The sequence below is a fragment of the Clytia hemisphaerica genome, unplaced genomic scaffold (assembly GCF_902728285.1).
Source record: "Clytia hemisphaerica strain Z4C2 unplaced genomic scaffold, Clytia hemisphaerica genome assembly, whole genome shotgun sequence".
NCBI lineage: Eukaryota > Metazoa > Cnidaria > Hydrozoa > Leptothecata > Clytiidae > Clytia > Clytia hemisphaerica.
Window position 1 is genome coordinate 1,524,752 of NW_027103699.1, and position 72,089 is coordinate 1,596,840.

At 35.7% G+C, this 72,089-nt stretch overlaps 4 protein-coding genes across 5 annotated transcripts in view; 1 reads left to right on the forward strand and 3 right to left on the reverse strand.

Annotated features, from left to right (window-relative positions):
* Positions 1-1,729: 1,729 nt before the first annotated feature.
* LOC136803982 (uncharacterized protein MCAP_0864-like) lies at positions 1,730-4,123 on the reverse strand. Of its 2 annotated transcripts, none has more exons than XM_067060716.1 (3): positions 4,026-4,123; positions 3,656-3,682; positions 1,730-2,953 (listed from the first exon to the last, which is right to left on the reverse strand). In XM_067060716.1, exons 1-3 carry the CDS (start codon positions 4,107-4,109, stop codon positions 1,736-1,738), a joined length of 1,329 nt encoding a protein of 442 aa, XP_066916817.1. In that variant the 5' UTR covers positions 4,110-4,123; the 3' UTR covers positions 1,730-1,735. The 2 variants fall into 2 exon arrangements, with proteins under 2 accessions (XP_066916817.1, XP_066916816.1); XM_067060715.1 differs by having other exon boundaries at positions 3,617-3,682.
* Positions 4,124-6,671: 2,548 nt separating this feature from the next.
* Positions 6,672-24,034, reverse strand: LOC136804027 (uncharacterized). Its single transcript, XM_067060769.1, has 8 exons — positions 23,863-24,034; positions 11,072-11,258; positions 10,735-10,803; positions 10,247-10,393; positions 9,598-9,917; positions 8,619-9,134; positions 8,130-8,467; positions 6,672-7,510 (listed from the first exon to the last, which is right to left on the reverse strand). The coding sequence occupies exons 5-8, from the start codon at positions 9,750-9,752 to the stop codon at positions 7,314-7,316; spliced, it is 1,206 nt and encodes a 401-aa protein (XP_066916870.1). The 5' UTR covers positions 9,753-9,917; positions 10,247-10,393; positions 10,735-10,803; positions 11,072-11,258; positions 23,863-24,034; the 3' UTR covers positions 6,672-7,313.
* A 17,954-nt stretch (positions 24,035-41,988) lies between these two features.
* On the forward strand, positions 41,989-50,463 carry LOC136804025 (solute carrier organic anion transporter family member 4C1-like). The gene is made up of 10 exons (XM_067060767.1): positions 41,989-42,203; positions 42,777-42,968; positions 43,815-44,033; positions 45,009-45,151; positions 45,892-46,288; positions 46,882-47,059; positions 47,771-47,933; positions 48,244-48,599; positions 49,208-49,425; positions 50,015-50,463. The coding sequence occupies exons 1-10, from the start codon at positions 42,053-42,055 to the stop codon at positions 50,149-50,151; spliced, it is 2,154 nt and encodes a 717-aa protein (XP_066916868.1). The 5' UTR covers positions 41,989-42,052; the 3' UTR covers positions 50,152-50,463.
* Positions 50,464-51,945: 1,482 nt separating this feature from the next.
* LOC136804030 (uncharacterized) overlaps positions 51,946-72,089 on the reverse strand; it is a 50,011-nt gene continuing 29,867 nt past the window's right edge. Inside the window, exons 2-8 of the mRNA XM_067060771.1 lie at positions 60,822-60,981; positions 58,886-59,005; positions 55,670-55,966; positions 55,238-55,264; positions 54,777-55,013; positions 54,170-54,328; positions 51,946-53,937 (exon numbers count right to left, since the gene is read on the reverse strand). Of these exons, the coding sequence (XP_066916872.1) occupies positions 52,091-53,937; positions 54,170-54,328; positions 54,777-55,013; positions 55,238-55,264; positions 55,670-55,966; positions 58,886-59,005; positions 60,822-60,900 (2,766 nt within the window). The 5' untranslated portion in view covers positions 60,901-60,981 and the 3' untranslated portion in view covers positions 51,946-52,090. The remainder of the gene's footprint in view (positions 53,938-54,169; positions 54,329-54,776; positions 55,014-55,237; positions 55,265-55,669; positions 55,967-58,885; positions 59,006-60,821; positions 60,982-72,089) is intronic.

A 72,089-nucleotide genomic window follows, 5' to 3' on the forward strand; every position in this document is an offset into this window, starting at 1 on the left:
ATTCTACAGTGTGTCCGAAAAATAAAAACGGAATATAGTCTTGTCTCCCGAATAAACGGGGGGGGAGGGGGGTCCGAATAAGCAGGGGGGTAGGAAAATTTTCTAAATTCTAATAAGCGGGGGGATGGAATAAGAGGAGGGGGCGTAATTTGAAGACAGAATTTTTTTTAACTGATATCATTTTCAACAACAAAAAAGATACTTTAACAATAATGAACACGTAAAATAAGAACCAATACTAACAAAAAGGAAATTTTTAACAAGTTTAAGGTCTATCTACACTAAAATAAAATATTGAATTATTCAAATTTAATTAGCGGGGGGGGTCTTAATAAGAGCGGGGGGGGGTCTTAATAGAGCGGGGGGGATGGATTTTTTTTCTCTTAGCAATTAGCGGGGGGGGGCGTCTATTCGGGAGACAAGAGTAAGCTATTTACAAAAAAGTTCTCATTATTAAATCTTTACGATTTCCATGATTTCAAATTACTCAAAAACGCAATCTAATCACCTTGTGGGATATAAAACCGAGAAACTTAATCGTATTTTCATTATTCTAAACTCCTGTAAGATAAGTTTTAAAGACTTAATTTAATATGAAATCTGTTCCGATTTTTTCTAGACACACTGTAACGTACAAACATTCTTCCTCGATTTTGTAACTTAATCGGATTAACTTATTTCGCGAGATTAAATTTCGCGATTTCGCAAAAACACGTAAGATTCCTGACTCGCGAAATTAAATCCACCATAAAAATTTTCGGCGAAGAAACCAGTCCAAAGTCCGATTTTTGGCACAAAATAGCTATTTTTCAGCTGTTTCCAGGCTTATTCGCGAAATTAAATTCACGCGAAATTTTTCAAAACCCTGACTCGCGAAATTAAATTCAGAAAATTTCGCGATTTTTTTCGCTCGCGAAATTTAATCTCGCGAAATTTAATCCGATTAAAGTAATTCGTTACGTTATCGATGGAACATCTTTCGATTCAATGCTTTTTAAAACTTTCACTTCCTTCATACAAAGACACATATTATTTTCCTTAAGGGCTCTGGTCATAGTGAAAAATCACCTTATGTTTTCGCTTCTTTGACATGTTTGAGAACAAGCTGCTTTTGAAAAAATGAATTTAAGTAATTACATTATGAGTAATTAAGGAATAGGTGTGGCGTGGACCTTAATGAAACGTCATAACGACGCTATTCATATACTTTTCACAAAAAAGCCTAATCTCCTTGGGGAAATCATTTTATTGTTTCAAACTTTTTTTAAGTTAATGACAAATAATTTCTTTATTTAGATTTTTTCGGAAAAATTTTCTATTTGGCTACATCCCAAGTTATAGCTATTTTCGTATGGAAATTTAGTGGAGAAAATTGCCAAAAATGAGGTTTTTTGGTGATTTTAAAGGAAAGATACTTCCACAAAAATTTTCCGAAATTATATTTTTAGATACTAAATAGATACATCACCTGAACCAAAAAAAATTCCAAAATGTTTGATTTTTACCGAGATTAGGGCTTTGAAAAGTGAAATACTCTTCTTCGAAAAATTCTTCGCTTTCTTCTTCATTTAAAATCGAAAAATTGGGTATGTCCAAAGCCCTTAAGACTCAAAGGCATTGACTTGAGAAAGTCTTCTCATAACATTTCCACTTCCAAGGCTCTCGCTTTGAAAGCCAATCAAAACAGCTTAAAAATTTTAGAACTCGTTAGATTCCAATCAATCATTTTCAATCTTTAAGATGATCCGATGCGTTTTTCTCTTCCTTGTAAATCAAAGATTATACATGTAGAATTTAGGATCTGGTAACTGGGTCCATAAAGCGAAATAGCTTCTCCATTAACTGGGATTTTGACGCTCTCACTTTCTTCATAGTCATGCAGTAGAAAGATATGTTCCCGATCAAATCCTAACTCAACTGCAATTTCAAAACGTTCATCAACATATCGAGTTGCCATAATGGGAGATTGTCTGTACCAATCATCTCCCTCTGATGATAATTTCTTCATGAAGTTAGTATCTTCTTCGTCAGATAGGAAAACAACAGATATCTCATTGAAATCATAACAAGTATTTATCTTCAGAAAATCTTCTCTATGTGTACCTTTTTCTAACGAGTTTGCCAGAACTTCCAGTCGACTTGCATAGGTCTCAGGATAAATTGTGTAGTTGCTATAATCTGCAATAGCTCTTTCCATATTTTGAAGGTATACACAACTATTATAATCACTGGCCGAAACTTTTTCAACAAATTCACTCCAGCTTTTCACTGATTGTATCTTCTCATATCTTTTCTGATAAATTATACCACTGCAATATTCCATCGTGTTCCAATTACATATACCAGTATGGAGTTGACTAGCTTGTTCAGCAAAAATTTTCAAGTTGATGATATCTTTCTCGACTTCCACCAGCTTATTTTTCCATTCTTCTGTACTTTCTTCAAATTCAGATTTATTCACATAATTGTTCATTTGGCTTTCCAACTGATTTATGCGAGCTTTTTGGCGATCAATATTCTGTCTTAGGTTTGAATTTTCTCTTTCTAATTGTGTTATTCGGTTTTTCAATATTTGTTGGTGCTTATCATCTGAATCACACAATTTTTGTTCCATTTTTGTGAGTAAGTCTGATTGTTTTTCAACCTTTGTTTTCAGCTCTGTGCTGTCATTCATGACCATTTTTTGAAGTTCTTGATAAGATTCTATAGTATTTAAGATTTGTTCAAGTTTTAGATGAGCTGAGTGATTTACAACCTTTGATTCTAAATCTTTATTTTCGGTTTTAAGCATACTTAGTTCTTGGTCGGTTTTAACGGCATGTTGTTCCAAGTTTTGGATGAGTTGTCGGTTTTCTCTGCGTTCTTCCACTAAATTTTGTACGGTCTTTAAAAGTAATATCTCGTGATGGTCTTGATTCTCTTCGTTATGATTCTTGACCTTTCCTTTGTTCAGCTAGTGAAAATTAACAGAATACAAGTTTTCGCCTCAAAAATAGTTTTTTTCTACACATCTTTTAATAAGCATAACACTTGAAGGTTGCCTAAAGCATATACTGAATTTCAAAGCATTTTTTAAAATCTCTAAAATTGCTAAAAATTGCAAATTGCACCAGTACAGTACATAGGAATTTTTGAAACTCAAAAAATTCATTAAGCATAATAAAGCTCACAAAATTTTCCCTATACTTATATAAAAACATGTACTCAGTGTTCTACTTTGTTGTAATTTTAATTTTCAAGCGATCGTAGTGCAGTGGTAGAGCATCCGACTTCGGTTCCCAAGGTTGTGGGGGGGGGGGGGTTGTGGGTTCAACCCCCAGCCGGGTCATACCGAAGATTCCCAAAATGGTACTTGATGCCTCTCTGCTTAATGATCAGCAATTAAGAGAAGGATCAAGGGTAAGTGGAGAAATCCAGGGAGAAAGAGTGATGTCCTCCCCCTACCCTCGGGTAGATAGTTATCTAAAGAGGAACCTTCGGGTCGCCTCAGACTGCGGTTGCAGACTTACTTACTAATTTTCAAACATGATTCTATTTTTTTTTGCGACGGAAAAAAATAACCAGTTGGTAAACCAGTGAGAGGAGTAATAGAAAAATAAATAACATCACTTAATACTTTTTGCCGGCAACCGAAAGAAGAATATTGGCATTCTACCTCCTCGAAACATTTTCGCTTATGCACCTGAAAGAGAAATTGATCGAAAGTTAAATAATTTCAAATTTTAATCCCTTTTTTCTGCGATATTTAAATCAACTTTATTTAATGAGCTGGGCATTAAAAGTTTTGTTTTTAAATAAGAGTGATATCGTTTGCTTACTCATCACTTTTATTTTACAAGCTTTTTCGCATTGGGTTGACACGGATGTGAAGCAAGATTGGTCAGAAAGAGGAAAAGAAAACATTTTTTGCTTATATCAGCATACTTTAACAATAGGCAGACCCTGTCCTGATATGAAATATGTGTCTGATATGAAACGGGAACACTTTTGTAAAAGCAAAACCTTTAAGATAACTTTACAAATACCTTGTAGTCATTTAATGAGCCAATCCATTTGCATTCCGTTTGCAAACATTTAAATTGTGTATCGTTTTGAATCAGCCGGTCCATGAACTTCACTGCTACTTTCTGAAAAATTGAAAAGCTATCAAATGAAGAAAAGCAGACAATTGTAATAGATAGATTAGCGGAGAGGATATCATCCGCTTTGAAGATAATTACACCTGTTTTCATTATAAAAATATCATGCTTTGACTGGAGTCGTTTATAATACATGTAACACAGTAGTATAGGCGTTATATGATAATACGATTGTTGTTACGGGATTTAGTTTGTATAAAATTGTTCCCACCATTACTTTTTGCTTTATTTCTACTATGTCTGATTTAGCCGTCTAGCTTGCTAGACTTTGTTATACTTTGATCGGATTAATTTTCGCAAAATCGAGTGAGATTGCTGACTCACGAAAATCAATCCACGTGAAATTTTTAAAATAACATTTTCGGTTTAAAATTCCATGCAAATTTTCTATTCGTGACGTACCTAATAAGCCCCACCCCCGGCTAATTAATTTTTGGAAAAATGTTTTTAAAAATTCCCTAATTCGCCCTAATTCTGCTGTATTAGCCAACTTTCAAAAATTTTCCACCCAGGACATTATTATTCTAACCCCCCCCCCCCCCCCCCCCCCCCCCCCCCGCTTGAGAATTTTTTCAGCTACCCCACTTATTGTATTCCAAACTCCTCTGTTTATTAGGTATCCGAGATTAGTTATTTTTCCTTTAAAGCTTTTGCATCAAACAAAGGTTAGAACCTCTAGAAAGCAGCTCGTTGGAGACGAAAAACTGAGTCGCTTGTTTTTATTTATGTACCAAACAAGCAACATGCTGAATGGACCTACATGATGATGAGAATCAGATAAAAATAGGACAAATAGCAAGAGAGTGTAGCGAGCAGATTATTATTGACGACAAGTTAATATCGACGACTTATAGTCGTAGATACTGGGGTGAATAAATATTTTAACGTGATTTCCCTATTGACGATAAAAGGTGATTTTCCCCAAAGTCCAACAAAAAAATAAGAAAAAAATACCAAGCTAACTTCGAGAAATGCTCATTTTCCCTAAATATAGCAAAAGGGAATTTCCCCAAATAAGAAAATCCGATTTTTACGGCCAAAAAAAAATTTCCAAAGAAAACTGCTTGAGCCACTTTTTAGAGAACCTTGCCCTCTATCTTTATGCAAAAAAATAGAAAAAACTAATGAATTTTACACTTTTTGGCCCAAATTTGTCCAAACATTGTTTTTTCGAAAATCGGGCTCCGTCAATTTTTTATCACTGTGCAAAAATCAGAAAAAACTATGAGCCACTCCCGAGAGAAGCTGGTAACAGACGAACGAACGAACGAACATCAGTTAATTTAAAGGACCTCCGTGGTAGGTCCAAAAAGGAGTTTCTTTTCATTTTTCATCTTCATTTTCTTAACTTTTTTAAGAATAATTTTTTTGCAAAAATTATAGTACTCTGAGTTATCTTTTCAACAGTATATGATTTGTTAGATTTGAAACATTGTTTGGAAAATGACAAGCAAAACAAACATAAGTGCACACTTAAAACGAATTGACTTGAATACCTTATTGCGTTGGTAACGATTTTGACATATCGAACATCGAAATTCTGCATCTTTTTCATCCAATCCTCTGCTAAGATATCAAAGAAGAGTAAAATTTAGAATTCATTTTAATTTCACTGCCGAACTTACTAACTAGACTAGCTCAACTTGCATCACTCCTATGCCCTAATGTAAGATCAATAAAGAAAGTTTTGGCGTCCAGGCTTCGAAAATGAAAAGATTTTGAAGAAAAAAAATAAGACTAGTATCGATACACGTTTTTTTATAAGAACATCCAAAAGTTTTGAAGCCTTTGGATATTCTTAAATTTTTATATTTTAAGCCTAAAAATATTCTCATTTTCACCATTCTGTGAGTATTTTTGCCCATTTTTATAGGAAATCAGATGTTTTTGAGTCCGCAAAAAACTTAAAATATTCTTAGCTGGTTCTTAATATTTTGGCCATCGAGGCCTTTTGTTCTTATATAGTTTGTTCTAAAAAAAAAGTGTAACCTTTACCGAATTAAAAAAACAAACCTTTTGACTTTTTCAATTTCCTTATTTTCGTAGTACAATAAACACTCTGAACACATTAGATGTTCACATGGCAATTCTGTAGCTTTTCGAATGATACAGAGACAGATTGGACATTCAAACAACTTCTTATCAACAACACCAGCAATTTCATTTTGAAATCCAGTTGGTATTTTCGAATTCATTTTTATTAATATTTTCTATATTTTCTCTGAAAATAAATAGAATATCATTTTTTCACTGTATTTTGACTGTATTATTAACATGTAGAGCTTTATCTTTCCATGAATTTACCTAATATCGTTCTACTAATAAGCTAATTTGACGTCCCGATCACTTCATAGGAAATCTTCTTCGCTTTTCGACATACTTTTTACTGAAACGGAGGATGTTAATAGATGTCTTTAAATCCTTGCATAGTTTCTAAACCCCCCCCCCACACATTTAGGGTGATTCTCGGATTTTGGTGGAAGGTGTGGGTGTTGAACGTTTGAATTTCCTAAGAAGAAGAGTCTTGATCCCTTCGAGAAACTATACCTTGTTGAAAGTAACCTTCTTTTGATGAAATTTATACAGTTTGGAAATTTTATACTTTTTTTATACTGTTTTATACAACCACAACATAAATACTTCATACTGTAGAGTATGGAACAAAATAATGATACTTTCCCTACAATGGTACACACAAATACAAAACTACATGGAAGTTAAGGTAGGTAATGATTATCATACAAAGAGATCATGCACACATTAAAGGCGAATTAGTCTAGCTTTGACAGACATTGGAGTCAAATTTATAATGTATAAGTCACACAAAGGTTATACGAGGTCAATTATGTACAATATTTACAACAAAGAATAATAAATCAAAATAAAAAGGAATGAAAAATAAAAATCATTCCAATAACAAAAGTATTGAAATCGTATACAATATGAAATAGGACCATGGAAATGCATTTTATGACCGTTTTTAGTTATTTCATCCTGTTGAAATTCCATATCAATGTCCAGCTTTTATGACACAAAAGCCATCTCAGCTAAATTGGCCTCACTCTTCAAGTCATAATAGTAAACGTCACTATTTTGATAACTTTAACTTTTCAAGCATCGCATCGATCGGAGGTCAAAAAACTACATTAAACAAGGGGACAAATTAATAATACACTACACTTTCCCCTGGTTCTGTAATGTCCGGTACTTGTCCTTCAATGAAACACTCGTCCGACATGGATTGAAATGATAATTGTTCAAAATTTTCGCCCAGCAACCAAAACCATATTTCTTGACACCCTCCAAGAGGTTTTCTTCTTCCTTTTTTGTGAAACAGACTCTGCCTCTGCGTTTAGTATTGATGGAAGTATCTAAGAAATGAAAAAAAGTTGAATTAATGTAAAATTATAAGAAATCCAATGCCTCTTAAAAAATTTGTTTTTTAAAAAGGTGTGACAGATAAGTGTGATATCGTTTGCTTACTCGTTAATTTTGATTTATAAGCTTTTTGATATCGAATAGGCAAGGATGTGGAGCAAGATTGGTCCGAAAAAGAAAAACAATTTTTTGTTTATTCAGCACATAACAATAGAGAGACGCTGTCCTGATATGTGCCTGACATAAAACGGGAACACTTATGTAAAAATAAAACCTTTAAATTCAAATATAAAAGTATTTGAGTAGGTTAAAAAATATTTTAAGATTTATACTAACTGTACACATTCTATGAGCTAAACAGCTTAACTTCAATAAACAAATCAGTTACACTCACTCCGCTCTTGGTATTGATTTTAGCCCACTTTTTAATGAGATTTTCTGGCTGTCACAGTAGCATTATTGCTTTAAGTACTAAAGAAGGAAAAATATAGGCTTATGTATAAGGTAAATGGGCGAAAGAGAAAAAGATTGAAAGAAGTAACGGAAAAAATAGCCAGTACAGTATGCAATGGGTAATTATCAAATTGAAGACTTTATGGATAGAAGACTTACTATTTCTTTTGCACGTTTGTCGGGCAGCTTTGGTACGTTGTGTTTCCGAATCATTCTCAGGTGATTCCCAGGTAATAGATTCCCCTGAGTCTTCATCACCATCATTACTGGTAACATCCATCCGACGACGCCCTGCCCCTGGCGGTGGAATGCTCTTCTTTTTTGACGATTTCTCTTCTGGCGTCACATCAAGCGGACGCTTTCGACTGCTGTTGAAGTAAGGACTTTCTTCAGCTTCGCTTGATTTTGTGGAAGGATTCTTTTGGTCAACTGGTCGATGGCGTAAGGGTGGTATGGCTACAGATGGTTTTCTTTTGGAGCCAATAGATTCTTGACTACTGCAATAGTAGAGATATAAGAGGAATAACAGTTAAACAATAAATGTATAAAATGTTAAAACTTCCAGCTAAATCCTTCAAAAATTTGTGGATTAGGATGTGTGGGAATGATTTTATACCCAATAAAAAGTACTGGAGTAATTTGTGTTACCTGGAAGAGTTTTCATCTTTTTCTTTATCTTTAGCTTTCGCTGTTCTGAAGAGCAGCTTATTGGTGTTGGTTGTTTTGGTAGCTGCTGCAATGGCCTCTTCTTGTTCTTGTGAAAGAGTTGTCACATAAGTGTAAGATGAAGGGATGGGTGATATGGAGATGGTGAGCCGTTTGTCACCGAGTAGATCCGAGTTATTGGATGAGTGAAGCTCGTTTGATTCTTCATTCTGCGTGGATGTTTGCAATTTAGCAAACAGGTCTGGCGATTCTTCATCATCTGCTGGTAAAATATTCTCAGTTTCAAAATCGATATCAGCTTCGAGAGATTTTTGCGTTTTCTGTTTTTTATTATTAGACGTGAATTCGAGTTGAGGTTTATGAGCCTTCTTGGTTGATAATCTGTTAGTCTCGGATGTTGTTTCAGGTTTGTTCTTCTTTTGTGATCGTAAAGATAACTTTAACTTAGAATTGACTGTTTTTTCGATATCGGAAGATCTGGTTTTCCTTGGACTACGTCTAAATAAGAGAGTGATGAAAATACTATAAATAAATGTTAAAGAAAATGATAACTGCGACACTAGGAAAAAAAGATATTTACTTTAAACTCTATCCACACGTATTTGAACTAGCTTTGGCTTGGTGTTGCTCAATTGGAATTGATATGGGTAAGAAATTTTGAGAACATATTTTTAGGCTTTTTAGTAAAATTAGTATTCTATTTTTTGACACCAAACCAGTCAGGGAATGAACATTCAAAGATCAAATTTTGACGCAAGCATTCCACTCACATTTCTCAATTTATAATAGCGTAAAAGATTTTTAATATTTCGACAATTCTCTAGTTTAAAGGTTAGTTACCCTATAGAATATCAATAAACGAGCCGAAGATTCAAACATAACCGACATTTTGCAGCAGTTTGTAGTTTGAGATCTTTAAAGGACCTACATATTGAAGGAAAAGTCTCTTTGTTGAACAAACCTTGGAGATTTTGGTCGTTTGTTGTCTTTGATATCATCCGGTTGATCTTTGGACCATAAGTTCTTTTTACATGGTGTTAATGCAGGATCGGAGATTGATATTTTCGCGCAGCTTGCTATAGATGGAGACATGAGTATTTTTCCTGTCGGTGACATGACAAAAGACGAGCTACTTTTGGTGTGATTTGCTTCTTTGTGTTGTTTGACAAGATCCAATGCTGACTTTGATTTCGATAAAGGTAAATCTTTCGGTCTATGCTCTTCCGTTTGTGTTTCTTGTGTTTTCAATGTCTTCTCATTTTCACTTAACAATGCTGACACCTGTGAAAAGTGATAGATTTTTCAAATCCTTATAAAGTCATGCAAAATATAGTTTGATAACTTTGACCAAATGACACAAGTTGCCTTCCAAATTTCTTTAAACCATTAGTCAATTACCTCAAGTGGATTAAATGAATTGATTGATTTTCGCGACTTTCGCGAATTTCGGTCATTTTTGCGAAATTAAAGTCACAAAATTTTTAAAATCAGTATTTTCCAAAAAGCCCTAGGAAAATGAAAGAAATTAGATGAAAAATTTAAGATTCTAGATTTGTAAAAAGATTCCAGACCAAATTTAAGGTAATTGCTATAGCAATAACAATACTAACCAGGCTATACAGTTTAGGTTTTCCAACTTTTTGTAGTAACTCCTCAATGACAGGATGGATGAATGCTTGTAAGTTCTTGACATCCAACACGTCAGGGTATGTTGAATCAGTTTGTTGAAGTAGGTTTGAAATCTCTTGCACATGAAGCTGATGAGAAAATTAAAAAATAATTATTAAATATAGCGGGAGTGTCAGAAATAAGTTACCCTGCTAGTGATATATTTCTCACGTTGTAAAAGTTTGATAAGTGGTCGTTAAATTTATGTGATTTATCAATGAACGTTTATAAATTGGTTCATCTAACTAGATCTACGACATAGTTATTTTTTAAATTTACTTTTGGAAGCAATTTTCCTTCAAAAACTAATCAATTTATGCTAAATCGGCATCGAGTCACTCGGATATAAGAAAGCAAAGAGACCTTTTACACATGTGGGCCTTCCAAAAACTATGACTTAAACAATCTCGAAATACTTTACAAAGCTTACAATATCATTATTGTGAAGAAATTGACGAGCTTTCTTGATGTTTCCCTGCTCATAATAACATAGCAGAACCTAAAAAATAAAAAGTAAAAACAAATAAAAACTTATTTTTCGATCCATGCAAATTTATGCAAATTTTTTTCAGGTAACACTAGTGACAAGAAATTTCAAAAGCAGAGTAGAAACAAAGCTTTTGTGCTCATGAAATTTATTCACTTAGTAGACCTTCTCCATCTCAAACTTGCAAGAAACTATAATATTCGTTTACAATAGAAAAGTTTGAAATAAGGAGAGAAATTTAGCCTAAAATAACCACAAGTGGAACCAAGAAATGACTTACCTTTGTATTTAGAAATAATTGTAAATTTCTCTTGTCTTTGTTTTGAAAATTCAATTTATCAACCTAAAGTAGAAAATAAAGTCTTAAATAGACAAAGAACTAAAACATAATTGAATGAATGTAATGGCTGAGTAAAGAGCCAAATAATAGCTAAATTAAGAGTATGATCTATTTAAGGCTTCGATGGCTAAAATGTTACGAATAAGCTAAAAACATTTTGAGGCTTTTTGGACTCTATAANGATATATCTTTTGATTGGATAGACTTTTTGTCATAGGCTTGGAAAATATAGAAAAGTCTGAACGAAAAAAATTTATCCCATATTGTACGAGTAAAAGTTTGATAAGTGGTTTATCGTTAACTTGAAAAATATCAACAAACTTTCTCCTCTCCATTTGTTCTCTTATCTCTCTCTTAACTTCCTGTATTTTGGTAAAATCATGGAGGTATAAAGAAAGACAGGAGAAGTATGCTATTGTAACCAAGCTCGCCCTACGATTAAAAAAGTTACGATGTATGCATGCTCATAATCTCATATATCGTGCATTTTTAATGAGCTCTTTTATCCATAGGTGAAATCCTATTGGCTCATTTAAGCGTTAGAAATTAGATGAGACGAGATTCATTGTTTCTGACATCAGTGTAAGAAAATATTTGGACTAAAAAAGGCCTGTAAACTTGGCAATCCTTCATCAAATGATAAGATTTTTCGATCAATGTTTTCCTTAAGGTGAACTCTATTGCTTGATACTTTCCTCCAAAATTCTCCAGCGACTTTATGTCTACAGATTGAGTCTGAAATCGTGTGTGCTTATAAAGAACTTTTCATTTTCTGGCTTGAGAAAATATCTTTTCAAAACAAAATTGAACGGATAGCGAAATGGAACATAAACTTGCTTCGTGGACGAATTTTTATCTAATTTTCGTATATTAAAAGGCGAGAATCTTCAATACTGATTATTAGAATGTTCATAGCAAACTTGAGTTCTACCAGTTTCTACTAAAAAGTCTTATTTCATCGGGCGAGCTTAGAATTTCTTTTGATACATTTTATAAAAGAAATCAAAAGACTTTAACGACCAATTACCGACACATTCAACTCCTGTTTTTCTTTATACCTCTATGGTTTAGAGCAGTGCTATGGATCCAAATTGTGTAATTCCTCACAGACAACTATCAAAGCCATCAAGTTTGGGGGCGGCCAGAAATAAGCTGCGGTTTAAAAAAGGTGGGGGGGGGAGCAAAATTGAAAATTGTTAAGCTGTACATAATTTTCCTTCTTCATCTGCATTTAAAAGGTATCCATTTTCTGAACAATTTTCAATTTTGCACACTTTTAAAGGGCGATGCATACTCAATCTTCTTTGCTCCATGGCTTATTTCTGGTGGCTCCCAAACTTAATGGCTTTAAAATTGCTAAAGCAATATTCTTGCAAAATCCTCGGAGGATGGAGACAGTGTTACCAAATAATTTACACCTGGAACGTCATTGAAGGCCGAATTTTCACTTTGACGAAAGAAAAGGAGGTATTTTCTGCCATAAAAGTCAGATATTGGAGAGAAATTGCATTGACTCCAGTAGCCTCAAGGAAATGTCAAAGCATCGGACTTAAGAGTTGGATGAGCTGTTTAAGCAGAAGCCACAACAAATAGGTACAATAGGTAGGTAAGTGACAGGTAAAGTTTTATTGACAACATATTGCCTGGTTTGAGAATATAAGAGAGAGCCCCATGGAAACTCTGGAAACGAACACAGTCAAAAATTGTGTGACATTTTTGGAAAGTCAAAAAATTGCTCTTTTTGGTAAATTTAGAATAAAATCATAAATAATGATTTTTAGGCTTTGAAATTTTACACCCAGGGTCGATGTCTTAGCATGGTACTGTCATAAATTTTTCGGAAGATTTTATGGGGTATTTTTGAGGTTACCATAATTTTTATAGGGTAACCTTTGAAACACCACATCTTTTAGTAAAAACTATTTTAACCTCTAAAAACTTGAGAGCATACTCTATACTGACATGGCAACACTTGGTCAAAAAAAGTGCGAGAAATATTGAAGATTTGGTGTGATTTTTTAGGTTACTTTTCGGTGGATTGTAGTAACCTCAAAAACCCATCAAAATTTGAATGTTAAAGATTCTGATTTCTTCTACTTCTAATAATCCATCTTGAGATGTGATTTAGTTTATGATTTGATGTTATAGTCATGCAAAACAAATGATATTGATCTTTGATTAATAGCCTTATTAGCTTTAGCTTAACACAGGATTACAGTGAAAATAGTGCTTTTCTACAAGAGTAACCTTAAATATACAACCTTTTTGTTTATCAGTCATAATTTTCATGATGAATTTAGCTTCTATTACCTTTATCAAACCAATTGCCAACAAAATATCCACTTTTTTGAAGCCAATTAGATGATAAAGGGGTTTATGAAAATTGTGAATTGGTAACCTCAATTTAGCCCCAAAATACAGCTTATAAGAAATCCAAATTAGTTTTTGCTTAGAATGAGGCCTACTTGAGGCATATTTAAATTTTGAGCAATTTTGCTTCAGTAGGTATTGATTTATAAGCTTTAGATTTAGAATGAGGTAACCTCATTTGGGTAACCTCACTTTAACCACATCATATTTCTAAGTATTACTCAGGATTGAAGTAACCTCTTAAATTCGTGTTTCTTCTAAAACAACGAGAAATTTCTATACTTGAGTTCTTCAAAGTTTTGATATGGTAACCTCAAAATTCCACCAGATATGGTATCAGATATGACAGAAGGTAGAAATGTCACAAAACCCCCCTTTATTTTTGACTGTGATCAAACCCTCAATGATCCCCTTTGAAAATCTGAAAAGTGAACAAAATCCCCTTGGCCTTGGGGGAAGAGGTTGTCATATACCGTGAAATTGGGTAACTTGCATCAGTGGGGCCGACCCTAAAAAATTTTTCTTTTCCGGTCCACCGGCCGAGTGAAATTTTTTTTCGCTGTCACCCGGTCGCATTTTTTTTTCATAAGAACCAAATAGATAACAGATCAATCTTTCTTCTTAAAAACCTTTAGTCATGACTCATTCAAACTGTTACATCGTTCCTATATAACACCCTTCAAAAAGTTTGTTTATTTAGCATGCTTTCTGGACGTTAAAGATCAAATTAATAGTGTTATGCATATTAAAATCAATTTATTAGAATGAGAATGCCGAGAAATGGCATTTTTAAGGCGAAAAATCGACGTTTTGGGCGTTTTCCGATGATGTCAGATGAAATGATTTTTTCTGAAAATGCTCCTAGGAAAATGCTGATGTCATCGGAAAACGCCCAAAACGTCGATTTTTCGCCTTAAAATGTCATTTCTCGGCACCAGGTGGTCGAAACTTAAAAAATAACCCCATTTTCTTTATCTACTTTTCACGCAGAATCAGTTGGTAGCATCAGGTATTTGATTTTCAGACTTCGAAAAAACCGTTAGTAAAGGGGGACCCTTGATAAGTTCTATCGATTAACTAAAAATCGATTCACTCGAAAACTGCAGGAGATTCGAAGGGCAAATTTTTTTTGTCAATTCTACACCCTATTAGGAGCATCATATCAAAAATTTGCCCTGATCTAAGGGGTGCCCTACGAAGTGACACAATTCACTACCTTGGCCGCTGGTCTAATGGCTATGCAAGTTTCCCTCCACTGATGCAAGTTACCCGACTTCACAGTACTTCTGTATGGTTGTCTGTTTGATAAAAAAATTCCGTACAAAAACCTCTGCGATGAAGCAAGATTTATAAATAGCCAGGCGATGTTAACCGAACCCTTAGAACCGATTTTTGTAATTGAACCATTGAATTTCATTAAACGAAATCGACTGTCAACTGCTCTAACTAGGGTCTATCTGACAAAAAATGGAATGGCAATTCGGCCACCATTTCACAGAACGTCCAAAGTCATTTGACATCACTTGCACGGCAAGTTACAAACTTGTTATATATTAATCCAATCTGGCAATAGGCGGTTAGGCGGAGGCGTTCTCTAACTCTCCAATCGGTGTCAGGTCATTTTGAATGAAAACAAAAAAGTTAAAAAGGGCGCGCTATCAGTGAATGTTATTGTGACATGTTATGACAGAAAGTATGATTGATAAACTTGGTGGAGTTATCAAAACAAATTTGTTGTCAAAGAGATTTAACAGAAGTGAAAATACAGGCCAGATATCAACAGCCCCATGTTTTGACAAATCATCCCAAGTTAGAGCAGTTGACGGTAGGTGTTCGATTACCGAACCTGACTGAACAGTGATTGAACTTTACCGGAAAATCTTCAGTTCAATTACTTATCGCAGTTCGATTAAAGTTTGATTACTTATCGCAGTTTGATCAGTGTTTTTGTAGCTCAAATGGTTCCAGTTATTGCTAGCGCAACAGCTTAGCCTAAAAGATCCCCAACAATCATTGGATTTAATTGGCAGAAAAGAGTTGTTCATGCGCTCCGAGGATGATGTGTGAACAAAGACCGTAAAATGGAACACATTGATTGATCAATCGAAGTAATTACACTTCACCAGAAATTCTTGGTTCAATAACTATTTGATTTGGTTCGGTTAAGTTTGATTGAGTTTGGATTGGTATGGTAATCAAACAGTTCGATTGACATCACCTGGAAATAGATCTTTTTTCAAAGAGGACGTCCTGTTGAATAATTATGTAGTCCAGCCATAAAAACAATGATAGAGCTATGCATAATTACTTTATCATGCATATTGTAATAATTATGCATGGTTTCATCATTGTTTTTCTGCTGGACTACATTAATTATTCAATAGGGTGGCCTCTTTGAAAAAAGGTCTATAGCTAGCAACACTAGCAACATATACTACCGTGAGATGGGGTAACTTGCATCAGTGTGAGGCTAACATGCATGCATAGCCCTTAAATGACTGACCAATCCACGTGCGTTTGCGTAGGGTAAAATGGCGAAATGCGAAAATCAATTTTGGCAAAATCTTTTTGAAAAATGACCCTACAAGATTTGACTATATCTTTTTATTCCATGAAGCAATTACTTTCAAATAAAAAATATATTGACAATGAATGGGTAAGCTTTTTAGAAATCCAAACATAAATTGCATAGCTTTTACCAAAAAATAGCACTTTAGGATCAGAAACAGTCAAAAACCAGCTTTTTCCAATTTTCCTCGATTTACAGGAATTAATTCCTTGTTTGTTTTGATCTGAAATTTTCAGTAGGGGTGGCCAACATGTTTCCCTTGCTCATATCAGGGGGGCCCGGAACAGGGGTAAGAGAATTAAATTTTATAAGTAAAATCTTAATTATCACCCAAAAAAGTGCCTTTTTTTGTCCATTTCTTTTAAATAGATAGTCCCAGCCTTATCCCTCCTTCAGTAAAGCTTCCTATACCTTTTGTCCTTCAGAAAAACCAAACATATTGGCCTTAATTGTTTGCTTTCAGCTCCTGTAGCCAGTAGTGTGACCCCCTGTATTTCTATTTTATTCTGCACGGGTTTTTCAATAGAGATGTCACATGACTCGAATCCCGCAGTCTTATTGGACTAGAGAAAGCGAAAGTGAAATTGCGCGATCTGATTGGATGAAAAAAAGACCGTGGGAACTGGAACCGAAAAATAATTCTCATTCTAAAACAAGATGGCGACGAGAAAAGCACGTCTTTTGCTTTAGACAAAAGGTTGTAAATTCTGGTTGATTTTAAGGTTTTATCTTATCTTATCTCATTTACTTTAATTAGTAGAGGCTTCTTCAATATTTGGGGAAGGTAAGTCTATAAAAGTTATTTGTTTTTCGGTGGAAAAAAGTGTTTAAAAAAGCATTTTTTGTGCTCAAGGTTTATTTTTCTTCGCAAATTTTTGTCTTTAATCTTAAATAGATGAACGAGTATTTCACTGATGGTTATGGTTTTTTCACAGAGCATAGTAAAACTATTCAGGAACTCAGACCTTTTTACAGAATTTCAAAAAATCTATTAGTTCTGGACAGTCACGGAAATCCTTGCATTTGTCCGGGGTGTGAATTTGCAACAGTTTCGACGATTTTTCCGACCCTGTGCAAATGAGCTAGAACGTGTAAGGCAAAATGCGCGAAAATTAACAAAACTCAACTTTAAAATGAAAATTGCATATAAAACGAAGACGAATGGCATTTTCATTTTCTCTTTAGAAGATTCTTTAGACTTTTTAGAATTTTTTTGTCTATGGGTTAAAATTTTGATCTGTGCATTTTTTTATAATCAATTGTAACATTTTTCCACTCTGTGTAAATACAACAGGTCGCAGTGATCGAGTGTATTTGCACGGGGATTTTTTGTCACTTTAGTTTTCTACCTGTTGCATTTGCCGCATGTCGAACCCTGTGCAAATGCAAGAATTTCCGTGACTGCTGGAGATATATCCAGACGATCTCAATCGAACGGAATCGACGAACTCAATTGAATCTCAATCAAACGTCAAAATTCTGGGTAATATTTGATTGGTTCGATTGTTGTTCGACTGGTTCGATCGTCGATTCCGTTCGATTGAGATCATCTGGCTTTATTCTTGCAGCTTCCCAACATCCAAGCTCTCAAACATCACAAGCCGAATGAAATTACTTTCGATTTCCCGTAGAAATTATGCGATGAACAATCCAGGGGTCAATGAATCGACGATCGAACGCAATCGAACGCAATCGAACATCAATCGAACGCAATCGAACATCAATCGAACGCAATCGAACATCAATCGAACGCAATCGAACATCAATCGAACGCAATCCAATATCAATCGAATCTGAAAATTGCGGTAATATTCGATTGCGTTCGATTTGGTTCGACTGGTTCGATTGTCGATTCCGTTTGATTGAGATCGTCTGGATATTGTATTGAGAAGTTTAGACATCGCATCGGTAGCATTTCGCGTTCCCAAACCAAACGCACTTGAATCAAACCAGACCCGATCAATCGAACTTGTCGAACCAATCGAACAATCGAACTAATCGAACTCCATCGAACGATTAAAGTTAGATTAAAAAAATTAATCGAACTCTAAGATTTTTTAAAAGATTGTGAGTGTTCGATTAAGTTCGATCAATGGGTTTCGGTTCGATCAGTTCGATGATAAACCAATTTTGTTCGACAAGTTTGTGCTGCGCCGCCACCGTATATTAGCTTCTTTTCAAAGCCAAATTCGGAATGTAAATCGGGAAATTACTTCCGATAACGGATTACACACTTTTCCTGTATCCTTTCCTTTTAGCGCCAGAGGCGGTTTGTTGGGGCGTAGTATTCCGCCACTCGGCCGCGCACGAAATCGCAACAGAGGGGCTACGGACTTTATTCCGGATAGACAAATATCCGGGTACAATAAACATCAAGCTGTTAAGTCCGGGAACTTTCAAAATGGCAATCGCGTGCCAGGACAAAGTTTTTTGCAAGCGAGGGAAGATATGAGGATTTAATATCATCGAACTAATCGAACTGCTATTGCTTCAAAAATTGTGAGTGTTCGATTAGGTTCGATTAATTTTTTTAATCGAACTTTAATCGTTCGATGGAGTTCGATTAGTTCGATTGTTCGATTGTTCGATTGATCGGCTCTGGATCAAAGCAGCAAAATTTCAAAACAAATGAACTACGCAGACGCCCAATCTGGAAAGTAAGGCATGTACGCCGGATATCTCCGGCGCAGACTTTGTATTTCATAGGTGGGCTTACACAAAGCCAAAGGCTACGCCAAGAAATCTCTGGCGTAATTATTCTCTTCTTTCCAAACTGACTGGGCAGACGCAGCTCCGCTCGCAGCTCTACTCTACCATTTTTGTTTTGATTTAACTTTGTATTTTTCATTCATTTGAGGGCTATGCATATTAGCCTCCTTTGACAGATAAAAAAATTCACTCCATTAAGAATTAGTGAATAAGATATCTGTATCCAACTAAAAGAAAGCATAACAGCATGACAGATAAAAAAATTCACTCCATTAAGAATTAGTGAATAAGAATTAGTGAATAAGGGAAACTAATACAAATACAAACAAAAATATTAACAAAACTGAACTTGTGTTGTGGGCTGGATGATCCATTCAAATCAATCACATAATCCGAAGTCGTGGATGTACAACTACAGAATCAACTTTGACGCTTCAATACCCGGCTGCACTCATCCCAGTGCAGCCTTCAGCTAAGTGGCTTTACTTTTCTGTACAATCCCAACAATACACCACATCATATTGACTTGTTATAATCATGAATCTCTCTCAAATTGCTCCATAACATATAAGGGAAGTACTTTTCTTAATAAACTTTTGCTTTATACTCTCCTGCACTCAGAACCATGGATTTGAGCGATCCTCCTCAGGAGGAGGATCAACCCCCGCCAGAAAACACAAAAGAATTAGAAATTGAAAACTTAATTGCTGAACTATGTTTAAATACCTCATCTGATCCAGTTAAATTCTGTTTGCGAAAATATAAGTATGGCAAAAGTGTACAAGACATTGAGAACGATATTTTTAAAGAACGTCATGATACCCTGAAAGCAACTGCAAATTTTCTGAAAGTGCCAAATTTCAACGATAAAAACAAGAGACCTTTATCTCATCTTATTGTGTGCAAAATTCAAAATCTACTACCAGATGACTGCTCGATCTGCGATAAAAGATACAGAATCAGTTTAGAAGAGGATCCAATACTTGAATGTTCAGTATGTGGACAAGGTGTACACAAACAATGTTGGCTAAGCCTTGCAGCAATCTCTCCATATTACAATACTGATATTTCCGACACAATAGATGCTGACACTTTTAAGAGTCTTTATAACCCATTAAGCCTTCCTGGATTGTTTTATGTTTGTCATGCTTGCCAACCAAAAACAATTCCCAACGATAATGAAGGGGATAACAAGAGGAAACGAAAGCATGTCAAAACAACACCGACAATACAAGAAGATGATACAAGACAAAAAGACACAACACCAAATCAAAATAATAACGATCTGACACTAACACATCAAGTAGAGAAAGAAGATGATCATTTGGCAATTAATAATCTTTCTGATCAAACTGATGACAAAGGAAAGAGAAAAACGATCTGTCGCTTTTTTAAAACTGGAAACTGTAAGCATGGCTTAAAAGGAAAAGACTGCAAATTCTTACATCCGAGGATGTGCAGAAAATTTACCTTACATGGTACAAACAACAAAAGAGGATGCACCATGGGAAAGAAATGTAAAGACTTTCACCCAAAAATGTGTTTTGATTCAATCAAAAAAGGTGAATGCTTCTCTGAAAACTGCCGATTTGCCCATGTTAAAGGAACCAAAAGACTACCACAAGGCATAAAGAATAATATGACACATGGCCATGAACTTCTAATGAATAATGACGAAATGCCAAAAAAACTTGCTGAACCTGCCTCTTTTTTAGAGGTAGTTCGTCTGTTGAGGGAAGAAATTCTGGAGACCTTGAATCAGAAGATGGACTCAATGCAGAATCAAATACAACACATTCAACAGACGTACCAATCACCTCTACCAACCTCATTTCCAACACAATATCCAATTCAACCCATATCAATACCAAGACATCTACAAAATCTACCACATCAAAACCAATTCAATCCAATCCAGTGTCAATAAACAATTTTGCATTCTTTAATGTTCAAGGACTTTGCCCCCAAACTGTTCAGAGCAAAGTCCCTTTTATAAAAAATAATATATGCAATAAAAATTTACTGTTTCTTGGACTGTCTGAAACATGGCTTCATAAGGGCCATATGGAAGCAGAACTTAAGATTGAAAATTTTACCCTATTCCGATGTGATTCTTCAAGAAAGAAAAGAAACAGAGGGAGATACACAGGTGGAGTGTGCTTTTACGTAAGAGAAGACATTGGTGCAACATTTGAAGAACTCTATTCTTACTCCTCTAAAACTGTACAACTCCTTTGTATTTACTCGAAAGCTGAAAACATGGCTTTGTTGGTAGCTTACCGCCAACCAGACGATAAAAGCAATGGAAATCCATCGACATCCAATGATTTTATCACCCCACTCAATGGAGTAAAAACAGCAATATCAGAGCTAGGAGCCACCCCAAACATCATTTTTGGTGGTGATTTCAACCTACCTAAAGCTACCTGGCCAGATGGCTCACCTAAACCTGGTTGTCCTTTGGATGAAAGAATCATCCTAAACTCATTGAATCAATTCTGCAATGATTATTTCATCTCTCAATACGTGAAAACTCCCACACATAAAGATGGAAACATACTTGATCTTGTTTTCACAAACAATGAAAACATTATCCATAACTGCTCAACAGTTCCTGTCCTTCAAAGTACCTCACACCACAAAATTGTCCTGGTATCAACCTGTCTTAATGTTAACACTGTATCAGATGAAGATGAGCAGCCAGAACCTCGTACAGGTTTTAGCACCCTGAACTTCTTTGCTGATGAAATAGACTGGGAAAATATAAAAGAGACCATGCGTCATATCAGGTGGAAGGAAACACTTAGTGACGACCCAAACGAATTATTGGAAACCATAAATGCCCTGTGTTTCAAAATCTGTAAAGATAATGTACCAACCAGAACACCAATAGAAGGCAAAAGGAGATCAAAAGTTGAAAGGTATCGTAGATCCTTAACCAAAAGACGGAGAAAAATCACAAAAAAACTTATACTCACAAATTCTCAAACCCGAAAGAAAAAAATCAAAGAGGAGCTGCTGCAAATCGAAAAAAAATTGCAAAAATCCTTCCAAGATTCAAAAAAGTTTGCGGAAAATAAAGCTATTGAATCAATCAAAAAGAATTCTAAATATTTCTTTGCATACGCCAAGAAGAAATCAAAAGTGAGAACTAAAATTGGACCACTAATAGACAAAAACGGGAACCTTACAATGAAGAATAAAGAAATGGCTGACATCCTTTCAAATCAATATGCTAAAGTCTTCAGTGAACCCATGTCACCTGACGATCAAGCTTTCAACACACAAACCACTGAAATATCAGAAATGGTAGTCACTGAAAATGACATAATGAAAGCCATTGACGAATTATCACCATCCTCAGCTGCTGGTCCAGATGGTTTCCCAGCAATAGTCCTGAAACAATGTAAAGAAGAATTAGCCATCCCATTGTGCCATCTATGGAAAAACAGTCTGGAAAAAGGAATTGTTCCAAACAAATTGAAAATATCAACTATAACCCCAATCTACAAAGGAGGAAACAAATCACTGGCTGCAAACTACCGACCAGTCGCCTTAACATCACACGTTATAAAGATCTTTGAGAAAGTCATCAGAAAACACATTGTCAAACACATGGACGAAAATAACTTTTTCAACCCAAATCAGCATGGCTTTAGAAGTGGAAGATCTTGTCTGAGTCAGCTCCTTGAACAACATGATCTTATATTAAACTTACTTGACAAAGAGACCAATGTAGATGTTGTTTACTTAGACTTTTCTAAAGCTTTTGATAAAGTGGATCATTCAATTGTTCTGTCGAAATTCAAAAGGCTAGGAATAACTGGTAAAATCTATAATTGGATAGAGTCCTTTTTGAGAGACAGGCAACAAACTGTAGTGGTTAATGGTGTGAAATCAAACATCCAAGAAGTTATCTCAGGTGTACCACAAGGAAGTGTACTTGGACCCCTGATTTTCCTGATACTCATTGGAGACATAGATGAGAATGTTATCCAATCTATCGTCAAGTCCTTTGCAGATGACACTCGCACAACCAAGTCAATAAAGAATGCTGAAGATGTAAAAATATTGCAACAAGACCTTCAGATTTTATATCAATGGACAATCGCAAACAATATGAAATTGAATGATGCAAAATTTGAATTGCTACGTTATGGCTCAAATACAGAAATCAAAAATGAATCTCACTATACCTCACCATCAGGAGATAAAATTGAAGAAAAGGAATATGTTAAAGACCTGGGAGTTCTTATGTCCAATGATTGTCTATTTAAACATCAAATTGAATCAATAATTGAAAAAGCCAAAAACATCATTTCTTGGATATTACGTACCTTCACTTCCCGCTCTACACATACCATGATCACTCTCTATAAATCACTTGTGATCCCTATACTGGAATATTGCTCAGCGTTATGGAGCCCCAGTACTATTAGTCTTATTCAAAGACTTGAAGAGATCCAGAAATCATTCTTGAAACAAATAAAAGGAACACACCAAAATTATTGGGAAAGTCTAAAGAAGCTTAGAATATACTCACTTCAAAGAAGGAGAGAACGCTACAGGATCATATACACCTGGAAAATATTGGAAAATCTTGTGCCAAATATCAATGATTGCTTCAAATCTAAAGACCATCCAAGATTAGGACGAATGTGTTTTAGCAAATACGCCGGTCCAAACAATTCAAAATTACGCGACAGTACCCTGACTATACAAGGAGCAAAACTTTTCAATGCAATGCCAAAGAGCATTAGAAACTTGAAAAATTTAACTGTTGACAAATTCAAAAATGCACTTGACAAACACTTGCAAAAAATTCCCGATGAACCCCAAATCCGTGGTTATACAGGGTGCAGGAGAGTTGACTCAAACTCAATTTTAGACATGAAATCTCTCTGCTGATCCATTTCTTCCTTCAGGAATTATGGATTGAATGAAGATTGTGGTGTGGATCAAAAGATTCTTGCCAGAGCGGTACGCTCAAACACATCCAAAAGTATCCAAAAGTAAGTACTGATGCAAGTTACCTGACTTCACGGTAAAACATATAAAAACAGTGAAGAGAAAAATATCTTACGCTTCCAGATACTACCATAATGTAACAAGCATTCAAAGCAATTTTCAACATCTAAAAAACTTCTACAAAATCTATATGCAACTGTTTCAAAAAGCCATAGGTGACAAAGTTCTTCAAACTTGGAATTTGTTGAGTCTTTCCTAACAGCAGCACGTGCAGCCATGTTTTCTTTGGTTGGCAGACGATATCATCCACCAGGATGCAAGTGAAATTTTTCAATCTGCGGACCTAGACGGGGGTTTGGTTATTATCAGTTAGGGTTAGGGTTGGAGCTCGAGAGTCACAATATAAGGCCGAAGGCCTTCTTAGGGGCATCTGTACCCTGTGACCTAACTAAGGATCCCGTAGGGATCCTTGTAGGGGCACCGGTAGGGCTGGGAGCTTTCTTAATAAAGGTCTGTAAATTACACGCTATAAGTATTTGCGAATGACAGCATTCTGCCATGTCTCGTTGGCGCAAGCGGTTAGGCGTTGGGTTTGTAAACCAAGGTTGCTTGCATTTGGTGGTTCGAGCCGGGGTCGGAGACCAATTTCACCGGTACAGGCAAATTCAGAAAAATACTTAGAAAATAGTTAGAAACACTAATGAAAGTCAGAAAATCAGGATAGAAGATAGGAAAGTAGAAAATAGGGGGAAAATAAAAAGGATGCATCCTGGTGGATGATATCGTTTGCCAACCAAAAAGTTTTCTTTCTTTTGCTGGTTATCAATTTTTTTCGCGCCTTTCTTTTTTCGGTTTTCGGGCGAGCTAAAAGAGAAAAACGCCCTCCTAGCTTAACCGCCTAGCACTAGACTCAGCGCGCCCTAGTCTAGCAAGCTAGACGACTAATTTATACATAGCAGAAATGAAATGAATGGAACAATTTTAGTCGTCTAGAAACCTTTGTGCACTAACTCCAAACAAAAGAAAAGTGTCAATATTGCAATTATAATTTTTTCCTGCTCAAAAAAATTCTTGAGAAAAAAGAATATGTGTGGATTTGGGTATTGAAAGTTTTTCATTTGAGTTGATTTCGTTTTGAGAGTTTGTTGTTGCTTGATAAATTGTTTTCTCGCTACGCAAGTTTCTGCGTAGCTAGCCCCTGTATCTATAAGGCTGGAACACCGGATTCTTCCAGTCGTTTATACAAACTAAATCCCGTATTATTATTATTAGTTTTGGTATTATTAGTATTACACGCATTATAAACGACTCCAGTCTAAGCGCGCCCCCATCATATCAAAATCATATCAGGGAATAGACTGGCACGCCAGTCGGGCTGGAACGGTATCACGCGGGAAAAGTGAGCGTAGGAGTTAGGTAAGCGTAGGAAGAAATTTTGTCGGCGGCGAGGGGGTAGGTAGAAAACCTGGCCCACCTCTCTGGCCCGGGCCATATGGCTTACCCTTGGCCTACCCTTTGGCCCACCTTACAACTCTAAAAAAGATTTGATTCTTATCATTCTGAAAATCTGCAAACCAATTCTGAGGTTGGACTTCGGTTTTTCTGGCATTTAGAAAAACAAGGAGACTGAAATAAACAAAAAAAAATAAAAAGTTTTGAGTCTGCATTTTATACACCTGACATAGACTAAGGGGACCCCCGGGAGAGGGTCTGGTTAAGTCCTGTACGGGTGCCAAAAACCCCCATAGCGCTGTTTCTTCAACTTTTCAGGACTTCGGACCCCTTTTTTCGGAATCTTCACCCAAAAAAACATAAAGTATCAAAACCTGGCGAAAAACTTTAACGTTGACCCGAACCCGACTCGAACTCGGGGTCCCTAGTGCAAGAGCACAATGCGCTACCATTAGGCTGACTTCTATTGAAATAGATTAGAAATTTTAAGGGTCTTATCCCTTGGTCAGATAGACAAGACCTACGTTAAAAATATTTCACCCTCAATTTTGGCACTTCTTAAGAATAATTGACCCTCTCATCCAAAGTACACTATTCTTATAAAAAAAGCGTTTAATTCTTAGAGCATTTAGAAGATTTGACTAATTGTTTGTCGTAAAACGGCTGATTCAATAACGCCAACGCGCTTTATGATGAAATTATAGCGCATCCCGACGCACACATATCATTATAACCTGGTTGTCGGAGAATAGAATCGGGGAAAAAAATGTTTGAAGGTGGGCCAAAGGGTGGGCCAAGGGTAGGCCATATGGCCCGGGCCAGAGAGGTGGGCCAGGTTTTCTACCTACCCGCGGCGAGGGCTGAAAGCCCGACTGGAGCGAAACCCCAGGAAGGAAAAAACGGCTAAGCTGAAGCCCCAATCTTACAACGCCAGATTTCGGCGTTGTAGAAATGAATGAACTTTGAGAAATTCGTGAAATGAGAAATGAAAAATTCCGTCAAAGTCGCAGATCGTGTTGTTTTGATTTTTGAGGAGGGAGTGATTGGAAAAAATAATGGCTGACTTCTAGTGGAAATTTTTATTTGAAAAGATTTTGTTTTGTTTCTTGTTTCTTATTGATGAGTCTCTTCTTTGTGTATATGTGGCTTTTCTTCATGGTTCTCTGCATGCAAAATTCTTTGGCTAATTTTTGATTGTTTTTTGTTTTGATTTGAGAGAGAGGCAAGAGAAGATGGAAAATCTTGTAACATCAGTTATCAGAACTTGTTGACTTGTTATCTTTTCCTATTCATAACTCATTCAATTTTAGGAATGGAGTATTCAGATTGCAAACACTATGGACTGTGAGTTTCTTTTTCATTTCAGGTTTCTTTTTCCTAGGTTTGTAGGTGGTAATCAAAGGGATAACCCAGGTACAGTAGCAGTAGCCAAAATGATCGACAACCCAGTTGATTGACAATCCACTTGTTCGACAATCTATATAGTTGTTCAACAGACCAGTTGTTTGAGAGAAGAGTGTCGAACAAGTGGTCGTCGAACAACCATGCAGTCGAGCAAATGGGTGTCGAACTAATAACTGTCAAACAACCGGTCTAACAAATGTACCGTCGGACAAGTATACTGTCGAATAAGTGGGATTTCCCCAAAATTATAGTTGTACGTAGATGAAAATTTGTCAGAATTTATATTACGGTGAAAATTCAGAATTCTCAGTTTGACAACAAAAATTTCTCAAATAGGTAACTTTAATTTAAATAATTATATTAAATTGTAAAATTAGTGTGGCAAGAAACTCCCAAAAAAATTTAGCCATAAATCTTAAAGTGTAAGGTTAATTTTTCAGCATTTTTGGTGTGACAAGAAAATTCTTCAGCACATAGCCACAGTCTATAGAAAAAGGTCAGAATTTACAATAATTCTCTTCTCATGACAAAAATACTGCATTTTTCTAAAATCATGAATACGTGTACCCAAAAACTTTTCTGTCACCATATAAACTCTAGATTTTCTATCAGAGCTATCTTATCACAGCACTAAATTCTGCAAATTTCAATTTTTCACAAATTAAATTTGTACATGACAGATGTTACATTTTTCATTCGACAGACTGAAATACTTAATTATAATAATACACTTATAATAATAATTATGCACCAATGTGTCATTGTTTTGAGGTTGGAGTTTTAGTTATTCAACATATGACATCTTAACTATTAAAAGTAAGTACTTTTCTGTAAGTTTTCCATTTAATTTTCTATGTGTACGTGTAATTTTCCTGTGCTTGGCTGGTACGTTACATGCTGATAGTCAGGACAGGTTGTTTTTTGTAGCAGTGAGTCTGTTGAAGAGGGTCGGACTGTCAGACAGCAGCCTGGCAGTAATGACATTGAGAGTGATGAGAGGGATAATCTTTGGAGTTTCTTTATTAATAAACTAACCAGGAAACGCTGTTTATTCTCACGATAACCTAAAAATAGTTTTCAAACCGTACCAAAAAAATTTTTGGTACGGCTTGAAAACCTGTGTTAGGTTATTGTGAGATATTAAAAGTGTCAGAATTATTGATTATTATGATATGTTATTATTTTTAAAATAGTGTCAAAATTTTTTCAAAAAGGTTATTTTGTTGGGTACTTTTGAGCAGAGTTCCTGCCTGGTTAGTGTTACTGTTGTATTCATAGAAAAGAGTGTTGGAGGGGTTTACTAAGCCACAATGAGACTAGAGTAATCAAGTTCCTTAACAAGTAGTCTGTAAGTACTAAAATAAAAAGCAAAAAGTATTTAGGTGGAACCAAATTAGACTGTTAGAAAAAATATTTCTTACCTTGAATGAAAGAGGCTAGCAAAAAGCCCCAAAAGCACGTAACATATACCACCAACCTGTATAAGGAAAACTGAATAATCCTTGCACACTTTTGATGATTGTAGAAAACTGAAGCTAAATTGCAAATACTTTCCTTTCTAAGAATGTATGAATAACAAAAACAACTAAAGATGTAAAAGTTTCAAAACTTGAAAGGTGGCTCCTCCACCACCCAAAATTCAAAACAAAGTGGTCTGTCGGCTTTTCTCCCTCCAAAATTTAGGAAAGCACTCCTCCGTTCTCACAACCTCCAAAATGAAGCCGTGGCAGAATGTTCTAGTCTGTATATCAGCAGCCTCTCACCAACTTTTGCTCGCTCTCCTACGCAGTTCCTATTCGAGCAAACGCCCGCCGCCTTTATGTTCCCGCCCTCTGACATGATTAATTTACAGACTAGTTTGCTAGTCTAATCAGGGAAAAGGAATCGGTTCTCTAAAGCTTTGAAAAGGTCGGGAAGAATTTTCAAGGTTTAGATTCGTAGATTACCAAAGTCGAACCGTTCCCTTCTTAGTTCGGTTTTTTTATGATTGCTTCTGATATATAGCACTCTTGACACAGTATATATTATCACTATCCAACCTCGTTCCCTGCGTATTATCAGCTTTTTGATTGATGGCATTGGCTGGTTTTCGAACGCGTAAGATTACGTAATTCAAAAACAAAACGTCAGATTTCATTCGTTCTTCTCTTTTGAAGCCGTTGCATTGCAGTGTAACTTTGTAACGTCAGTTTTTTTTATGACGTATTGTTTTGAGAAGTTCCCCCTCTGAGAGGGGGAACTCGCATCAGCCAACACCAGGGTATTCTCTGGCGTCAATCAGTAACGTAAATAAAGCCTGGGATACACGGGGACGAGGTTGATCACTATCAGTATATATATCAAGTTTTTATCACGTAAAATCAAAAAGTTGGGAAAAGGGCTCAGGCGGTGTGACGCGTATTTTTTTTCCGTCAGCGGTCGCAACCCAACTTCAGTGGTCGAAACCCAACTTAGCGGTCAAAGCCCAACCTAGCGTCAGTTTATTGAATCCGACTGGAGATGCATGACCCGCAATCCCTATCCTTTACAATACCTTGTTAACGTGAGCAACCGCCAATCTGCCATCGAAATATTACATAAGATAGGCCCGTGCTCGCGAGTAAAACGGGGTAAAACGTAGCTGCTCTAAATGTAATCTAGAATTTCTATATACGTATACCTATGTGTTTGGGATCCAAAAAACGATATAAAGCTTTGGTATCATGTTTCATCATTGTTATTTTAACCATCGAATCGAATCAATATGTAGCATCATCGAGTTTTATCGGATTTAACGATGGATGAGACGATTGACGATTTTTAAGTCGCAAAAAGGTGGTGGGTGAAGTGAAACTTACTAATCAATCAATACCGGCTCGTATGACAAGAAATCCTAAGGTTACTAAAGGTTGGTATCAAGGTCTAAAGTGCAGACGAGAGATTTCGCAGACCTCTACAAAACCGCTGTTGTGGTATCTATATTATATTACGCTTAAATGTTTTGTTTTGAAATAAGTAAGAGTGATATCGTTTGCCTTCTCCTCATCGATTTCAATTCACAAGCTTTTTCAAATTGGATTGACATCGATGTGGAGTAAGATTAGTCAGAAAGGAAAATAAAAATACATTTTTTGCTTATATCAGCATAATACAGCAATAAGCCAGACACTGTCTTGATATGAAATGTGTGTCTGATATGAAATGGGAACGCACTTATGTAGGAATAAAACCTTTAAAACGGAACTCTCTATAATTCTCGCATCCATTTTCGAATTTTAAAGGTGGGGATCGATCTGTGAATATGTGTTGTGTGTAAACCCAGTGCCTGTCAACTGAGTTAAGAGCACTCTTCTGTGCGTGCAACGGCGTGCAACCTTTAAATCAGACCCGATACTCTTTAAAACTTTCACTTTCCATTTCTAATTTCTTCGATCTCTATCCCAAAATTACAATACGCTTAAATCGAAGCTCCCATTCTCGCAAAAACCTTGTTCGCTAGAAATTTTTAGAGCAGATGAAAATTCTTTTTTGCACCTACAGTATAGTGTATCACATTTTTCAATTTGTCAATTTTCAGCTCCTTAGAATGAAAGCCGTGAAAAATTGTATTTTTTTTTTTTTTTGCTTTTTCTAATCTTCCTTTTCGAACATTTTCATGACCCTTTTGAAATTGAACACTCATTCCTTTTTTTTAATTTTGAAATTCTTTCAAAGTCACCCTCCAATGTCAAAGTTAAAATGGCTAGCCGCGATGTCTAAACTACTCTCAGTATAACAGTCGGTACCACTACATGAAAAAGGCAACTATTAACTTAACGGGAAATATTTCCCGAACGATAAGGTGAAAATAACCCGAAGAAGAAACTGTTTCCAGATTGAAAATTTCATCACTTTATTGTTTCCCGTTTTGGTCAAGAGCTTTTCATCGTCCCCGAACGGGAAATAGAATTTTTGTAAACAAAGCAGATTTTTGTTTATCCCGGATCGAAACAACTGTATTGACTGATTTTTCTTGGAAAATATAAGCTTTAGGTTGTCCCTGTAAAATAAAACAAATTTGTTTTCAGTTAAATTTCCCTCGAAAATGTTAGAAATTTTCTCTACATTATTTTCCTTGTGAAATACAGAAAGGCACTACACGTATTCATTTATACCTTTATACTTTTCTTCATCTTCTAAGTCCAACGGAAAGGTTTCTTACAGGAAGTATTTTTCTATAGAGAGATTTGCGAATCAGACTGATATCCGTTAGATATATGCTGGACGCCTGTTCAATAGCACCAAAGATTTATTATACACTGGATAAACGACTCATAAAACGATGGAGAGCGATCATTGTACTTTCATTGTTTCAGAAAACAATTGATGTTCTAGCTTTGTCCGCAAAGGACAACTGTCATGGCGGCTCGAAGATGTCTGATTTTTGAAAATGTTTATCAGTCTTATTTTTAAAAAGTTCTCTAGCTCTTTCTTTTTGTACATTTGCAGAAAAAAAAGTTTGAAAGTAAGGCTAGCATTCCAAGCTGGGTACATTTGTGAAATCTAATGTGAGAAAAACATCATTAGACAAGAAATTCAGAAAAAATGCTTATAGTGACACGAAATTTTCAATTGGAAATTGCTTTCCAAGACTGTCCCTAGAAGAGCTGAAATTAACACACATAAGACTTGAGTGTCTTGGCTCCACTGTAGTGTGAAATTGGAGGCACGTGGTGGCAAGGTGGTTTTTCTGAGGTTAAAGTTTGAAAATTTCCGGTGTCAACATTAAATTTCTTATACACAACACGTCTTTTGCATCTTTCTCACAGCTTGAAATGTCATAACGACTTATAATTAGCAATTAAGTGGAAGAATCTAACTCTCACAGGAAAGTTTTAATTCTCTTTTGGGAATTGGATGAGTGATTTTCGATAAGAAATGCAATAAAAATGCTTCGAAGAATCATTTAATGAGGGAAGGAGAGTGAACAATAATATCATTACTGCGGACATAGCTAACACGAGAAATCGGCAAAAATCTGTTACTTGTATATCCATTGTATAATAAATCCTTGATAGCACCGGATCGTCTTCAAAGACACATGTTGTATAGATATAGATTACGAAAGCTAATGTACAGGGTGTCCCTAATAAAAGTATCGAGTTTGAACATGCGATTGAGTAAAAAAGTTTGTGTGTGTTATCGCTAAAATATAAGAACGTTCTCCATCACATAGGCTCATTACAAAAGGTAGTTACAACGTATAAATTAATTGTAATGACAAAGAAAAAAGAGGGAGAGCTTAAAATACAATTTTGTGAATACACACTTAAAACTTTCTACTCAATCGCATGTTCAAACTCGATACTTTTATTAGGGACACCCTGTAGTAAAAAAACTTTGAAATTTCTACCCAGCGATTTCGACACCCCTGTGACACACCCAGGCAAAAACTTCGTCCCCGGTGGGAAAAATACCCTAGAATTTCAGCCCCGCTGAGAAATTGACTTTGATTTCATCCCAATACAAAATTCATCGAGTAGAAATTGCACTCCAAAACCATCCCCACTGGATTTCTTAACCTTGGAACAATACACTCTTCTCGAGATGCATAAATTTATTGTTGTCCTCGTTTTCAAACAGATTTCATTGCTATGAAATTATACATTCAAACCAATTTAAATTCCCAAAAGGCAAACATTAACTCTAAAACAAAAGTACTTGAAATTCAAAATGTCTCATGAGGGTAAACAACACAATTATCATTGTGAATATGTAATTTTATAGCAATGAAATCTGTTTGAAAACGAGGACAACAATAAATTTATGCATCTCGAGAAGAGTGTATTGAGATGACATTGTCAGAAGGGTTTAAAGCAATTACTGGATTTGCAGTTGAAATGATGTAATTGCTATACCGGATTTTGTTCAATATATACCATTAAATCTCAAGACTACAAAAACCTTGGAGTTTGAGTGAAAAGGTATTACATAATAATAAACCGTGATCATTGGCTTTCTATAAAACTGTAGGATTTTAATGCCTTGTATATAAACAGCAGCATGCTGAAAATAAAATAGTTTTATGGAATGGCTGATTTAAACTTATAAACAACAGCCTTCCTTTACTCCAACTATTCTTGACGTTCAATTAATTCGACTCAATAAACCTTTTTTGTAATTTCTCTGCATGTTTTCGTCATTTTGAGCTTATGTAATGTCTCAGTCAAAATAGATGTTTATAGCTTTGATCCTAATCAATTGAGAACGGAATGGAATCTCTCAGAAAAATCAGCTTACCAACAAAGTCACGTGGTTTGAATGTGATTCAATCGATTAGGATATTACAAAAAATTGTATGTCCCAGCATAAATGTCATTTAATAGAAAAGTTTATTAAATTTAGACTTAATAGAATCAAATGATATGATTATTATGAGATGATAACAGTATTTGACTTGATATAGAACGAAAAGGTATGCGTGTGTGGTTGCAAGGTAGGTTGGGCGTTTTGGTTACAGATAGACAGCTCGGACAGCGTATAGGTTATCTTGAATATATACCGTGGTACATACATACACTTTTTCGACTGTAGCCGCCTATTACCACGCGGTCATTTTTCTGCCCGTTTTACCACCCTAAAAACGTCCCAGTCTTTTTTTTTTCGCACGTAAAGACAATAGAAAAATGTGCAAAGATGGGATTGGATCCAGTTCAGGGTGGTAAATTAAATAATAAGGTGGCACGCGCCTGACCACGTGACTACGGTCGGAAAGGTGTATTCAGATAGTCAGAATTTACAGTATTTATAAAAGCAGCGCTTAGAAAAATGTAAAGAAAGCTATAACCCCGAATGTCACATGGTAGGCTTGAAATATTAATACTTACGGTAAAAGGCTATGGGTAAGGGCCAAGAGTTCGTTGACAGATTTCTATCTTTTAATGTAAAAACATAATCGAGGACAGAACTAGTGACTATAAACTTCATGCCCCCTGTCGTACAAAACTTTTGGATAAAGCGCGAATATGAAGAGTTTTGCTTTTTGGACATTGATATTGCTGGGGAAAGGGTGGGCAAATAGTTCTGTCCAAGAAAACGATAAATCCTGCGGTAAGTGGTTTAGTTGAAAGATCATCATCAAACTTATTGATGGGTGGCTGGTATACATGATTAAAGAAAGCTTAGAGACTTGGTACAATGTTGCTACTTTATGCCAACCTCGCCCCCGTGTATTCCAGGCTTTATTTACGTCACTGATTGACGCCAGAGAATTATATCATCTGGCGCTACAATGCTGGACAAAAGGTTTGTAGACTTCTGCAATATTTGCAAAATACTTCAATATCGATCAAAAACAAGTTCCCAAGAGGCTCTGGGTGCTTTCCAAACCTATCCAAAGTCTTTGAAAGTCACCCACTGCAGTCTAACCGCAAGGGCAAACCACAAGGGCTTGATTAACTGGCTTACACCAGTATCAAAACGCTGATTTTTTGCTTGTGGTTCCCTCAAAAGCAATTCAAAAGCAATGCAACGACTTCAAAAGTGTTTTTCTTAAGTTCCATCCCCTTTCAGACACATTGAAGAGTCATTTTGCTCTATTTCTCATCATTTTTCACTGAAATTTCATTTGTCTACAACCTTTTGTCCGGCATTGTACTAGTAAGCATAAAGCGTGTCAATAAAGGAATTTCAATACGATATCCATATATTTTGTGTATTTATTATTTCCACAATCGAAAATACGCTATGAAGTTGGTCATTTTTGGCCATTTTAGGCCTATCTTAAAGGGCTGACCCTTTTTATCCAAGAAAGATATGAAAAAATCTGAACACAGATTTGAACTAAGCAATGGTAATGTTAAAATATAATAAAAAATTTCATGTTATGATTTTTTAAACAAGAGAAAAAATCTTAATTTTTTTTTATCTTTTCTTCTTCATTTTTCAACTTTAAAAACTTTAGGGTGATTTTTTATCCTCTTGATTATTCTCCTTGGAAATATCTTTCCAACGATGTATAACTTTCTAACATAGCATAAATGGATGCTGAGAAAATACTTAAAAACTTAAGTGTCCACATACTTTTGAGAAGGACTTTAGGGTGATTGACATTCGTTCAAAAATCAGTTGATAGGACAATCTAAATTTGTTCATTCAATTATGCAAGAGTAATGCAAAAAAAGGGCAACTTTACATAATTCTTCGCTATCTTTAATTCTAAGATTGATTACTTTAAGACTTTGAGCTTATCAACTTATCAAAGTCAAGATAAAAACGCATATTGCGATAAAACCTAAGGCAAATTAGAGTCTCAGTTATAAGTGAATTTTGAATCATGAAAATGGCAGTAGAAAATCTTAAAAGAGCTGTACTACATCAAAATTACATAAGATATATTTTCATAGGAAGGCAATTTAAATCTGTTTTCAAGGCATTCTTAATTTATTTTAGAAGGATTTAATTCACCAAGACTGTTTTCTTAATTAGAACTTTAGAATTTAGTCCGTATAAAAAAACCCGGCCTGGAAGCCTTTTCTTTTTTCTCCATTGTTTCTTACTTAAACTTGCGCAGAGAAATTAGTTTGTTTTTCTCACTTTTTGATCATGTGATTAAATCTTAAACCAATCCCAAGAGGAGTACTTGGTAAAGTGATAAAAAACTGATCAAATCGATCTTCATCGTTCGATAAAAACAAATGAAAAAGCTAACAAATCGTTAAAACAATACGAGAATTTTAGTTTAGTATGTTTGCAGCATTAATCAAGTAAAACTTTTTTAATAGGAACCAGTAAACTTTTGTTGAGAGGTTCTTGGTTTTAAATCACATGTTTTTTCTATAAACATAACGTTTGTAAGCATATACAGTTTTTGGTACCTAAACAATGGCTCATTGTTTAAGAACAATAGAATGCTAAGCATGATGCGAGTCTGACAAAGGGGTAACTACTTGCATAGTAAAATAAACATGTATTATTATTTTTTGGTATTTTTGAAGCTTGTCGTCCTTATAAAGAATTGTGTAATACATATACGCAGTATGGAATTGTCGTCTTTATCAAAAAGTTCTGATCAAACATTTTGATGAGTCGCTACTTATTGGTTTACGAATGAGATCTCATTAGCGATATGAAATATTACAGCAAAAAGAAATTCTACAACCGTCCAATTTTGATTAATCGGTTGAAAATGGGAAACAATTATCTATATGCGGTAAAGAAGAGTTTGCATAATGTAAAAAATATATATTTTTAGCGCATATTTGTTTTTCTGCTGTCGAAAGCCGTTTTGTAAAATTTGTATTTCAAGATTGCAATACTTGCTATTTCCAACTAATTATTTTTGTATTGATTGGTATTTTGTTATTTTGGAAGAAATCTCGAGGTCACGCTTTCTTATTCTACCAAGGCGATCTGTCATCTGTTAGACGGATAGTACACGCTTGAAAATATAAATGCTCGGAGTTTACAGCCGTAATGGACAGAAACATTAGCGGCAGTAGACTCTAATACAGTAACCGCCCCAGGCTTATCCGCCTCCCGCCTTCTAAATTATTCCATTTTTATAGTGAACTTATGTGGACGATAGGCTTATCTAATTCTACTTTCTTCTCTAAAGGCTTTTCTCTGAGACTAAGCTTTCGTATTCGAACTTTAACTACCTTATCGGCCCTTTTTACACCGGCCATTATTGGCGTTATTTTTGGGTTCGTGGCGTAATAAGGGACGGCGTAAAAAGGGCCAATATTTTAGCAATTTTAACTTAAAAGCGGCGTTAATTTTTTATCATTATTTCTCAATTTAAAGGATTTTAGGTATGATTAGAAGAGTAAAATGATCCATTGTTTTACTCCATATTTAAAAGTTCAGTGAAATCTTTAATATATTTAAAAATCAGTGATTTTTGATGGAATTTTCAACAGTTTACTACTGCATTTAAATGTAAATTTTAGTCATTATTTACTAACTTGAAGCATAAATAGCCATTTTTACAAATTTTGGCGTTATTAACGGCCCTAATTGGCGTAAGCCCAAAATTAGGCTCTGGCGTTATAAGGGGCGGCGTAAAAGGGACCGGTGTTAAATTAGGGCCGGTGTAAAAAGGACCGATAAGAACTAGCTTCAAATATTTGATATCTGACAATCTTATTTCGACCAATCATATATACTCAAACCTTGAAGACCTACGCATTTAAAAGCCATTGCTTCCAAAAAGCTAGCCCCAAGATGGTGTACTCTGACCTGAGAGGAGTTCTTTGCGGTTTCTTATGCTTTCTCACTCGTGACTCTTTGAGGGGACCTTCAGTACTGCAGAGTGCCCTCGGTTCATATTTTGCACTTGTGGGTCGAAGAGTGTATACGCTTTTTTATAAAAATAGTGTACTTTGCAAGAGGGTCAAGTATTCTTAAGAAATTGCCGAAATTGAGGGTGAAATATTCTTAACGTATTCTTACTCAAGTGAGTTACGGCATGTCCAAAGTAAAAGTGAACCAGTTCCACTCACTTTCAAAATGTCAAACATGGCTGGAAAGAAGCGCCATATGATGTAGATCAACGTGATGGGTGTTAGAAAAATTTAAATTGAGGCTATGAGAAATTATAGCACATAAACCTGTATTATGACGTCATAAACATTACATAACATTACGTCATAAAACTAAAAATTTGAATATCTCGTGAACTAAAAGTCATATAAACGTCAAATTCCGACCACAAATAGATATTGATGTAAGAAAATTTCTGAGCTAAAAATCTTTTGAAAAAAATGATGACGTCATTTTTTATAGCCAAAAATCGGAAATGGCTTAAAAATGCTGACGTCATTATTTTTCAGGAGATTTTGAAAATTTTTCTTCTAGAGAATTACGATATATTTGTTCTGTCAAAATTTCATATTGATATCATTAATAGTTTATGAGTTATTTAAATTTTAAGTTTCGTGACGTAATGTTACGTAATGTTTATGACGTCATAATACAGGTTTTTGGGCTATAACTTCTTATGGCCTCAAGTTAAATTTTTCTAACACCCATCACGTTGATCTACATCATATGGCGCTTCTTTCCAGCTATGTTTGACATTTTGAAAGTGAGTGGAACTGGTTCACTTTTACCTTGGACATGCCGTAACTCACTTGAGTACTTTTTTAGACTTAACTTTTTTACAAACATGAAAAATGATCAATTTGAGTGTTTTTGACTTTTGAATGAACATTTGGAGCTAAAATTACATTCTGCCTCAAAGTCTAACTAAAGAAGCAGTTTTTTTCTGTTAACCAAATACAAAATGACTGTATTCTTATCAAATTCTATGAAACACACCCTAGAGGGTATTCTTAGGGTATTCTTACAATTTGGCCAATTTTCACCCTGATATTCTTATAAAAGATATTCTTATTAAAAAAAACGTATATTCACTAATTTCAACCATTTTATGTTGCATAATCATGAATAGTGTAAGTAAGTTGTGTAAGATCAAGCATTCACGTTTTCAATCTAATTAATCACGTGCTATTTGAAAGATCAACGACCAACGTTATTACACTCGTTATTAGTGGATTAGGTTCATTACTTTATTACTGGTTGTTTACTGAGTAAAATGAAATCACATAATAGATTTATTGGACATTGTTAAGTAAAGTAATTGTAGTGTCAAAGAGAAAGCAATTGCAAGATCATTGATTCAATCCCAGGTCGGAACATGAAAGTGAAGGGCCAAAAGTAAGTGGATCAACTCAAGAGGCCCTCCGTCCCAGCGGTTTTCGTGATGGCGTGACTGGTGTTTTTTAAAGCTCGTGATTTCGTGATTTAAAATTGTTAAGTGCATGATTGCGTGATCGGAGGAGCCAACGTGATCAACGTGTTCGTGATAGAAAGGAAATTTTCTTTGCGTGATTGCATGATTCGAAAGGTGACTGAGGGCTTCATTTAGGGGGAATAATGGTGCTCTCTCCTAAGCAAAAGAGTTCGCTATTCCCGACTGCAGACTATTAGACATATATGTTTTTTTTTTAAAAATAGCTTCTATATGAATATCAGGGTGAGATTTTAAGTTAGAACAATAGAAAAATAAGAATAATGCTCACCCTCAGCCAAAGTACACTATTCTTATAAAAAAAGCGTGTAATCAAGGTTGCTAGTCTTGATATTAGTAAACATGGTTATGCGTTGCGAGAGTAGAGATAAAGGTTTAGGTTAAAGATTCACTCTATAGAGCTCACAACAGTCATTTAAGTTTCATTGGCTTGCAGAACTAAACGTCCAAAATCTTATTCTGCAAAAACAGCATGATTAGTATGTGGTGTGATTTCGCATTGCAATTAACTTGTTCATTAAACAAATTAACTGTTGCTAGACGAATGACCTAAATTGTAATCGCATGCAAGAATTTGCTTTATTATCAACATTTCACCGTTAGCAATTTGAGATATCTAAAGTGGACGGGAAGATGTTATCAAGAGTACAGCAACAGAGAAGAACCAAACTTTACAAGGTCTTTTAACAAAGAAGAGTGTAAGAAAATTAATCGTAACCACGAGGTAGCTGTGGTTTTCTATAAACAGTTAAGTCTCTCTAATTCGAACCTCCTTCATTTGAAACTCTCTGTATTTCGAAAGAGTACCTAGAACGAGTAGGAGAAGCTTTATAAGTAGGTGACTTAGTGCCTGCAAACGAGGGCTTCCCAAAGACCCTTAGTTCTCTATCCGAAGGAGGGGATGGCACCAGTTGCTGGCACAGCAATGAAAACATATTTTGACTTGCTTATGATATGCGATTGTTTTTGTAGCATTCATTACGACTATTCAAGCATATTTCAAGTTATGAAATTGATTGTCGCTGGCGATCTCAAGTAACTTTATCGGATTAGACTGAGAGTTTTAAGTTAAAGCTGTGCAATGAATACAGTATAGCATAAGCTTGAAATACCTTCAAAATAACATCTATTTCACTTTACACTTAGACTATTTTTATTTTCATCAATTTGAAAACAAATTTTTTTTTGCATTGGAGACTATTTTATGACTTTCTAGTTCCTGTTGCTTTTCTCTTCATCTCTAATTTTACTATGATCGGATTTACTCGTGTGTACAAACTTCCTGGGGGTTATTGTGCTGTCACGACTGGGACTTAAAGATTCTTAGCAAATTTTATTTTCTCACACCATGAATTCAGGAGTTCCTCAATCATTCATGTGTTTGTTTATTTTGGGTTTTCGTGCAGAATAATAGTGTATCAATCAAAAGTGTTGGACAGTATACAGTTCGTGATGTGAAAATGATGACATTGATGATGGACTTCTGTTTACGTTACAAAAAAATAAAAAAAACTCTGTCAAGACTGACAATAAAAAAAAACTTTGTCAAGACTGAAATCTTTTCATGAAATTATAACATTCATCGTATTTGAGATACCATTTGTTTACCTTATAAGATGTTGCGCGGTTGAGAATTGCTATAAATCTATACAGTAAAAGAAGCAAAATTGATTACTTCTTCAGTGATTTTTGTAGGAGTTTTTGATACTATTAGATTAAGTTCGATATTTGACGTTGACAGTCCAGTAAGCATTCTGTTAGTCTCCCTTCATGGGGTCCACGACCAGACAGCAAACAGAACATTAGAAGGGACAGAGATTCGAATTGAGAATCCTTAGTTTGTGGTCTTGACGACGCTTTATACAACTCAGACATCGCTACTTGGATATTCCTAGTTCTCCTAGGCCACTGGCATCCACTAACGGTCTCTTTATACCATCTGCAGTTTTGTAGAGGTCTGCGATTCAGACTATAGCTTTCTGTGTCTTGTTCCTGACAGGAAACAGATGTTTATGTCTATCATTTTGTTTACGCGCGGATATTGTTTCGGAATAATACGGAAAATCCTTTTAGAATTGAGAAAAACTGATTTCACGGATAAGAAACAAGACAGATGTAGTATACGGAGACAAAGAGGTTGTGCTGTTATAGAGATTATGGAAAGATGTTCATGTTTATTATAAAGTCTACATAAAAAAAAGTTTCAAAAAAATAAACCAGTGAGCTATGGGATTCAGATATGCTTCAGAGGTCATCGGGTTCATAATTCACGGAAAGATCTACGTCGCCGTTGAAGTCTCCGTTTCTCGACGCCGCCGTTTTTCGACGCCGTCGTTTTTCGAGCCCGTCGTATCTTTATCTTTTGTTTATTGACATTATTGTTTAATTGTGAATTTTTAGAATCAAGTCTGCAAAACTAACACTGCAAACTAGACTAGATGCTCCTAGATAAATTCTCCGAGATTAAAGGAACCCGATGACCACTGATAGTCACGGCATCCCTTTCGCGTTGAGTGAGTAACTTTTTTCTCCACCAGCTTGAGAAATGAAACATTGACTTTGGTAAAGGTTATAAAATCAGTAACCTTATGAAGCTTAAAAATAAACGAGTAATTTGTAAATAGAAACACCCCTGTCTCACAGCCCCGTTGGAACTGTTTTCTTCAGTGGGGATAAAAATCCCTATCGAAATCCCAATGGGGATAGAAATTTTATTGTTTTAGGGTTAAAAAATCCAGTGGGTGGTTTTGGAGTGCAATTTTTAGATATTGATTTTCGAGTGGGGATGAAATTAATAATAAATTCCAGGGTAATTTACCACCGGGGACCAAATTTTTGCCAAATTTTCCAGGGGGATGGAGTCCCAGTGGGTCTATGACACGGGTGTAAAGAAGCATTCTTAGTGCGAGTTCAGTGTGTCGATCAACTATTCTATCACTCGAAATTCACGTGACTAATAATCGTCTCATTTTATGATGAAATTTTCTCTGATTTGATAAAGATCAGAATCTTATCATGATTGTAATATGGTCTATATCAGCTCAAAACTGATCGTCTTTGCTGCAGAAAAACAGCATACCAATACTTACTAATACCTAATACTCACCCTCGACTCCAGTCCTTATCTGACCCCCTTACGCTATTGACAATTCTGATGGATGCGTTGGCAGGGGATGTATGGATTCCTCAAATTTTACGGCACTGACCTCTTTACGTCGCAGAATCGTTTAACGGCCCTAGCTGGTGAGGGTGCCTAATACTAGAAATCCCGTGAATGTACGTTACAGATATCTCAAGTATCTTGGTAGTTCCAGACAGAGAGTTTATCAGCTTATTTTGAAGTAACAAACACATCGTTTCAATTACATTTGAACTTCTGGTTGCGTTTTTATTTGATCCTCTATTTTATTGAAAAATTCCCCATGTAAGAAAGTTGAATGTTGAGACCTACTTAAGGATTGCTTCCAAGGCGCTGAAACCACTGATATATTGTCTGGACAAAGATTTCATTCACACAATTGACGATCAATTGTTTATAAAGCAAAAACAAACTTATTAAGTCTTAGACTGCAAGAAAATTCAAGCATCTCGTACACAGCTCTACAAAAGTACAAGATGACAAAATCGCCCTGATTTTACTGAACTGATATTTATTTCTATATAGTTAGGTGACAAAAAAATGGGCGAGGAAAAATTATTGAATGGCGGTGGTGTGCAGAGGGTGGATAAAACGCGAATGGGCGTTGGTTCATGGCGTCCTGATTGGTTACAGAAATTTAATTCGATGAAATGGTTTTTATTAGCATTATCACTGGCATCGTTCGTTCAAGGTAAGATTAATGGATGAAATCTCTGGATTAAACTGTTGATTATTTTTTCTGTTTTATTCGCTATATAGGGTCTTAGAAATGATAAGCTTCCTCTGTAGATTAAATTGAAAGTCACCGTCAAATTTTTTAAGAAACTCTCACAAACGACGCTCTATAATTCGGAAACTCCCGTTCCTGAAATGAAGTAAATTATTCCGCTCTCTTATTCGAATTCTAGCGTATTAACAGTGACCGTCATTTTCAGGGCCGTAAAGCATTATAGTTTGTGACTACAATACGGGTCAGAAGAAATGGAATTCCTCACATTTTGGTATGAATTCACAAGTTTACCCCCTTTACCCCCCCCCCCTATACAATGTTGAATTTCAGTCCAACTTTGTCCAACATTGTAGAGAAGGATAAGGGGGAGAGAAGCCATAAAAACAGTAGAATAAGTGGAATTCCATTTACTTTTGTCCAGGATTGTAGTTTACATTTAGACTTAATTTACTTCATCACTTCCCTGAAAATCTTTGGTGACACGAACTTTCTGTTCAACATTTTCAAAAAATATATCATTTTCATTTGTTTCAGCCATCACTGTTGGTGGAATCACAGCAGTTAATTTGCAGACTTTGGAAACAGAGTTTGGATTGACAAGCAAATCAACTGGTCTCATTATGACTGGTAATGATATATCTGGTTTACTTTTGGTCACTGTTGTCAGTTTCTTTGGTACCAAAGCCAGTAAACCAAAATGGATGGGTATCGGGTCTGTTATCACAGGTAATATTTCATTTGTTTATTCGTAGCTTGATTTCATATCTTATTTTGCAAAAGGCACCTGAAAATGAGCCTGAGATGTCGACACAATGTGCAAAACAAATCAAATTTGGTGCGAATCAAAACCATAAATATACATCAGATTTTTACTGTCAGATTTGTAATTCAGCAGTCCCCGACACACCCTTTCAGTGTATCCAGCTAAAAAAAGACCCTTGTAATGCACTCTATCAAAAGTAGACCCTTACAGTGCATTTCGGGGATCTCGAAAAACCTACCATTAAGGGTGGCACATACCGTAGGTCGGACCATACGAGTGCTCCCCCCCCCCGGGGTTAAGACTCACCTGTTCCTACTTGTTCTAAGGTTTTGGTCAAATCTTAGCCTTCTATAACTATAAGAGGCTCCCCCAACGTCAACTCTGATCCCAATTTTTTTTGTCACGATCACGCAAATCAGCTAAAACCTTGGATAATCACATATCTCTTTGAAAAAAGTCCAAATCACGATCAAGTTTTGAGCTCCAATCGCCTCCAATCAAGCAATCACGGAAACTATTTTTCCAAATCACGTAATCACGCAAGAAAAAGTCCCTATCACGCATGAAAACCGCTTGGGGGACCTCCTATCAATTTATTTTTATCGATAAACGTGTTGTTAAAAATACACACACACAAATTTGCATGGCGTCTTGTGTGTTTATACAATCTTTAGCGCCTTAGCCCAGCCAAAAGATGTAAGAAAACACTCAATAAAAACATTAGATTAATGTTGAAAAAAACTCCTGTACAATGTGCTTGGTTGAAATAGGTTAGTATTCATCATTGATCTCTTCCTCTCTCTATAAAGGACTTGGAATCGCATTATTTGCTTTGCCCAAACTAATGATTGGCAAGTACGAAGGGGCGAGTAACCAAGAAGGATTTGACCCGACCTGTCAAGCATCTGCTGGTCCCCAAGGTGATCTACAATGCAATGAAAATGGTGGAGGAACGATTGGACATATGGCTGTGTTCATGATCTCTCAGTTATTGATGGGTATTGGAACAACACCACTGTATACACTAGGTAATTCTTTTATGTTTAAATCTTTCGTTATATTTCACTTATCACACTTACAATAAATCCTTTGTTCACTGTCGTAGTACAATATTAGTCGCTGTAGAATAGTTGATAGGCTTTGATTACTCTATTGTAGGGCGAGCTCACTTTTAAATTTTTCGAAAAATATCACCCCGCGCCAATAGCATTTTATAATGAGCCCCGCCCCCCCCCCCCATTTTATGAAATCTTCCTGAAAAAGTGCCAAAAACCTTTTTCCTAGAGGTTTTGGGAAAATCACCCCAGAGTCACTTAATATCGACCCCCCCCCATTTTATGGATTTTCTCCCAGATTACCAACCCCCTGCTTATCTCCCCCTACAATTAAGCACAGAAAAGTAGTGTAAAAATGTACTTGAGGCGGCAAACCGAATTTTTAGACAGGCACATTGTATTTTTTTTCGTCCCTTGGGCTAGACTAGCAAGCATCAGTCTTGGACACAGGTCTAATCTAGTACTAGTCTATCCTTGGAGCAGCAAAATTCGCCATTCACCGGGCCAAAAAAAGACTATTGTGAACTGTTCGCTATTGAGCCACATTCAAAGCAAGGTGGTTTTGGTCAATTAAGAGTCTTTAGATAATAATGATAAAAATTACTTAAGCAAAGCATTTGAAAAGGAAAGTATGAAACAAATAGGCCACATTCCATTTCATATCCATACAGATGGGTGGACGAACATTTCCAGGAAGTAATTCTAATAGAATTTCTAGGGAATTTAAAAGAGTGTTTTTAATTTTTCAAGGGAGTAAAAAATTATTTCAACATTTCCAGGGGAAAATATGATTTTAGTTCGTCCACCGATACTTAAGGTATTGAAAGAAAATTTTCCAAGGTTTTTCTCATGCAAAGGGGAATCTACATATTCCCAAGAATTTTTTTTAGCTTGAAAAAGTTCGTCCACCCCTTGTATGGAAATTTAATTTATATCTTTTTTACTAAGGTCCAACATATTTGGATGAGAACGTGTCACCACGTGCTGCCCCGGTGTATCTTGGGATATGGTTTTGTTGTACAATGCTTGGACCTCCTATCGGTATGATCATTGGTGGAATGTTCTTGCGTATTCATACTGATATGGAAGCTGTAAGTACCCAGTAGTTTGAATCGCATACCTCTATAGATATACTTCCTAGAAACCTTTTTCGCTAGAGGATGAGCAGAAGCCTAACAGAGCTATAAAAAGTAGTCTGAATCGCAGACCTCTATAGATATACTTCCTATAAACTTTTTTCGCTAGAGGATGAGCAGAAGCCTATAAGTACAGTTGACTGTTGCTAATTCGAGCTGGCTCGGAAATCTTATTTGTTCGGATCACAGAGAGGTTACAATTAATTGAAAGTATATCAAGAAGAAATTCTTCTTGACAGGGTCTTGGAATAAGTTCGAATTATAGAAAGATTAGAATATAGTAGAAGTTCGAATAAGCGAGAGTCTATTGTATTCATTCATTCGTAATACAGTGGACTTTCGCTAATTTCAATCTTCTTTTATTCGAAGATTTCTATACCTAATTCGAACTAATTCTCAGCATTTAACGTTAAGGGGGAACCTAGACGATGTTCTCGTCCATTACAGTGATCCCAGCTGGCACACAACGTTGTTTCAACGTTCACCTAACGTTAAATGGACAGTAATGTGAAAGTAAGATAAACGTTGAAACAACGTTGTGCACCAGCTGGGATAGCAATATCGGTAAAATATTATACGCGCTGAGTTTACAGTCGTTATTGGACAATATAGATTTTTTTTCTCTTAACAATTAGCGGGGGGAGTTTATTCGGGAGACAAGAGTACTAAATTGCATTTCGTTTTTCTTTCTATAGCCTGAAGGCGTTGCAATCGGTGATCCAAGATGGGTTGGAGCATGGTGGTTAGGCTATGTAGCGTTCTTTGGTATTTTCATCATAGCTGGATTCTTCTTATTCTTGTTTCCAAAACGATTGAACAGTAAACAAGCCAAGAAACGAGAAAAATCCATAAAAATGGGTCAACTCCCTGGTGAAGAGCAAATGAAGTTTACATTCAAAGGATATTTGAAATCTATGTTTAGTTTATGTAAAAATCGAGTTTTTATGTTAATTGTATTTGGAACAACAATTCGAATGTTGTATACGATTGGTATGTTTACCTTTTTGATCAAGATTTTGATTTTGAAATTTGGTGTGGCACCATCTAAAGCTGGACAATCACTGGGATTTATCATGATGCCAAGTTTGATTGGTTAGTATATTAATTGATGAGATTTTCTTTGGAGACTTGGTTTGAAATTAACAGTAGCAGAATAACTTTTTTTAAGGTCTTATATTTTCTCTTCAATTTTTTTTTTACAATTTTCGCAAGTGACCACTCCTAAATTACACGCTTTTTTATAAGAATACACTTTATAAGAATGTCCATGATGAAAATGACCAAAAAAATGCCATCATGCAATTAGGCAACTGAAGCTAAGAATGTCAGTTCTATAGCCTTTTACCTGTATATTGGCATTTACTTCCAAGCAATGCTAAGAAGTTTCACAAAAATCTGAAATTCTTGCTTGATGTATATATTGCATGCTAGATTTAGGCTTGGTTTTCATCTTAATTTAAGAATACTGTAAGAATATTGCAGGATGATTTCGACCAAAAAGCTAAGAATATCCATGATGAAATGGATTTACACCACTCATTCTTATCAAAAAAGCGTGTAGTGGGGTTGTTATAAGGTTATGACACTCAAAAAGCTACTTCCCTAACAAACCTAAACCATGGAAAAAGACAAAGCCCTGCTCAAGAAAAACATTTTAAAAAAAACAACATTTTCTCCTTTTTCAGTCGGTGTTATGCTTGGAGCAGTCATTTTACGCCGAGCAAAGATAGAAATTGCAGCCCAAACAGCCGCTAAGATTTGTGTGATAGTTAGTGTGATTACAATTGGAAGTTCCTTTGCTTTTCTCATTCCTGGATGTAGAAATACTAACATTGCTGGTATCATGGAACCATATCATAACCAGTATGTCATCTTTTGGTCATTTTGAAAATTATTTCTAATCATTCACAAGGTGGGTGTCACAGACCCGCTGGGACCCCAGCCTCGCTGGAAAATTTGGCAAAGATTTCGTCCCCGGTGGGAAAATACCCTGGAACTTTAGCCCCACTGGGAAATTGACTTTGATTTCATCCCCATATTCGAAATTCAATATTTAAAAATTGCACTTCAAAACCATCGCCACTGGAATTTTTAACTTTGGAAAAATAAAATTTCTATCCCCATCTGGATTTCAATAGGGATTTTTATCCCCACTGAAGAAAAAGGTTCCACCAGGGCTGTGAGACAGGAGTGTAAAAAGGCTTAAGTCTAATTGAAATCTAAGAATTGAAGAAAAAGAGCTAAAGTAATTCTGCAAGTCAATTTGTGACCACAACGTATTTGAAGGCTCTTCTCTCATTAGCCATCCAAAATTAGGTAACCCAGCTGGCACACAACCTTGTTTCAACGTTCATCTAACGTTCACAGCCCCCATGTAACGCTAGGTGAACGTTGAAACAACGTTGTGTGCTAGTTGGGAAGGGTTAGTGTCGATCTTTCTCCCTGGATAATCAACCACTCCTAAATTTAAACATTAAAAATCATATTGCATTATCTATTTTGACAGCACTGAAGTGATCTTACCACTTTGAATTTAAACATTAGAAATAATATTACATTCTCTTATCTTGACAGTACTGAAGTGACAGGATCAATTGCTAGTCAATGTAATTCGGATTGTCATTGTAAGAAATCCTTGTACCTTCCGATCTGTGGATCTGATGGAAGAACGTACCACTCACCATGTCATGCTGGTTGTACTAAGACAATCGTGCAGATGGATAAAGATGGGAAAATAGTAAGCAGTTTAACTGGCCTCAACTCTAGGAACATGGGAGCAATGACCGCTTTGTATTAGGCCAACAATAAAGGGAAGTCAAGTTCATAAACAACGGAGCTGGCTAGCCGTTAGTCTGTCATAGACCCGTTATCTACGACTAATTTCAAAATTCATTGCTGTAGAGGGTCTGTTGTTGTCGTCTTTTTCTGATTTGAGATGTTTATGAAGTCACTAAATTGTCAAAACTCGATTCTTGAAATTCTTACAAAAAAAACTAAACAATCGTCCATTAAGGTACGAAATCCTTATTTTCTTTCTCTCACACTAGGCATTAGTATTTGGTAACTGTGGTTGTTTCCCTGGCAATCATACTAAGAGCCTAAACATCCCAGGAGTCATGCAACCACCACCAGGAGGTAGACCAGGAGGATTACCGAGTAGTAATTCCACAACTGTAGCCAATCAACAAGGATTTGATATGAGTAAATTAAAATCGATGTCACGTGAACAAAAAATGGCTTTATTCAAGCAGATGGGCATAATGAGAAAGGCATTCTTCAATGAAGCAACTGTCGGCAAATGTGATCGTGATTGTAAAAATTTCATTCTTTTTATCATATGTACGCTGTTTTTTGTGATGATCGCTTTTGTGGCAAGTACACCAAATAAAATTATGGTTTTGAGGTTAGTATATTGCTTAGGGAATCGTAATATTTATTTCTGTACTAAAGTTACTAAGGTTTATGCTGTCGAGGTCGACCTCGAGGTACACTTTTCAGAAAAAAATCAATTCGCCAAATTCAATGGCGGCATCAACGTATTTGACGTCAATGCACCTTTTGGATTTAGATTCCTTAACAAGTACCTGTTTTAGATATGTACAATCATGGAAAAAATATTTGAGATAAAAAGGGATTTCCCTGCGACATTTTAAACACCACAAATGATCTTTAAGCGCGTTAAACTACAGTTGGGAAGCTGAGTTTTAACATGAGACTTAAGACTTAACACCTTAGGATCTCAAGAGTTAAAAGCTCAAATTTGCTCCAATAATGCTTCGAATAGAGCCTAGAAACCAGCGAACCCCTCCAAAATCGAAATATTCCATGAAAGAAAGTTGAAGTGCTAAAATAGCAATTCTCGCCCGAACTTTGAATTCTGAAAAACTGAAGAAAAAAATATATCTCAATATATTTCGATCAAGATTGTAGCCTCCTAGTTTAAGTCTAACATTAAATTGAATCCACATACTTGTTATCAAATTTTTCTTTGAATTCTCCAATTTCCAACAGATCTGTACCAGACAACCAAAGATCATTTGCGTTGGGTACTCAATTTGTTATCATGCGTGGATTGAGCTTCTTACCTGGTCCTATCATTGTTGGAGGTATCGTAGATTCAAATTGTATTTCATGGGGCTATGATAAATGTGGAAAAAAAACAAATTGTTTAGATTATGATATTGATGCAATGTCATGGACGCTCGTATGGCTTGGATTTATAACCTCAGGTGAGAAAGAGTTTAAAATTTCTGAAATAAAACTTTATCTGTGCGACCTAGGATGAGATATGAAGCAGACAGTTGTCTGATTTATTAAGCTTACCCAAAAATTGCACTTTTTATTGTGTCTTTAAAACATTGCCTTGGCACAAAGTTACTCTTATAGCTGGATATTCATGATATTCATGACGTAATGTTTTCTACGGAAATACCCGGTTTTAGCCAGTAGTGGCAGATTTGAACTATACAAAAGTTGCATAAAATTTGCCACTACTGCCAAAAGCCGGGGCCTTTCCGTAGGAAACATTACGTCATGAATATCATGAATTGAATGAAGAAACTTAGATTGTACTCCCCTGTCTCACAGCCTCAGCTGGGATAAAAATTCCTATTGAAACCCCAATACTGGGGTCCCAGCGGGTCTGTGACACAGCTGTGTGATTCTAGACCAGAATAGCTTTAGAAAAAGTTGGGAGATGGTCTTTATTTTTCCATAAATCTGGAAATCGCGACAACATCGCCTCATTCCCTCATGACAGACATTTAAAAAGAAACTTTCAAACCTTTTTAATCCAAATTCCATCTTCTTTTTCTCCAGCGGTAGGAACAGTTTTGTACTTCTTAGCTTGGTGGTGGTATCCAGTGACAAGTGAAAAAGTCTCCATGAACGCGCTCATTAAGGAAGACGGGGGTGTGGTTGACGAAGAAGAAGCTGACGAAAATGAAAATGTGTAAAACATGAACATTGAATAGTGACAAACCTTATAAATAAATTCGTCATCGAGGGATTTTTTCGTCACTTTTTGACTGACGAAATTTTTACTGCTACGGTATTCTTTTCTGTATACCATGGAAACACTTGGAGAATACGTGGTAGAAAATGTAGTGAGTTCTAAAAAAAGCAGACTTTTTTGAGCGAAATTTTATATAAAGTAAATTATACTGTTTAATATTTCAATCTCAAAAACCTATTCAATCATCTTGGGAATCGAATATCCATTGATTGAACAGAGAATTTCAATCTCACTTCAACTTATTCTAAGCCAAGATTATGAATATGAGTACGATTTTACTGTATATATAAAAATTTGTCCGCTTTTTTCTGGACACACTGTATTGGAGCAGTGAATAATTAACTACATACAAATTAAAACCGACGATATACTTGTAAATAATAGCGAGTTTTTTTAGCGACACAGGACGGCTACGGACGGTTGGGCTTTCTTTAGATCCTGACTGGCTGCAAAATAACTGTAAATCAGGACTATCACTATCCTCGATTTCGCAGGTGAATTTTCGGGTCCACCGGGAATAAAAAAGGACATAAATTTGTTAATTACGAGGTGATCGCAAAATATTGAAGTTTCCTGAATTGTACTATATTTAAATTTAAATATATGATAAAAGCAAGACTCCCTTACCTTAACTACGAATGAAAAGTTCATCTTCTTGGTAATCATTTCTTGCAGCTGTTAGATAGTTGTTCAGGTAAGTACTCGTTTTAATGTTTTAGATGTTTTATATTTTTCCACTAGACATGTATATTTTGCTATGTTTTTTTATATGTTTTCTATTGTAAAAAAGTTTTTTGTATATGTTTTTGATATGAGAAAATATCAAGTAATGATTCAAAACGAATGTTATCAGAATTTTCAAAATGTTGTATGTCTGAATATGATGGTTAAAGAACTTACCTTGCCTAGGGTACTACCCTTGCAGCCTACATGGGTGCCTCCCAAAACATGTACCTCGGACCTTGGGACTAATAACAGAAAACTCAACTTGGCATAACCTTGTTTCCATTTATCCCCAAAACATTGTCCAGAATACTTCATTATGGCGACCCCGATTTTAGCATTGTCCAGAATCATGATATATTGAGCATAACGATAAAATTCAATCTGCGATACTAGCCGTTTCGGGGGACCGTTATTCTAGTCTTTTACTTTAACTGCTCTCCTAGTTCTTTTAGTTTTTGTTTTTCATTTTTGTTAGTAATTATCCTCAGTTAGTTTTTTTTCTTCCATTTATTAATAATTATTGCTCATATGGATGCCCATACCCTCCCGTTGGTCTAACCATCCTTTTGGTTTTTAGACTTTATTTGGTGAAGTTCTGCTGGGACAAGCTGGAGTTTTTACAAGCTCTTATTTGATTTGGTTGGTCGTTAAGATGTAATAAAAGAATCTTATTACTTTTTCTAAAGAACGCGTCATCTCTATCACTTTAAATGACCAATTAGTGAAGCATCTTGTAAAAACTCCAAGGCATCTCGTTCTGCTCAAGTGTAAGATCTTAACGCTTATCCATAGCTTAAAGGGACATAAAAGTAGTAAAATGTAAACATTGCGCGAACCACGTGTCATCAAAGGGAACAATTAAAATCACGTGCCCAAAACAAACTTGTAAAACAATTGAAACAATCAGAATCAGCCATATTTGTTTTGATTTTTGATTTTGACAAGTTAAGTTTGTTTTGATTTTGTATCCCGCTACATACGGTTTGTTTACAAATTTCGTCAGTACTTTTAATCAACCCCTAAGGTTTTGCTTTGTTACTAATAAAGAAAAATCGTTACTTTTTTACGTCTTATTAATGAAAATATATTACAATTTATTACAACTTTTCCACCCCAGCTTCACATCACAGTTTCTTAAAGAAAATTTAACCAAGTTAGCAACTACTCTGTGTTGATATTTCCTTACTGTGAAGCATTTTAATTCGTTTCGTAGTATCCGGATCACTATAATAAGCCGGGTTCTTCCGGTTATTTTCTATCAGTCTTTTAGCCACACTATTCCCCAAAACTGGACCATCCGGATCGCTATAATAAGCCGGGTTCTTACGGTTATTTTCGATCAGTCTTTTAGTCATATTGTTCTCAAAAACCGGCCCATCCCGGCGTTTAGTTTTAATTCGACTACGTGGTATGTTAACTGAGTCACGACTACTAGTGTCCTCCATTGAGCTTTCCGAGGGTCTTAGTTCATTGTCAAGTTGAGCAGATCTCGTATTTTCATATCTCATACGGCGAGCGACTTTGGTTAGTACTTTAACATTACTCAAAGTCGGTTCTCGTTTATTGAAACTACGTTCACGTTGCAATCGAACTGCGTTTTTACATCGTCCATGATTGGTTTTGAAGATATGACAATCTTCGCAATCAGTTGAACGATTACTACTACAAAACGAATCACTTTCTCGACTCTGGTATCCAGACTCTTCAATACTGACTGGCTGCTCTTGTTCACTATGCTCGTTTATTAATACACTGTTATCATCTGAACGTGCACTTTCTATGAAAGTTTCTTCAGTTTCTTGTTGGGTTATCGAGTCTCCGTCAATCTCCGAAAACCTCTGTTTGGAGATATAGTCATCTCTCATTTGAAAATCATCACACTCATCACCATTATGCAAGTGTTGGTAATCTTTCGAACTTGCAATCACGTGTAAATTTCCTTTCCGTTGATTCCGATTTAAAACCGATTTATTTAAAATCGGTTTCATTACAAGTTTATCTGCACTATTAGGTGTAGCTCTAGTTTGGAATAAAGGGCTTTCGTTACGTTTTGATTTATTATAACGTGATGATTTACTTGGTAGGACCATACTTTTTGAGCGGTGATTTACCATGTCCATTTGCTGTGATGCGTATATAAAATCATTATCATCATTCATCACCCGTTTCTCCGAAAACAAAACCCGATCGGAACACGTGGACTCAGAACGTTTCAAATTAGATTTTTCGATCGTTTGGAGATCACCATTTATAACATCAATTTTACTTGGATATCGCACTCGTTTCTCGTGAACTAAATTCGGGCTGTTCTGTTGGCGTGGATTTTTCAAACAAGGGCGTGCTACCTTTTTAGGCGTCTCAAAGCCTGAGTCCGTTTTAGAGGCTATCGATCCTGTATTTGCGGTATCCGGGCTAGTAACAACGAGTGACGGTAGACTATGTTCCAGTTCTTGAAACTCCCACGGAGGTGGTATAAATTCATTGACAGGAGACATGGAGGGCGGGGGCGAATTATTTTCCAGTAACTCTCTAGGCGGTGGTGGAAGTCGGTTTAATGTTGAATCATCCATAACATGAGATATTTTACGATCACTCATCACGCCGACTTGTAAACCATTGTTTAAATTCTTCCCACCATTCCATGTCTCTTCAAAGAAATCCTCGTTCTCAGTATCAGAATCTTCCTCATCGTCGTATAGATCACTGTTAAGTTTCTTATCGTTCTCATTTTTCAACAAATATCTTCCAATATTTTGCGAATCGCCGTTCGCGAATCTCTTCTGTTTATTCTCAATCAGAACTTGACATTCACCAATAATGACGTCATCTTCTTCTTGGTATTTGGGTGGCAAATCAACAATCAGCGATAATGCATCTGCATGATCTGCCGCCATTTTGGGTTTCTTTAGACAACCATTTGGATATTTGTTATTCATGGTAACCATAGGGATATTGTCATCATTAGGGATCAATCCATCTTGTTCGTCTCCCAGACTATCCTCTGAAAAAGCAAGAAAAAAAAATTATTTGTTATTGTAAATAAGTTACAGTAAAACTAGCTGATATTTCTAAAAACAAAAAAACGCTATCTGGAAACTCAATAATGCGTCTGATATGAAACGGCAACACTTATGTAAAAATAAAACCTTTAAGCTAGAGACGAGCCATTTAAAACCCGTTTTTTCTGTATAAAAATACGAAAAATGAGTAGTAAATGAGTAGAAATACTGTACCTTGTTCATGTTTTGTTGATTCTTTGTCTCGCTGACTCTTCCGTTTTTTGGCTTTGTTGGCTTTACTTCTTCTTGAATGATCGAGTATAAAGAACAAACTGACGACAAGACCAACGAAGATGGAGAGGATGATGGCCAGTGCCATGTGTGCTTTGTGTTCTGGAAGAAAGAAGGTTTATTTTGTAAAAAATGTCTTGATGACTCGGCAACAGTGATATTCCTTGATTACCTTGAGACAAAAATCTATATTGAGATTTTATGGAAAAATATGAATCCAGAATATGAATGACTCTTTACTTTATGTTAACACACACCGAAAAGGCCAGACTGTCTTCAAGTCTTAAGATATCTCTGTCGCACAGGGAGGGGTCCCCTATTTCAGCCTTTCGCAGTTACCCACGTCTTTGGAGGTACGGACAGAGGTCTGTTGAGTTCAACAACACTCAAGTCGTTTAATGTTATACTTTGGCAGAAATACCGCCCAGGTTGATTTCTAAAACCAAGAACGACGACGCCTAGTGGGCCCAGAGGTGGTCCATTGCTCTGTATCAAGAATGTTGACATCTGGAGCCAATCTGTAGCATATCATGAGTAAATGAGGACATACCTCTTATGAATCGTTCATCTGTCATCCACGCATACACGGTGATCAGCCAGAAAAACGTGCCTTCCCTTCGTTCCCGACCATCGTTCATGCCCTTTGAGTAGGGCGTTGGTGAAGGGCGGGTTTGTGGCGTTTCGAAGGTTCGTAAGATAAGTATGGGAGAAGGTGAGTAAGGTTCATCTGTGGTCATTTGGGGCGATTGGGTGGTCGCCATATCTGTTATGGTTGGTGTGGTTTGTGCTACAAAGAGAAATATTCTCCTTTTTTGTTAACAGGCATAGACTGGAGCAGTTTATCAAATTAGACAGTAAATTTCTCAGAAATTGAGGTAAAATGGCCTTAATGAAGGAAAGGGAAGAATAATCATAAAAAAATTTCAAACACCGATAAAAACCAGATCTCAGACAGTCTGTCGGATCATTCTGGTTAAATCGTACAAGAATCTTGAATGAGATAATATTTACCTTCTTTAAGAGGGTTGGTTTTATTAACTGAAAAACGAGAAAAATAGCAAAGTCATTGGTTGAAATCTAGCGAGAACAGAGAGCAAACTAAGCCAGAAGCTCTTGGAAAGAAAATAAACCCGGATGAATCCAAAATCTTGCAATTCGGCGTTTTTTTAAATATATAAACACAAAGAAAATCCACCCTCGAGAAAATTGCTGTACAAACAGGAAGCGGAGAAGCTGTAAATCTAGACCTTTTTAATTTAAGCCAGCTGGCACACAACGTTGTTTCAACGTTTATTTAACGTTCACAGCGTCCATTTAACGTTAGATGAACGTTGAAACAACGTTGTGTGCCAGCTGGGAAACATCAAAATCTTCACATTTCCATCAAAGCTGGGAATTGCAAAATTCTTCCAAACTTAAATAAAAAGAGTAAATAAAACTTACCGCACTGATATCTAATATCGAATGCTAGATCTTTAACACGTCCACATCGATCGTTCAAAAACTTCTTGCCAAACTCATAATCACAATTCTCCTTGTAGTCACATATCTTCTGAAAATCACCAGTGATGTTGGATGAACATTGAAGAGACTCCAGGCACGTGTTGCCTTCAGATGTATGTCGACCAACGAAAGCAGAGTTGATCTTGATGCGTTTGCCAGGATTATTTTTACAGGATATTAAAATGAGACGCCCCAAACAAATCGGATCGTATGTGTAAACTGGTTTCTTGATTGAATCTGTTATGGATAGAATAACAATACGATCAACTCTATCTAATTTGAGCCTTCATTATTCGAAAATTTCTGTTATTCGAACTCAAAGTTTGATACCCTGCATCTCTATAAAATGCTTTTCGTAATTAGAAAATTTTTCCAATTTGAAGAAAATTCTTCTTCTTCTTGGTCCCTTAAGGATCGAACCAGAGAGAGTTCACTGCACATTAAAATCAAATACTCTCATCAAGATTCGTGCTCGAAGAGGACTGAGTTCGGGTTTACAAAGGATCAAATGACATCAAACTTTATTGCTTCAATACTTTCAGTCACTCACAAATACAGGCAATTGATATTATTCGACATTTGAAAACTCGAGCCCAACCCCCTTGTTTGCGTTGATTATTTTGTTTAGATTTCAGTTTGTTTGTGCTAAGTTAATCATCATACTATTACGTTTATGTTCCATACGATGCAAGTTTCTGAACAACACATCAATTACAACACTATTGCTTACAGATAAAAAAACAGAAACGTGTCCTCGAGTAAGCAATCGCATGAAATCTTCACTCTCGAAAACTTTGCGTGAAGAGACAAGAGAAAATCAAAAGATAATCACATTTTGTTGAGCTCAAAGACGTATACGCGCTACTAAAGATTATTGAGAAATATGCTTTGTGATCAGTAGAGCGCGTTCGTCTGATGGGTGGTTTACGAAAAACTCGTCTTTTTCTTAAATTTACCAAAAAGCACAAAGTTAAGAGAATTCAAAATTGATATTATTTTCTCGCTTGCAACAAAAGGGGAAGCGTTCTCACTAGGTGAAACCGCTAGACAACGAACAAAAATACAGATACAATACAATACTTATCATTAAATATTATATGACCTTCTGGGTGATTTCCAATTTTTTAGGGGTGCAAAGGCAAATGAAGTAGCCATGAGACACTGACTTAAATTTCTCAGCTGATGGCGCCTTAGACACAAGAAAGGTAAAAAAATTTTGCTGTTGTAGTCTGAATTAAAGACAGATAGATATGTTTCCTTAATGTGAAAATTTTTCTTTGGAGGACGAGCATAAGCCTACTGTTTGCCTCCTCCCCCCAAAACGAAAGCTCGTAGCTACACTTCTGAATAAGTGATAGAAACAAAGGGCAATTTTAAGATCACGTGTAAACAAGGTCTAATATTACATCATTCTTAAGAAACAACCTATTATGGTAGGCTCCCAAACCACACACAACAGCATAAAAAATGAGTTTCCTCCTTCTGATACCTTTATCGATTTGAGAATAACTAATTGACGAAAATTCTCCCCTGGACCAGAGTATCAGCCACGATTAGTCATTGTTATTCTCAGTGAGCTCTCAAAATAACAAGTCTTATCTTTTTTTTTACCACTTCTTTAAAAAAAAATTGAAGAAAAATAAGATGAAAATTTTATGTGATGAAAATTTAATCGATTTTTCATCATTTTTTTTTTACACTATCAGACAAAGGTTCCAAAAATAAAAGCTTTTTTATTCGATATATGATGATTTTGATCAAAATCCCCTCAAAAAAACCCTTCTTTTTATCATGTTTTCAAAAATATTTGGTGTAACTTTATAGCTTTATTTTTAAGAAAGAAATATTCGAAGCATTTCAATATATTTCTTATATAAGAAGCAATACATTTTGGAATGTCGTTTTTTAGGCATCACTACCAGCCTTAAATTGTTTTTTTCCAGTTCTTACATTTATCGTAAATATCTAGGATTTTTAACCTTTTTTCAAGGCTTTAATCCTTAGATTTGTTTAAAATTCGGCTATTCCAAGCTCCAGATAGTTCTTAGATTAGTTTTTGATCTGTAAAGTTTTTGAGCCTCGTTGTTCTCATAAAGTTTCTTCAACGAGGAAGAATTTATTCTCAGAATGGAAAAAAACGACCTCGTAAACCTTTAAGTCGTAAAAGCTCTTGTTCACACATTACATATCATATGTTAAAAACTCCTTTATGAAAGCGATTATGAGTGAATCATCGAGTGAATCTAATAACCTTTTCGACTGTAGTCACGCGGTCAGGTGCGTGTCACCTCACTATTTAGTTCTACCACCCTAAACTCGATCCAGTACTTTTTTTACACTTTTTTCTATTGTCTTTAGGTGCGAAAAAAGACTGGAACAGTTTAACGTGGTAAAACAGACAAAAAAATACCCGCGCAGCAATTGGCGGTTCCGGTCGAAAAGGTGTATAGGGTTCATCAAATGACGTCAAAAAAGAAATTTTTAGTCAACTCTCTCTAATTCGAATCTTTGTCGAATCTAAAGATATATTAAATGATTTCGATTCGAACCAGCTTTTTGGTAGATTTCTTGCATAGTTAAGTCACTCTCTCTCTTCGCAGGTAGAAGCAGCGTGCTAACTTATCTGATATTCCGATGGTGTATTGGCGGCCGCCCACGCTAAAGCTCTGAAGGAGCGGGACAATACACCTATAGTAGTCATCGATTGATGTACCGCATCACAGTCGTGTCTAGCTGTCCTTACACTTTTTGCTTGAATATCGGTTACACCCGACTGAATTTAGCATGAAAATCTCTGCTGCCTGAGAAACCTTACAGAAAAATGAAAAATGGTAACCCAAAGGTTCCAGATGTTAAAATTTTCCCAACCTTCAGAGCTTTAGCGTGTCGGAAGAAAATTTCTACATCGAGTACCAAATAACGTGCTAACGTATAAAGAGAAGGGACATAGGCACTAAACCTAACGAATGTTATAAGTTTTTCTACAATATTCTAAGATATTGGGTGTTAAAGAGTCCATAAATCATAAAGCCTTAGAATGTTCTTAACCTTGACATGTTCTTAATATTTTGGCTATCGAAGTCTTATATTTTTTATATAGTTTGTTCTTATAAAAAAAAACGTAGCACTGAAATTTTGTTCAAACCTCATACATACCTTTCTGCTGTTCTTGACCAGCGCTACATTCTCCGTAACATAAAAGCCTTCCAGTGGCCAGTTCTTCAGGATACAATGTCTGAAATACCACACGATGCTCTTCCCCTTCCTTGCTAATATCTATAATGAAATGAAAACGAGTACAGTTCACTCTCTCTAATTCGATCTTCAAGGGGAATTGGATTTTCATCGAATAAGGGAGCTTATCGAATACGGGAGCGTCGTTTATGAGAAATTCTTGATGACGAGGACTTTAAATTTCATCGAACAAGGGAGTCTATCGAATTTAGTAGAACGTCGAATTACAGAGCGTCAACTGTAGTTTAGGAAAAGTAAAGTAATCATGATCAGGGCCGGCGAATCGGTTTTAAAAGTGAGGGGGCTAAATGATACAGTGACTAAGGAGGCCCCACCATGGTTGGGGCCGACGGACCGGAAAATTTTTGAAATTATGGTACTCTAAATTGGCCTAGAAGCCCTAGAAGTGGTCTAAATTTAATTTTTGTGAAGTTATTGCTATTGGAATGAAAAAATCGAAAAAGTTAGGCGTTTTTTATACTGATAATCACCAAACAACACGAAATAACAAAATGAAACCTTTAAGTAAATAGACTTTTACATGTTCAAAATTCATAAGTAAAAGTAGATTGAGAATATGCTTTAACCCTATTCAACCTAGGCTTTTAGGGGCGGTTCAGAACTAGGGGGGGGGGCCTTTTCCTGTACCACCCCTTAACTTTTGATCTAGTGGGTCTTTTTTGATGAAATTTGGCACACAAGATCCTTGTCACGTAAGGTAACTTTTGACAAAAAATTTTTTTGATGACGTCACTCATCATGCCCAAAGTGAGCAAAAACCGAAAATTTCCTTTGTTCTTATAAATAGCTATTGTATTCTAACAAGGGCTTTAGAAAAAAGGTGTCTGAGTTTAAAATGCTTATTTTATCCTAAATATTCAATAAACTACGGTTTAAATGATATATTTGACATCAAAAATAAATTTGTATTAGAAAAGTGTCAATTTTTGTGACACCTTACTGTCAGAAATGTCATCATGCTCAAGGTGTGAAAATATTTAGGTGTCAAATTTTTTTTTATTTTGAAGCTAAATAAAAGTTAGGAATTTACAGAAAATTTCACGGCGAAAACTCTATTATTTCATGAACTATTACCAATAGTTTGACCTCCGAACAGAAAGAGCCCCCCCCCCTAGTACGAATAGGGTTAACAGTGTATACAGTAATAAAAATTAAAAATTTCCAAAGTAATTAAAGCAATGCTCTCGAGTCGACACAAACTCTCTACCAACTTCATCTAAATAAAGTTTATCCGTTAGATTTTTATGGATATGAAGCAAAGAAAGATTGTTAAACCGTTTTATGGCCTCATTGTTGAACGTAGCCAAGTCTTTTTTCTCATCCTCTCTTTCTCTCTCTCACTCTTTTTTTTTTTTTGAAAAAAAGTGGGGGGGCTACAGCCCCCCTAGCCCCCCCGGTTTCGCCGGCCCTGATGATGTATAGAATCCCTTGGGGTACTTAGGTAAAATGGGTGCCGGGTATGTGCGAGCCACAAAATACCTAAAAAATCTTAATATAGGTATATTTCGACCTTGATTATACATAAAAAACTTCAGAGCGCAGCCAATTTCATTCATACCTGCCCCCGAATAATACAGGGGTCTTATTTAAGCCCGGCGAACGGCGAAAATTACAATTCGACGTTTGAAAAGCTCGGTTCACCGCCTCAAGTACATATTTACGCTAATCAATACACTGCACTTGCTAAGAATTCGCCGGCTTAGAATCTAGAAATCACCAGAGTTAATTTTTCATTCGCCAGCCTACCAAAAACAAAGAAAAACCCAAAGTTAGTAACCTTTTTGGGTGTACATTGAGTTCTCAAGAAGAAAATGAAGAGTAAATCTGTTTTACAAACCTTCTTTGGGCTGGGCATCCAGAAGCATCGAATCAAGAGCCAGTATCAAAATCCAGTAATATTGTTTTTGAAATACCATTTTGTCTTCTGTTTGTATAAGTTTCAGTCAAAGTATCATTTCTTCATTTCTGGTAAGTGTGGTAAAGGTAGCATTGCTTATCTAAAGCAGATCGTAAATATTTAATTTTATTATCAAAACCAATAAGATATAACCAATAGTAGAGTCCAGTCCAACAGGAGTTGCGCAAAATTTGTGTAGGAGAGCAGATTTTTATGACACAGTAATCATCTTTTTATAATCTGAATAGATAATTTTTGTGTCATAAAAGTCTGCTCCCCTACACAAATTCCGCGCCCCTCTTGTCAACGCTACTGGAGTCGAATCTCCTACGTGGTATTTGAAGTCACTCATAGATCTCCTACATAAGGTGCAACGACCCACGTGGTTTAAAAGTGGATATAACGTTTACCGTTACAATTCGAAAAATTGAAATATGCGAAAAAACAGAGAAAGAGTGCTGGTTTAGCCGTTACCGGAAATGTGGGGTTTCACTTCTGCTTACATGAGAAAGGTTGAAGATTCCATTGAAGAAGGAAATAAGGGCTAGCCCAAAGGGCTAGAGGCGAAACTTTAACCCTTATCAGGCAAGAGAAATTGAAGCTACTTATTTCCCATGCAAAACGCGCATAGAACGCGCTGTAATCATGACGACGGATTGTATCTAGTGGTTCCTTTGTTTTGGAGGACCACATTTTTTGAAATCTAGCGATAGATTAAAATCAGGCGTTTGTGTAAAAACTACACCCGGGCGTTCAAGGATTAAAAATAAATGGTTTCATTTCCCATCCAGGAGTCTCACCTTTATAGCCCTTTGGGCTTGAAACTCAATGGAAGATCCCTCTCTAGCCTGTGGCTGTATCTCATTGATAAAAAAACACTTATCAATCCCCAACTGATCCAAGATGTCTAGGAAACTTCTATATAAAGTTAAATCTGAACGTTGGAAGAGCGCTGTGTGCAGGTAGGATTCGGATCTGAAGGGGAATGGAGAGAGTGCTGATTTTATAGAACGAATATGGATAAAAGCACTCTCTGTTTTTTCAAAACTCCCTTCAGTGCAGTAGCATGGTGGGACTACCAAACTTTTGGGAAAGCTAGGGAGACAATTTTTCCAAATTAGGTGTTTTGCCCCCCCCCCCCCTAAGAGAAATTTGGTTTAGTTTGGAACCAATACGCGAGCGAAGCGAGTACAATAATTTTCGGATATTTTTCGAGTTGATTAGCAAGGGTGTAAAATAGCAAAGGAGCCACTACGCTACTGATTCAGACCTACCACTGAACGATAGTGATGAAAGCACCAATACAAGTCCCAATTCTATTAGTTTCCAAGCGCAAACCACTCAAAATCCACCTTTATGATAATTTTTCAGACTTTCAAACTTAGATTTCAAAGCCGTCTTCAGATCAAAATCATCAAAAATCATCAAACGTAAGTTAAAAGCAAAAGTCATCAAGATCTTTTAAGAAAAAACAACTATAAATCTCAAGAAAAAAAAGACATTTTGTTAAACGTCAAGTCAACGTTCCTTGAACATCATGCTCAAACCAAAACATCCAAAATACATTCAAAATACGTCAGTTTTTTCAATATTTTGGTCACAAACGCAAAGTGCTAATTGGGTTAAAACAACGATATATTTTACTCCATAATGATTAAAGGGGTATAAATTTTAACGATGACAAAAGCCCCTTTTGTTTTAATAATACCTCAAACATGAGCTTAGCCTGAGTAACTTCAAAACAAAAATTTCGAGATACCGAAATTGTTATACGATGATTGATCTTTGTATCGTATTAAAGTATGATGGTGATTTATTTAGTGGAAAGAGAAAAACTGTCTCGGCTTGTTTATAAATTTCGAAAGTCAATTAAAATTTTTGAATTCATACTTCATTATTTCTAGAAAACCTATTAGGAAAAGATATAACTCTTTTCTAAACGATGCCACTGGCAAAGTTATAACAGTGTTTTATCATTATTATAATAATATGATAATATGCAAAGTTATAGACACTCCTTTCTCACAGACCCCTTGGGTCCCCCAGCCCCCAATGAAAAATTTGTCCAAGATTTCGTCCCTGGCATTAAAAATTTCAGCCCTACTGTGAAATTGACTTTGATTACATCCCAATTCATTGTAAAAAATTGCACTCCAAAACCATCCACACTGGGATTACGAAGAAAAATTTATCCCCACTGTTGGAAAAGTTTCACCGGGGCTATGAGACAGGGGAGTTTATAGGCGCAGGAGGACCTCTGAGAACTCTGGAGAACTGGTTATGATTTTATCCTATATCACCAGGAAATAGTACGTTAATCTCTTAACTCGCCGTCTATGAAGCAATCAAGATTCGGAATCCCCGAAACATTTTTAACAGCGCAAACAGTGAAAACAGTGACAATCTGGACACCCCCTTCTCAAAGACCCACTGGGGAACCCTTCCCACTGGAAAAATTGGCCAAAATATCGTCCCCGGTGGAAAAATATCCTCCAATTTTTGTCCCCATTGAGAATAATCAAATAAACCAATTTTCTGACATGAAAACAAAAGAATTGGAATCCTCATTCATGAAAAAATATGAAAATATCAATCCTCTTCAAGTTTCAGTCCGTTATTTTTATCCCCACTGACTGAAAAGATCCTACCGGGTCTGTGAGAAGGAGGTGTATGTTGTAATGCGATCAATCAACTAATCACAACACAATATTCAAATAGACAGATTAGCAAGGAATATAAGTTCAGCATATTTGTATATATCAGGACAGGATCTGTAGCCTTGTGGCTTGTCTGAAATTGTGAAAAACTGGTGAGATAGTAATGAAAATATGGCTACACGAGCGTAGCCAGCTAAAACATTTTTCGATTAGGCCTTTTCATAAATTACGTCACGAGCAACGCTAATCTCGTTTTCAAAATATTGCTATGGTAATTGATTCCAAGAAGAGTTCATAGAAGTTTACTCTTTTCATAAAAGCAACACATAAAAGCTCAAGGGGTTTGATCACATTGGTAACGGTTTCAAAACGAGGTAGTCGTTGAATTCAAAATAATTTATGAAAAGGCCTAATATTTTTTCTTTTCTTGCTATATTGAGAACGCCATATCATATAAACTACAATATTTGACGAAAGGTACAAACTGACCATGAGTTGTCTCTTTTCAAAAACGATTCGACAAAACTGATGAAAATCATGTTTCTTACTCATACATACTAAAACCTAATGTATCCAAATATCCAAATTTCATTCGCAGTAACTGAAATAAAATATTTTTCCAAATTGGCCTGTTTATGACAAGATACGAAGATACAAGGGATAATATATTGGACCTCTCATTCGTTTCAGCCGGAAGAATAAAGACAATTAGAACCTAGTCTCTTGAGAGCCCATTGAAAGAAAAAAAAGTTTCTTTTAATCTTCTCAAACAGATTTAATTGAAATTGTTTCGTCAGCAAAGCGAATAGATTACATAATGCTTCCTAATTCTAGCGAAAAAATATCTAAAAATATTTACCTCATATCACAGTAGACGAGAGAAATCTAAGCTAGTTTAATTCAGTCACTAGGATAAATCTGACGGTAAGTTGTGGCAAACTTAAAATCCCTAAAATATATAAAAACTCTTTAAAGCGCCGAAAACGCTATATTGCCATTAGCCGTGTGTCCTAGCCTTGTGAATACGGGCTTAGTTAACTAGGCTACCTCATAGGGGAAAAGTCGAGGAAAAAACGTTAATAAAAGTTCGAAAGAAAGTCGAAAAATCAGATGTTGCTGTTTTGCCTGTCAAGCAAAAGGTGGTAAAATTTCATCCCTTAAAAATATTTGTCACTTTCCCGATTTTTCCCTCAGATAATGTATCGGGTTGAAATCAATCAATTAGTCAAAACAGCACAAATTCCTATCTTCGTATTACGGTCAAGAATTACATAAACCTTAAAGAAATTTAGTCCACGTATGAAAAGAGGGTTGAAATCATTAAAAAAATAAAGTAAGATATTGAACGAAAGTGAAGTCTGATCTGAATAAATTTGATCACTTTGACCGTGAATTTTCCCCGGTAATCATTCATATACCTTATCAGCCCTATTTATCCCGGTCCTAATTTAGCACCGACCACTTTTACGTTTGCCCTTTTTTTAAGCTAAAATTCAATTTCTATCATTTTTAGCCCGGCCCTAATTTAATTCCGATCCCTTATTACGCCAGCGACGAAAGAATAATAAGGTAGGTATAATAAATCAATCACAATCCAGTCTCAAATTCATGAAACAAACCAAAAAATCTAGTTGACTATTTCAAGCGCACTCAATCTAGATTCATTTTCGAACAAATTCCTATCTTCGTATTACGGTCAAAGAATTACATAAAAAAGAAATCTTAAGAAATTTGGTCCATGTATGAAAAGAGGGACTGAAATCATTCAGGGATTTAACTAAAGTGAAAAACTTTTTTAAAGAAAAAATTTAGGATGGGATTAATAACCCGTTACCAACGATTTTGAATGTTTACATTTCCATTCGTAATCTAGCTTTATATCAAGGGATAAAATAAGGACTTTTTTGAGACCCCTCTTTTTCCTTAGTTGAGTATTCATTCAAGATCTTTAAAATTTGAGGATTTTGGGTGTGTAGATCTTATTCCTTAATTTCTTACTGAAGATTGAAGTTTGTAAAATTGTAAAACAATGTAAGAATAAAAAATACTGCAACTGACTTATACTCTTACCTTTTAAAAGAACAATTTCATAAGAACAATGAGGCTCAAAAAGGCCAAAAATAAGAACAGTTTAAGAACAATGCCGAGCCTGGAATTACTCAATTTCAAGCAATTTAGGGGTCAAAGTAGTAAGAATTGGGTATAAAGCCTAAAATACCTCAATTCCACCCAAATAAGAACAGCCATGCCTAATTAAAATCTACTGTTTCCACAGGGGAGGGGGGTACTAGCTTTGTGAGATGACGGGTAAGTCCGAGCCAAAGTTCGAAAATCGACCCATATTTTGACGTTTTTGCCACCCTTAAGAAGACTATTTCCCCAAAATTTTCAAATTTTAGCCCAAATTTCAAGAATTTATTTAGTCAATTTTTAATTTTCGTAATTTTGTAACCCTTACAAACAGAGACTCCATTTCATTTTAATGGTTTTTGCAGCCCTTTGAGGGACTCTCAAGGGGGCGAAAAAGGGACCCTTATGGCTCGCACATATCCGATACCCATTTTGCCTAAGGACCCCCCCCCACCAGGCTCTTATAGAAAGAAAAGAGTTTAACACATATGGAAGTAATAACTGAAAAAAGTTAGGCTTAACATTAGTATACAGGTAATTTAAGTGCTAACGCAAGAACGTAAAGGTTTGATTTTCAGTAAGCTATAAGCATCATCTTCAATCTAGTTTGATATAACCGAAGGGGTGTGATCAGCCTATGCTGTCAAAACAGATCGTTAGAAAATCTGGCAAATACGTTTCTTTTGACGTATAAATGACCATACCTACAGCCCATACTTTAATCGTAGAAATTTTAGCGAGACTAATTTTAGCGTATATTAGCGAGTCAGAAAAATCTTGATTTTTTTTGGATTGATTTTAGCGAATCACGATTTCAAAAAAATTCGCGTGGATAAATTTTAGCGAATACTTGTATTACATTATTGACTGAATTCGTTTTCTAGCATTTCTTTGCACTGAAACCCTTACTATTGATAAAAATGTATAAAGGCAATACAACCAGAAATTTCGTGCAGACAAATTTTAGCGATCTGTCGATTCGGCGTGTTTTAGCGAGATTTATTTTAGTGAAAATAGGGAAAAGTCGCTAAAACACTAAAATTAGTCTCACTAAAATTTCTACGATTAAAGCAGTTTTCTGTGCCCAAACTTATGGCTTTTTTGGACATGCCATAAAGTGTGGTCAGCCTATACTATCAAAGAAGGTCGTTAGAAAACCTGATTTATTGCAGGGTGCTCAGACGTCCCTTTGCTAGGTAACATGAAAAAAACAAAAATCAAAATTTTCGAAATGTCGTAAAATGGAAAGTTGTGAATATTGTCAAACACCCACAACCCCCTCCCCCCAATCAAATTCTACTGCCACTAAATATAAAAAAACGCGAAACTTTTAGCTACGTCTGTCTAAAAAAAATTAAAAAATACACGTTAGTTATCAGTGCCAGGCTAAATATTTATAATTTCTACAAAAATCACACGAGCAAGTTTGACAAGAAAACTTAGACAAAAGAAAAGCTTAAAAAATGACGTAGTAGATAAACTCCAAAAAAAAAATTCTTGTTGGATTGAAAAAACAATGATGTAGAAATCTTCTTAAGGCTTCCAAAATTGAAATGAGATTGTGGATTTTTTATAGTGGTTAAAGATTGAAAATTTTGTTTAGAATAAGTTGACAGATAACACCCCTATAACATCATCTTAGACGTAGACCAAAGGGTGCGTGGGCGTAACCATGATTGATACAAGTAACATGTTTCAGATGACGCCCCAAGAATTTGTTTATTGCTCGTTAGTGTATATAATTACAATGGTCAAAACAAGGTTTCTCGTATGAGACGGAACATGGATTTTCCAAAGCAAATTAAAAAACATTCTTGAGATAATACAACAATAATTTGCCGATCGAACCTTGAAGATTCTTATTTCACACCACCTTTGTCATCGATCCGGTTGGACCCCAGCCCCACTGGAAAATTTGAAATTAGATAAAAAAAAGTTAAGTTCCAAACCATCCTCACTGGATTTCTCGACCTGAGAACAATAATTTCTTTCCCTATCGGCATTTCGATAGGGATTTTCATCCCCACGGTGGGAAGAAGTTCCACTGGGGCTGTGGGGCAGGGATGTCCTGATAAAGATAATTTGGAAAGTGCCGTGCAGACTAGAAAACCTTACATTATAACAACAGAACAGAACCTATACACAAACGGAATGCTGGTATCCTCTATCAGAGTCGTGTTCCTTATAGCACTACCTGTGGTTTTGAGAAGTCTATGATTCAGACAATATATATTTCTAAGACGGTTTTGAAACGACTTTCTAACGTGATTCTGTCCCGAGGGGACGGCACTCAAGGTCGTACTGACCGTACGTGCGGCCCTTAAGGGTCCTTTTTCCAAGCTTCTCAAAGTGCAAGTAAGGGTCAAAATGAGCAAAGATGAGAGAAAATGCACTCTAAGGGTGTAAAATTTGTAAAATCTGACCATATCTGCCTGAAAATGGTCAAAAATCATAATAACAAAATATAATAAAACGCACCGTAAGGGTCGATTTTTCGACCAAATTTACTCATAAGCTTGACTAAATTCCTGTACTGTAAGGGTCCGATTTCAAAGGCCTTATTTTGGGCCGCACGTACGGTCGTTTTTGAATCGATTGCCCCCCCCCCAGGTATTCTGTACTGTATTGATCGTGCTCGGGGCTTCAAAAGAGAACTTTGTCTCTTTTTCGTAAAACAATTTCAAAAACAAACTGCCCACATCTGATAAATCCATGACAAATGAACCAAAATATAGTCCAAAATAAGAAAATGAAACTCTAAACCTTAAATTTTTCCTCGTTTATATAATATTCTTATCCTAAGGTCTGTATTTCTAGTTTCTAAGAATAATGATGTCAAGATAACTTTAAAATATTTTTTCGACCCTTTTAGAGTACTAAAAACGTGTCTTTAATACCCTTTATCAGTACACTTTTTTTTATACAAACATAACGTTTATAAGCATACTTGGGCTTAAATTCGGTAAACAAAATAAGCATAATGCTTATAGCATACCTCCAAGCTGAAAAGCAAAAAAAAATCGTACTGCTTTCTTAAAACGCTGACCCTTTTAGGGTTACTTTTAAAGCTGTTTGAGCTTTCTTAGACTTAGAAGATTTTCGCCTGTTGCTCCAAATTACAAAAATACCCAATAGAATAACCCAAGGAAAATTAACAAATCAAAATTTAAGCATATAAATAAGCATAAATTAAGGCTGAAAATGAGATTTTACTAAGCTTATTGAGCCTCGACCGGATTTTCCCGTATGCTTATAAAAAAAGAGTGTATCGGTGTAAGGGAAACATTTCTCTTATTCTATAGAGAGGAAACCTGTTAGTTAAGTAGAAAAGGATAAATACCTTTGAATAACTTGTATCACGAATATTCTTAGTCTAAATTTTTAAAGTAATTTTTTTTTAATTGTAGAAAAATATATTTTTTCAATACTGGGATTATACCTAAGACATAAAGAATTAAATAAATCATTTGAACACTATTTTAGTCGACTCACGGTTATAGCGAGCACCTCACTAAAAACCGCAATTTTTCATTCCGTTCCACTTTGACGATTTTTGAGAAATAGAAGCCTTTCAAGTGTCCTGACGATGCAAATTCGATTTTTTCACTACTGCAGGAGTTTGGAAAGTTAAAAGTGACGTCAAAAATCGAATGTTTGGAGCCCGAAAACCAGAGCTCAAAACATTCAAAAAAGTCGCAAAGTGGAATAGACTTTAATTTCGTAGAAAAAACGCGGGTGACGTCTAGTATAGGCTAACTCACAGGTGAATTCACACAAATTGAATTGTCACATATCTACGCAAGAGGTCACTAGGAAACACACTCAGGGGACCAATCAAAATAAACAAATTGGACCAATTTCATCACTCATAATCAACAATATTAGGCTACCAGCATACCTCTGTTTTGTTTGTTATGAGTGATGCGAATCGGTTTAAAAAATCACGAGCGCTAATTAAGTTTTTACTAAGTAAGATTTATGAGGTGGAAATCATTGAGTTTCAAGCCCGAAGGGCTAAAGGCGAAACTTTAACCCTTCTCAGGCAAGAGAAATTGAAGCCACTTATTTCCCATCCAAAACGCGCATAGAACGCGCTGTAATCATAACGACAGATTGTATCTAGCGCTTCCTTCGTTTTGGAGGACTACATTTTTTGAAATCTAGCGATAGATTTTAGTTTCGATCCGGCGTTTGTGTAAAAACTACGCAGGGGCGTTCTGGATGGGAAACAAGTGGTTTCATTTCCTATTCAGGAGTCTCGCCTCTAGCCCTTCGGGCTTGAAACTCAATGGTGGAAATCGTTAACGTTATTAAAATTTCAGTGCGGAAAAATATAATTGTACACAGCGGTCATAAATCTGCTCTTTTTATTCATTTTTATTAACAAAAGTTAATCATAAAGAGTCACATGGTTAAAATTTGCAAAGGGAAGAATGATAGTCGGTCTTTGACTCTACGGCCCTTGCAGGTACCGAAAGCAAATGCTTGAGTTCAGGTCTCCCACTGTAAAATCTGTAACGCAAACTGGCAAAATTCGCCAGATATAACAACACCACTCACAATTGAATTCAGTCAAATTGGGCTTTTCCAGAAAAAAATTGAATATGGGGGATGCAGGGCACTTTTTGGAAATTTACCCCGGACATTGTAGCTTTTGGACCCCCAGACAACAGATCTAACTCCTCGGACAAGCATCAGTTGACCCCCTAGACATTCATATTTACCCTTAAACAGAGGAGTCTTTTCCCCCAAACAAGGCAAATTTTGTAGATTTTCCACTACCCCCGGACAATATATCCAATATATCCTCCACCCCCATGTACGAATTTTTTCTGGAAGAGCCCATTCTATATTCTGAAAACCAGGGAAAGCCACTAACTAGTCATAACTCTAATCACAGCAATCGATGTTTTATTACATTTCATCACTCAATCAACAGAAAATACGTTCCAAAAAAAACGACCTATGTCGCCTTACCAACAAGAAACCAATAAGCCTTTATTTCTTAAATTGATATTGACTTTTTGTCTATTTTGTACCCAAAACTTCAAAAAAGAAAAATTTTAAATTGTGAAAAATATAACTTTTAAAATAAAAACAATTTTTATTTGATGTGTTTTTAAAGATTTTAAACTAGCCCTAATAGATTTGTCCCGTTTTTTTTTCATGAAAAGGGAATACGACTGAGGTTCTTTCACTTTCGTTTTCATCACAAACGGTCGATGTTAAAACATTGATAGAAATTAATTAAACATAAGAATAAATGGGCTGATATATGTCTATTATTATTCTTTCAAACTACGTGCCTTTTTTAAGAGCTAAGAAATATTGCGATGCTTAATTTTGGTCGAAACCTTAGAACAAATCGATTTAATATTCTAGAAATTACTACATGTGCTTCTATGGAAATTCAAAGCGGAAAAAGTAAGCATAAAGTCAATTTTAAATCTGAAAATCCCGGAAAATAAGAATCAGTAAAACTTAAATCCAACGTTTTTACTGTTTCCTACAAAAAAGTATGTACCTATAACATGAAATGTCTAAATCTCCACGTGACAGCTTAGTCGTGTAGCGCTAATCAAAGACTAACTTCACCGGCTTACAAACAAAGAGAAAAAATAGATAAACCTCCCTTGGTCATGGAGTGATCAAAGTTGTAAGAATAGCAGGTCAGTTGGATCAGATATCTTTGGAAAATTACACGTCCAACATTTTCGACTTTTTTCCTTCCAAGTAGTTGGCTTGTAAAGGCCATATTAATATCTCTCTGTTACTAAAAATAGAAACACAGAGGTCAAAATCCGGCTGTTTTCGGGTGCTTCCATTATAAAATATGACGTCATCTTGACTTACGTATATAAAGAATAGATCGTTAATTTCACCGTTAAAATTCCATCGCCAATCTGCACCCTGCATAAACATTTTAAATCCGCTCTTTACTATCACTTTGAAACTAAAAAAGTTGTTCGAATTTAGCACATTTACCTGCAATTTCAAGCATTGTGTCATTACAAAAAACAATCTAACCGTTCAACCAACATTAGAGAAAAAAAACCTGGAACTTTGAAATCCTACAAAACAGGTTCGGCGGAACAACCGTAAAAGTGGGGAGGCTTAAGACTCAAAATGAGACAAAATTCGCTAGAAATTTAAGAAAAAAAATCTCATTTACTCAAAAATAGGGAGGCTGAAGTCTCAAAATGAGTAGTCTAGCAAGCTAGACGACTAATTCAGACATATTAGAAATAAAGCAAAAAAGTAAATTTTAGTCGTCTAGAAACCTTTGTGCACTAACTCCAAACAAAAAAAAAGTGTCAATATCGCAATTAAAATTTTTTCCCGCTCAAAAAAAATTCTTGAAAATAAAATGTGTGTGGATTTGTGTGTTAAAAATGTTTCATTTGAGTTGATTTTATTTTGA

Excerpts from the sequence above, each read along its gene's own strand:
- LOC136803982 (XM_067060715.1), bottom strand. The coding sequence starts at position 4,109 with ATGGACCGGCTGATTCAAAACGATACACAATTTAAATGTTTGCAAACG. Across the intron at positions 3,683-4,025 it reads GCTCATTAAATGACTACAAG|GTGCATAAGCGAAAATGTTT; the intron begins GTATTTGTAAAG and ends TTTCTCTTTCAG. Across the intron at positions 2,954-3,616 it reads CTTTCGGTTGCCGGCAAAAA|CTGAACAAAGGAAAGGTCAA; the intron begins GTATTAAGTGAT and ends AATTTTCACTAG.
- LOC136804027 (XM_067060769.1), bottom strand. The coding sequence starts at position 9,752 with ATGTCACCGACAGGAAAAATACTCATGTCTCCATCTATAGCAAGCTGC. Across the intron at positions 9,135-9,597 it reads AAACGACCAAAATCTCCAAG|ACGTAGTCCAAGGAAAACCA; the intron begins GTTTGTTCAACA and ends TCTCTTATTTAG. Across the intron at positions 8,468-8,618 it reads AAAGATGAAAACTCTTCCAG|TAGTCAAGAATCTATTGGCT; the intron begins GTAACACAAATT and ends CTACTATTGCAG.
- LOC136804025 (XM_067060767.1), top strand. The coding sequence starts at position 42,053 with ATGGGCGAGGAAAAATTATTGAATGGCGGTGGTGTGCAGAGGGTGGAT. Across the intron at positions 44,034-45,008 it reads AACACCACTGTATACACTAG|GTCCAACATATTTGGATGAG; the intron begins GTAATTCTTTTA and ends TTTTTTACTAAG. Across the intron at positions 47,934-48,243 it reads TGGATAAAGATGGGAAAATA|GCATTAGTATTTGGTAACTG; the intron begins GTAAGCAGTTTA and ends CTCTCACACTAG.